The sequence below is a fragment of the Talpa europaea genome, assembly GCF_964194135.1.
Source record: "Talpa europaea genome assembly, chromosome: 4".
NCBI lineage: Eukaryota > Metazoa > Chordata > Mammalia > Eulipotyphla > Talpidae > Talpa > Talpa europaea.
The window spans coordinates 34226098-34289115 of record NC_140070.1 but is presented as its reverse complement, the minus strand read 5'-3'; the positions used below and the strand labels follow the sequence as shown (position 1 = coordinate 34289115).

Here is a 63018-nt window from a genome sequence, read left to right as displayed (position 1 = left end):
TTTGTCAGGGAGGTGGGCACTTACTTTGTAGGAGTTATTTGAGTTTTCAGGAATCAGAATCACCTGAAAACTCACTGAGATGAACTGAGAGCAAAGACCCACACGGTAAGAGCTGACCTTGCAAAAAAAAAAAAAAAAAAAAAAAAAACCACACACACACACAAAACAAAAAACAAAGCCTTGCAGTAGAAAAGACAGCATGTGCAAAGGTCCTGAGACAAGAAAACCTATTTATATTCCAGGAACAGGAAGCAGCTTGTGTGACTGGAGTTTTGGGAGCAAACGACAGAATGGTACTTAAATTTTAAATCAGAGTGAGGTTCCCCATTCAATATCTTAGGGAAAGGAACAGGCACAGATGTAGCTACCCAGGAAGATCGAGAGAACCGGATGGAAACCATAAATAAAGGCGAAGGCTGCTGGGGGCGCTCAAGAGCCTTTCTGAGTCTATTCTTCAGCCCCTTAGCACTCTTCTCACCCTCTCCTATCCCTCCCTATCCCTCCAACACCCACCACCCTCCACCCTCTTTCACCCCCCCCTCCTCACCACACCCCCCCTCCCCCGCCATCCCCAACCGGCCCGGCAGGTCTGCGGTGAGGCTTCTGGCAGTGTTCGCTCTCCTGTTCTCTGGGGTCGGATCCCCAGTCCCTGCTCAGGGCACCGGGCCGATTACTAGGTAGAAAACGTCTTTCTCACACCCCTGAGCTCCCTCCCACCTACATGGGCTGGCTGGTCCAAGGGCTACACAGCCCAAAACCCTGAAGATCGCTAACAAGGCCAAGGGAAGCCCCCTCAGTCTCTGCCCTCCTCTGGGTTTGAGAAGCTATACCCATGCCCCGCCACAGAACCCCATCCTTGATTTTGCTAAGGCTGCAACCTTCAGATGTGGAGTCACCTGAAAACCAAGATCCCCAAGTATGGCAGGTCTCTGGGTGATGATCATTACACTTTGGAATACTTCCTCTTCTGTGCTCCTTGCCAACATACACACACACACACACACACACACACACGTGCGCGCACACTCGCAGAGAGAGAGAGAGAGAGAGAGAGAGAGAGAGAGAGAGAGAGAGAGAGAGATAGAGAGAGAGCAGGTCTTGCCCTCTGCTCCCCTCGGCAGTGTGTTTCAGTAAGTCTGCCTGTTCTGTTCCCCCGCTTTGTTTCTGGTGAATCCTCGTATACATAAATAAATAAATCTTTAAAAAAAAAAACCGCTGTATTCTCCTGGAGAAAAAGGACTGGATTGAATTTGTTTATCTGTCTGGTTTGCTTACATCCCCTTTGGTGCCCAGATGTCTGAATGTTTGTGTCTCCTCAAAATTCTTATGTTGAGGGGACCTCCCTGGTAGCTTAGGGGTTAAGTCTGAGTGCTAAGCTGACCGACATGGTGCAGCAGACCTCTCCTGTCTTGCCCTGCTGCTCCCCTCAGCAGTGTATTTCAGTAAATCTACCTGTTCTGTTCCTGATTCTGTCTCTGGTGAATCCTCCCACCTCTGGCCTGCACCCCAGTTTTTCTATGCAAAAATAAAAATTTTTTAGGGCCTCCCAGGTGGGAAGCGGTTGAGCGCTGGGCTGCGAACCGCAGCCACTGCAGCACTGGTTCGATCCAGCGTGGGTCCCATATGGCGTGCAGACCTCTCCTGTCTCACCCGCTGCTCCCCTCAGCAGTGTATTTCGTCAGTCTGCCTGTTCTGCTCCCAGCTCTGGCTCTGGTGAATTCTCTCACCCTCCCGCGCTTCTGACTGTACCCAGTGCTTTTATAAATAAATAAATCTTTAAAAAAAAATCTTTTTTAAAAAAAATACATATGTTGGATGGTATTGTGATGGTATTTGGATGTGGATGGGTCAGAAAGACAGACCTTTCATGAATGTGTGAGTGTTTTTGTATTAAAGCCCCCAAAAGTTCCCTCACCCCTTTTTCCATGTGAGGTTATAGCTTGAAGGTACTGTTTATGAACCAGCAAGAGGGACCTCACTGAATACCACATCTATATGTGCCATGAAGTCAGACTTCCCAGCCTTCAGAACTGTGAGAAATAACTTTCTGTTGTTTAAAAATCATCAAGTCAGTTGTATCTTGTGATAGCTGATCAAACAGTCCAAGACACCAGAGCAAGACCTTAACATAGTGTGTGCTCAGTAAATATTAGCTAGTCAGTGAAGGTAGACATTCCTTTCTTCTCTGGGCATTTTTTTCTCTCTTTGCTGAGGCCAGAATAATGCTTCATAAATATATGGAGAGAGAAAGTGCTTTGCAGAGAAATGAGTTGTAGCAATGAATAATCAGCACCGGATTTTTGCAAATATTAAAGCTTTTACTCCAATCAAAGATCATTTACTTCCTTTGCACAGAGAACAGCTTCATTGATGCTCTCAGTAATGTAATCTATGTTGCTGGCATTGATACAGGTGAAGTTAATCCGACCACTCTTGGGGATGTAGATATGCTTCTTCTTGACCAGGTACTCCAACTGTGGGACTGATATAATCACAGGGTCTCAGATCCTGAACTACCCACCTCTAACTTCCCTTGAACCCAGGGTGAGTTATGGAGGATAAAGAGTTTCTACATATTGGGAAAGTCCAGAAAAGTCTTTAAAGCAGCTCCACTTTCCTCAGCAAATAATCAAAATATGGAGTGAAGATAGGGACTGGTCACCTAGTCAGAGTAGTTTGCTCAGATACAAGTCCAAGGTCAGAAAGTGGAGAGCGACTTTTAGACACTTACAATTGAGTCCAAGATAACTGTGTGTCCCAATCTGGTTAGTGATGTGCTCCCAGGAGCCAGGGGTCCCCAGGAGCCGGAGCTTCTCCTTCACCTTTTCCTTGATCAGCATGATGTTCTCCACAACCACTTTTAGACTCTGCTTCCTGTCGAAGGCAGAAAATAAGACATCAGAGTATGAGATTCTCCCAGCTGTCAACCTCCTTGTTACCATTCCACTTCATTCCCCTTCCAAATTCCCCAAGCAGAGTGCCTGAGGGCACACCAGTAGACCTCGGGGGCCTGGGATGGTTATGAATGGGAGGGGGATTTCAGTCTACATTAATTTAAGCAAGTCAAGTAAACTCATAGGCACATTTTGCCAGAGTAGCCTGCCCTTGGTGCTTCCTAATCTCCTGTTTTATAGAATTCAAATAATTCACTGGCCTGTGTCCAAAAAAAAGAATGTCCTATGACCTAATCCCCCAAGCAGAGCAACCCTTGGCATAGCCACTGTTCTTAAAACTGAGTATACAGTGAGTCCTTGGTACATATTCATGAATGAATTGATGAATTCATGGAGTAAAGGGGCAATATGAGAGGCACCCAGCCAAACCCTGTGAATCAGCTAGTCTGTTGGTATCCAGGGGCCCTGCCCATCCCTTTTGTCCCCACCCTTCACTGTTACCATTCTCCATGCAGAGCCGGGTTACTGAGGATGGAGGTGATGATGCGAGCACCCATGGTGGGAGGGGTTAGCCACAGGGCCCGGGAAATGGCCCTCAACTGGGAGAGGACACACAGCAAGAGTTGGTTGTTGAGCGTCACCACGACCAGGATCCCCACTCCTTCATCTGCCGCAGTGAGACAGACAGCCTCATTCTCAGTCTCCTCCTCCCTTACCAGAGCCATCCCCCTAGGACTCTGTCTCCAACCTTGCAGTAGAAAGGACTGAACAACAGGAACCATATTCCAGTCTAGTCAAGCTGGTATCCAGCCTTCTGGAAGTTCCCAGAGGCTCTTCTGGAAGAAGTACCCATAAGAAAGAGCCTTAAAAGTGGAAGGAACTTGAAAAATCTAAGTATTATCCCCTTGTTTTACAGTTGAGCCAACAGAGATTTAAGGGAGTGAAATGATTTAACCAGATTCTGTTTCAGTAGTGGGGCTGAAAGACATCACAAAATCTGACTTCTAGCTCAGTGTTATTCCCTTCTGCCTTCACGGTGCTCTCTCTGGAGGACTTGGTTCTCGCCAGAGGGTGGGAGATATCAAAAATATTAGATGGTTCAGCACTTCATCAAAGGCCCTCCCTTTCTCTGCACACACCATACCATAAATGCCAAAACTCTTGGACAGGAATTGACTGCAGAAGAATTCAAAGCCACGGCATACAAAGTATTGTAAGAATCTAGTATCTTCTTCCACATCACCAGTTGAGAAACCTTGCCAGGGAATGTCAAAAAATGGGAATATCTGCTTGTTCTGTAAGAGAAAAGAGAATGAGAAAAGATGAGACTGAGCAAGGAGATGGTAGATGGTGAGAAAAAGGAAAGTCAGGGAGGAGGCTGGGCTCACCTTCATGGTGCACAACAAATTTACCCACTGACTTTCTGTCAGCTGGCAGTTGCCAATGTTCCCGAGCACAAAGATGCTGCCGCGTGGGGCCCGCTGCAGGTGGAGACTCTTATCAGGAGATTCCCCTACCAAGTGCCAGTGACACCAGGGCACTTGGTGATCCTCCTTATTGGTTCTTACTAAAAGGCTAGGCAAACTCACTAGAAAATGCCTTGGATGTCAGACGGGTGGTGGGGAGAAAAGGGAAATAAATCTGTGAATCAGGTCTGGGGAGAAGTTTCTGAGTGGGGCCTCTGTACCTCTGCCACATCAAGGAGCATGTCAGGGTCCACACACAGCTGTTTGGAATTCCAGAAAGAGTGTTCGTAAACTCTAAAGCCCATGTCCTGGAAGATGAGTCCATGATGTTCTGTGGGGACAGAGTCCCCCACCAGCTGGTACACAGGAAATGGAGTGATGGAGACAGACAAACCAGAGAAGGGGACTGAGGGTCATTGGCAGGGCAGTGGGACTATAACAGGAAAAAAGGGTGCATACCTTGGCTTGTCCACCATTTTCCTGATGACAGAGAGTGAGGTCAACAGTGAAGATTGCAAATGGGGTGGAAATCAGTAGTAGGGGGCGGGGAACTTCTGTCACCCTCGCCTTGCATAACACTCACCTTTATGAGAAGAAATGATGTAAACTGTTTGAGAATCCTGACACCAAGTTTTGAGGAACTTGGCACCAAGTTGGAAGGCACCACTCTCACCGACAGTGTGCAAACCCCCTACCTATAAGCAAAAAATACACAGAAATAACCTTTTAAAAAGAGTAATGGTGGGCCTCCCTGGTGGCTCAAGGGGTAAGTCTCAGGACGATCAAGCTATCAGCAGCCTCTGCAGCATGAGTTCAAAGCCCGGCCAGAGAGCTGACCCACATGGCATAGCAGGTCTTGCCCACTGCTCCCCTCAGCAGTGTGTTTCAGTCAGTCTACCTGTTCTGCTCCCCTCTGTCTCTGGTGAATCCTCTCACCCCCCACACCTCTGGCCTACACCCCAGCTCTTGTATGCATAAATAAAAAAATAAATAAACAAAAATAAAAAGAGTAATGGTGCACTAACACCACATCAGATTCAGGTCGGTCATTCCTTTCTTGAAACAGCTTGCAAATTAGTGGTGTGGGCTAGTGAAAAAAGCACTGACTTTGGGTTCTGATCCTGGCTAAAGTTATAGGCTCTCTGAGCCTCAGGTGCCCCCTTTTGTCAGTTCCAGGGGATCCCCCAAGGTGTTGGGTTTCAGATTGTGAAATCCCTGTGTCTCAGTGAGGAAGGGAGATAGGACTTTTGTTTCATTTTGCTTCACAACTTTTTTCCCCACAAAGAAACTACTATTTTAATGTACAAGATAAAAACAAAAAGTTTAATACTTGGAGAGAGGTGCTATTTTTCTGAATGGAAAGACAGAAAGCTGTTGATTCTGCAAAAAATAAAAAGTTGTATCTGGGTTTAATGTAACTCGATTAAATTACTGATGAGACTCTTTAAATTGGCAATATAATCCTAATGGCTCACCTGTAATTAAATTCAATCATAAATGACAGAGTGAAGTGTTCATATAGATAAGGAAGAAAGGTTGGAATATTAATGTATTCATTCCTTCTTTCCTTCATTGTCAGTTGCGTGCTGGGAAGGAGGGCAGCTTCTCACCCTGTTCTCCATAATGGCTTGGCTGTGCTTTCCAAAGAGGAGCTCCACGGAGGACTGGATGAAGGACTCCATGCCCATCTCGGGTATGTACTCATAATCCAGGGAGGGATCCCGTGAGATCTGCAGTCGGATCTTGGCCACCACAGAAGAGATCCAAGGTTCACCTTCATTGTTCATGCAGACTATGAGGGAGGGAGCGAAGGGGTCCGATTCTGGGCTCTGCAGACAGCCCACAAACAGGGTGTCCTGGCTTTCCTGGGCCTTTGGAAAGTCGCCCATGAAAAGACAACTTTCCTTTTCCCCCTCTTTGTAAACACAACGTGCTGTTAGTGAATGTGTATGATTTTGTGCATTTAGAAAAAAAGCAACTGAAACCGATGCATTGTAAATGGAGAAGATATAGAATGTGAGAGTTACACACACATGAGACTAAGCAAAGATGATGCTGAATTTCAGTGACAGGAGCTGGTGGCAGTGGGAAGAAGAAACGGAACAAAGTGCAGTGCAGTGTCCATGCAGGTGCTGAAGCATATTGCTGGGGAGGAGGACCTAGCTCTTCCCCAGCCTCTAGAAGGCCCCAGGATGCCCTTGAACTTCTCCCCACTGGGCAATTCTGTTCACAACCACTGACCTCTCCTCTGGCAGAGACTTGAGTTGTCTCCCAGTTCTTCTGGGGCAGTGAAATATTGCCCTCCTGGAAGCAGCTAAGAGATATTAAGTCTCACACTCCTAAACCACTAGGCATTACCTTTATAGGCCAAGAACATCTTATTAGTGTGATCGTCCTGTTTGTAGATCTTTAGCAAGCTGCCTTCTAGCTTCCGGGCGAGGGGCACATCCAAGAACACTGAAAGTGTCGTCATCACTGAGGTGAAAGTGGAGCTAAGACTCTGACTTCTCTCCTCTGCTCTTCCTTGCTTCTAGCCTGAAAGCTAGAAGCCTTCTCCGGAGCCGGGACCATATGAGCCTGCCTCTTCCCAGAAGCTTGGCTGCTGCTCTAGTGCTGAGGTCCTGGCCACCAGAGCAACAGAACCCCACAACTGCAGTCTCCATGGTGGCGATCCTGGAGGGCTATGGGAAGATTCCATGGAGGAGAATCCCTGAGAGAGTGGGCTGGGGCCTTGGAATGTCCAGACACTTCTCCCAATGCGGGGTTCTCTTCTTGTCTCTAGCCTGACATGTAAATGGCAGCCTCTTAGAAGAGCGGGCAAGGCAGGCAGCCAGTGAGCCAGGTGTGGCATCAGCAGTAGTGAAAAACCTCAGACCTGCAGTAGCACCAGGCAAGGTTTACACTTAAAAAACTGCTGCTTTAATTTTACTCAGGACTCCAGATTTAAAAAGGAACAGGAAGAAAGCACTGTTTTCTTCCATAGTTATTTTAATAAAGTGTTTCATGTTTGGAAATAGTATAGTTTGCAACTCAGTTAGTCAGTCCTATTTTCTACCTAGAGCCAAGACTTCTATGTTTGTTAACAGTTTCAAACGTGACTGAGCATTAAGTGTACAAGGCAGAGGTCAGAGGTGAAAAGAGTCAGCCTCTTTACCTCAGTCTTGCATTTTGCTTTTTCTTTCTTTTTATAAAATAACTTTATAAATGATGATGTAGTCTCAGTTGCTGTCTCACTCAGATACCATTTACCAGCCCTGTGGGTGGATATAGCTTATCTTTCTACCCACATTCTCTGGAGAATTGCTCTTGGCTCTCAGGAGCCACCTCACCTGGCAGGTAATACTCCTGCCAAAAGGGGTAGCCAATGACTATCTGATGATCTAGGCATACCAAAAACAAGCTCCTGTTGTGGGGTATCTCTGTGGCTCCATTTGCACTCCAGGACCCACCCCCAAATCAGGCCAAGGATACTTGACCTGGGACCACATCATGGCATGGATGCTTCCGCCATCCTAATCCTGCTCCCCTGCCTACGCTGGTTTCTCCTCCAGGGCACTCCCTCTGCTTGTCCTGTGTCTGGAATCCTGGCCTCAGGCCATGCTTCCAAGGAACAGGCCATGCAACTAGTGATTATGAAAGTAACCGCTATTGTAGAAAACTATAATGGGACCTCCCTGGTGGCCACAATGGCCTGGGTTCAATTCCCAGCCAGGGTGCTAACCCATAAGTGCAGTAGACCTCTCCTGTCTTGCCTGCTACTCCCCTCAGCAGTGTATTTCGGTCAGTCTGGCTGTTCTGCTCCACACTCTGTCTCTGGTGAATCCTTTTACCCCTCAAAACTCTGAGCTATACCCTGTTCTTCTACACACACAAAAAAAATCAAATTTAAAAAAGGAAAGAAAACTATAATGAAGAACACAGATTTCCGACCTCAGTCTATAACTGCAGTTAACATTTCGGTGTATCCCTTCCAGTTTCTTTTCTATGATTTTGATATTTTAAGATAATGAACATCAAATCTTACATATCATTTTCATCACGCTTTCTTCACTTCACATTTCAGTAGTGAAATTTAACATGTATAGCAAAGAGAACTTATATGCTGCAAGTAATAAAAAATCCAGCCAAACTGCTTAAGCAAGAGAAATAATTGGCGCTGTAGCAGAACAGGCCAGGGTACATTGGGCATTAGTCACAGTTCTACCAGAGCGTCACAGTGTCTTCAGGGCTCCAGCTTCATTCTCTGTGATTCCCTTGGCTCTGCACATCTGAACACTTCTGGCCAACTCTGGGCTTGGAAGCAAAAACAAATGTAGCACATATACAAAATGGCATGCATTTGAGGAATTTAAATTGCAATTCTATTTGCAAATAAATAACCATTACTGAAGACATGTTTAAGTTCATATTGGATATCAATATAATAGAATTCTATTGGATCATGTTGGAGCTGAAAGAGAACAGTCTTTTATTACTCTCTAATCATGGCGAGTTCTAAAAATGACCTTAAAACTCCCAAAAGTTTCATGTCCTTGACATGTAGAAATGTAGAAATAATACCAATAGTATGCAGAGAGAAGTTAATTGACTGAAGTTCCTGATTCCTACGGTTTGGATTCTGTGTTGCAAGCAACAAAAATGGATTCTAATGATTTATGAAGCAGAAGTGAAATTTATTGGAAAGATATATGGTAGCTCACAGAACTGGTAGGGAGGCTGGAGATTTTGGAGCATGAGCATGGTCAGATCACAGAAGGAAGTAGGTAAGGATCCTACTGCTGTGACAGGCTCTGCCCTCGGGTTCCTCAGTGGCCCTGGTCGCCAGGGCAGGTCTCAAAGGTGGGTCTTTACTGCCACCATCCCTGCTGTGAAAAGGGATTCTTGGCTGATCTCACTAGCTAACATTACCAGGAGTTTTGCATCTGATTGCGCTGCCCACTCTTATGACTCACTTGCCACACCCCGTGTTCTGGCAAAGGGGTAAGAGGAATGAGGGTATAATCTTTTGGGTTTCAATTGTGAGAGATGGGCTCTGCCTCTCAACAAAACTCAGGAAATGGAGAATTCACTGAACTTTCTAAAGAGATCCATGGGTGAGGCAACCAAAAAGGAGAAATGTTTTTTTTCACAATTGTATCACAACTTTCCCTCTCTGCTCAAATAGTCCACATTTCCTCCCACTAGTCTCAACTGTTGCTCACTCTTCTTATTTCACAGAGACAGTAAAAGCAATTGAACAAGGGCCTCCCCGGTGGCGCAGCGGTTGAGCGCTGGGTTGCGAAGCTGCCCGCAGCCTCTGCAGCGCCGGTTCGATTCCCGGCTGCTCCCCGGCCACCAGAGGAGGGTCCCACATGGCGCGCAGACCTCTCCTGCCGCCCGCTGCTCCCCTCAGCAGTGTACTTCGGTCCTTCTGCCTGCTCTGCTCCCCGCTCTGGCTCTGGTGAATTCTCTCACCCTCCCGCGCTTCTGACTGTACCCAGTGCATGTATAAACAAAAACAAACGAACAAACAAACAAATAAATAAATAAAACATGCCTCTATTAAAAAAAAAAAAAAAGCAATTGAACAAGATTCTCATGTGCTTTGATCATAAGTACCGATCTACTTGCATATGACCCATATACTCAGTCTTTCACTTCCTGCCTCACCAGTGCCCCTATCTGTCCAAACTTTCCCTTTGTGCCTGGGGTCCTGGTTCCAGGAGACCAGACCAGTACTTACATTGCTCCTGAAACTGTCCCTTCTATCCTCTGTCATCAATTCCTCCTTTCAACTAGAACATTCTCTGGTACATACAAACAGACAACAACACTCCCATCTTAAAAACAAACAACACTCTCTTGACCTCACATCCTCCCTCAAGTTATTAATCTCCCTGTGTCAATCAGGGCGCAGCCCATGAAATGGAACTGGGAGTGATGTGGGCATTACAGAAATTAGATCTCACACAATTGGAGGAGGAGCTGGGGAAGTCAAGTTCAGAGAAGGGAGCTGGTAAACTCAAGAAAAATCATTAATCAAGTTCCTGAAGTACCTGTGAATGAACAATTTAGGACTTGCGGGGGGATCTAAGAAGCCAGATATCCAGCTACAGAAATGAGACTAGAAGAGGCAAAACATGAAGAGGTCAGTGGAAAAACACGGTTTCTGTGCAACTACCAAATCTGTGGTAGTTGCACCACCATCTGTGGTAGAACCACCACTATGGGTAGTTCCATGTGCTCCGATGACCAGCGGGGTCAATGATCTGGAAGCAGAACTGGCCATGGAGTAGAAAAGAGGCGGAAGACAAGTGGTTTCCTCTCCAGCACATCTACCTCTGTATCTCACATTGGCATCTCTTAGGTAATAATGGATGCTTCACTTCCACCTCTCAAATCCTGGGCAAGTTTCTCTTTCGGCCAACACTAACCAAACAGGATGCCCAGATTAATCAAGATGACAATAGGATCATCAACCACACCACATTTATCCAACCCTCTTCCCAAAGAATGTTTTTTTTTTTAAAGATTTATTTATTTATGCATACAAGAGCTGGGGTACAGACCAGAGGTACAGGGGATGAGAGGATTCACCAGAGACAGAGTGGGGAACAGAACAGGCAGATCAACTGAAATACACTGCTGAGGAGAGCAGCAGTCAAGATAGAAGTCTGCTGCACCATGTGGGTAGCTCCCTGGCTGGCTGGGACTTGAACTCATGCTGCAGTGCCTGCGGATAGCTTCATAGTGCTGCATCTTAACCCCTTGTGCCACCAGGGAGACCCTTTCCAAAGAATGTTTTATATTCTCTATCTTTATGTCTTCACCTTCTGATTTTTCTGAACTCTCTCTGATCAGTGCCTCATCACCTTCACATCATCAAAACTGCTCCTATCGAGGGCCTCCCCGGTGGCGCAGTGGTTGAGCGCTGGGTTGGGAAGCGGCCCGCAGCCTCTGCAGCGCCGGTTCGATCCCAGGCTGCTCCCCAGCCCCCGGAAGGGGGTCCCATATGGCGCGCAGACCTCTCCTGCCGCCTGCTGCTCCCCTCAGCAGTGTACTTTGGTCCTTCTGCCTGCTCTGCTCCCCGCTCTGGCTCTGGTGAATTCTCTCACCCTCCCACACTTCTGACTGTACCTAGAGCTTGTATAAATAAAAAAAATAAATAAATCTTTAAAAAAAAAAAAACTGCTCCTATCGAGATCACAAATGACAGAACTTTGTGCTGTGAAATCCAAAGGTATGTTTTTGGTCCTCCTCTTATTTGATGTTTCAACAACATGTGGCACAACCGGCCACTTCCTCCTTAAAACACTGTTCCTCTAATAAGAATCTCTTCCAATGGCATCCAGAACACTACTTTCTTTTGCTTTTCCTTTCACATCACTGCTGCTGCTGTTTTTCAGTCAACATTGCTTGTTCCTTCTATTTCTGACCCCTAAATGTTAGAATCCTCCAGGGCTCAATCCTCTGAATTCTATTCTTTTCACATTGAGTTATTTTGTCCCAGTTTTATTGAGATATAATCAACACAACACAGATTCCCCTCCCCATCAGTGGTTTTGATTTCCATGGTTTCAGTTACATGAAATCAATTACAATCCAAAACTATTATAAGATATCTGAGACAGAGACATTCACATAAATTTTATTATGCTATTTTGTATAATTGTTCTATTGTTGGCTACTGCTGTTAATCTCCTTTATAAATTAAACTTTATCATAGGTGTGTATGTATAGTAAAAACATAGGATATATAGGGCTCAGTGTTATTTTCCATTTCAGGTATCCGCTGAATCCTCTGAAGGTAAAAGCAATACTGTGAAAGTTTAAGGTGTAGAACACTTTGATTTGATGCACTCCAAATTCTTCTCTTTTGTACCTATGGTCACCATGCAGGTGGACTCATACTCTTCCACAAATTTATATATTATAAACAGACTGTATGTCAACTATATATTAACATCATTATATATTATATATTCTGATAAAATGAATAGACTTTTCAAATTTACTATGTCCAAAAACTAACTTAAAGTTTTCCCATAAGTGGCAAGTCCATTCTTCCAGGGGCTCAAGAAAATTACTTGGTCTGATCCCCAACTTCTCTTTCTCTTATTCCTAACATTCAAGCTATCAGCAAACCTTGTCAGTTTTACCTTGCAATCTAGAGAGAGTCTGTCCACTCGATAAAAACTTATTGTGAGAATGGGTGGGTAGATGGATGTTGAATGGATGGATGAATGAGCTGAGGGTACAATCTGAGTCTGGATGAATGACAGTCTGTGTGAAGGCACAGAAACCAAAAAAATCTTCTTTAGTGAATTTCAGTGTGATTGGAATAAAAGGAGTATGTGTTAGGGGAGTGGACAAAAACAGGTTAAAAGTTAGCACTGTCCAGGCCTTTATGTTAAGGAGTCTGAATCTTACTCCAAATGCTTTATAAAACCATTGAATGATTTTAATAGAGGGAATGACATTGTCAGATATTTTATATTTGAGAAAAATCCCTCTGGGGGTTTGTGGAAAATGAATTGGAGAGGAGCCAGAACTAGGCAGGAAGGCCAAGTGGAGACTATTTTAGTTAATTTGATTAACAAGTGATGAGGGCCTGAGCTATGGCTAATGGGTAGATTTGCCAGATGTCCCCCATAAAAATACCAGGCACTGGACCAAGCCTGGAGGGAGATGTTGGCAGGCAGGAGTAGCTCTGAAAAATATCTGCTTAATTTAAACACTATCTTATGTATCAATAATTATTTCCACTTATTTTTGTACAATTTTTCCACCTCCTTTTTAAAAAAAAAGAAACATAGTTTTCAGTAAAACAACTTGCAAGAAATGTTAAAGAAAAGCAAAGACAACATTAGGAAAATATTTTTTCCATTCTATTAAGTTGGAAGTCCAAAACCAGACAGCCCACCTCAATACCAGCTAGTCAGCAACCCTACCAAGGGGATCGGCATAAGAGGGGCTTAGGGGTAAAGAACTAGCTTGCTCCTAAGACAAGTTCCTCCCTCAGGGAATGGGAGGGACCCATCATACAGCTAGGGTCTGGGTGCTGAGGTGGCTGGAGCAGTGAAGTTCGCCATTAGCTGCGTGTGTTTCTCCTTGCCTACAAATGGTAAGAATTTCGCCATTGGAAAAGCAGCTGCCTAGGCTTTCCTCATTTTCCCAGCCCCTCTCCCTGTGGTTCTGGGACAGTGTTCCAACATCAGTTAGATTCAGACTGGGGCCCACAGGGAGGCCTTAGAGGAAGGGCCCCCTCACATAGCCCAAGGGACTGGGAAGGACACCACGGACTGCGGTGGCCCTGAGCTGGTGCAGAGCCGGCCCTTTCCCGCTGCTCGCTCCTGTGGGAAGAACCCAGCCCACCTTCCTTCTGAGAATACCAACAGCAGAAGCAATAATATCTCATCTTGTTTCTTGCTAAAGAGATTAGGGGAACTACATTTGCTGTGCCTTTGTGTTATAGAAGGTAGCATCTCACTAGCAACTCAAATGAAAATAATGGGTTCTGAACATTTAGCTCCTAAATTTTTTTTTAAAAAAAGATTTATTTAAGCATACAAGAGCTGGGGTACAGGCCAGAGATGCGGGGGGTAAGAGGATCCACCAGAGACAGAGTGGGGAACAGAACAGGCAGACTGACTGAAATACACTGCTGAGGGGAACAGTGAGCAAGTCAGGAGAGGTCTGCTGCGCCATGTGGGTTTCTCCCTGGCCGGCTGGGGATCGAACTCGTGCTGCAGAGGCTGCAGATTGCTGCTTCATAGTGCGGTGCTTAATCCCTTGCACCACCAGGGAGGCCCTAGCTCCTAAATTCTTAAAAGGTGTGTGAAAACCAAGGAGTCGTCGATAACTGATCATTCTCTCAGAAACTATGAACACAGACTGAAAGACCCTCTTTTCAGGGACACCCAAGGAGAGTACCCAGGAGGCCTTGTAGAGAATAACAGATCATGGCAGATCACAGACTCTTCCTGAGATCGTGGTCCCATTGTATTTAGTTTCTGATGGGAAACCTCTAAAAACAGCACAACACAAGGACAGTTTGAAAGAGCAGTCTTAAGCAGCATTGTATAGTGAATCTACTTTTGTTTACTTTGTTGTACAACAAATTAACACAAACTTCATAGTTTAGAACAACACGCATTTATTGTCTCACAGTTTCTATGTGTTGGGAGTCTGGATTATAGGTTATCTGTGTCTTCTGCTTGGGTCTCAGCAGGCCACAATGAAGAGGTGGGCCAAGGCCGCAGTCTCTGATGCTCAGGGTCCTTTTCCAGTTCATGTGGTTGTTGGCAGAAACCATTTCTTTAGCTTGTAGAATTCAAGGTGGTGAGCTTCCTCCAGGCCAGCCAGCATGACTCTCTGTCTTCTGTCTCTGACCTCTGCCTTCTTTTAAAGGGCTCATCTAATGAGTCAGGCCCACCCAGATAATCTCCCTTTTTTATTACATCAACTGATTAAGGATTTTAATTACATCAATGGAAGCCCTTCATCCCTGCTATATGAAATAATCAAAGGTGGAACATACCATCACTTTTGCCATATTCTATTTGTTAGAAGCAAATTATAGGTTCTACTCCTATTCAAGGGAAGGGGATAATGCAAGGACATGGGATTTGGTCACAATTCTGCTTACCACAGACTCTACAAGATTCTGGAGAGAACAGTCTTTCCGTAAGGGGTGTGGAGTAAATGGGTTTTATGAGATTAGAGCTCTTGGTTAAATGGTTCATAAGAGTCCCTCACTGTAGTGGGTTGAATAGTGACCACCAAAAGATATGTCAGCCTGGAACCTCAGCATATGAACTTATTTGGAATAGGTGTCTTTGCAGATATAATTAAGGCAGGGATCTTGAGATGATATCATCCTGAATTAAAATAGGCTTCAAATTTAATAACATGTGTCCTGACAAGAAACAGAAAAGACATACATGGACACAGAGAGAAAGTGAAAACAGGGATAGAACGGGGATAAAATGTCTATCAACCAAGAATGTCGAGAATGTCCAGGACCACTAGTAGCTAGGAAAGAGGCATGGAGCAGATTCTCCTTAAGGACCTCCAGAAGAGGGCCTCCCTGGTTGTGCAAGGGGTTAGGTCTCAGCATTTTGAAGCTATCAGAAGCCACTGAAGCACAAGTTCAATCTCCAGCCAGGGAGCTACCAACATGGCACAGCAGACCTCTCCTGTCTCGTTTGCTGCTCCCCACAGCAGTGTATTTCAGTAGATCTGCCTGTTCTGTTCCCCACTCTGTCTCTGGTGAATCCTCTCATCCCCTACACCCCAGCTCTTGTATGCATAAAAATAAAGGAAACTCCAGAAGGAACCAGCCGTGTTGACAACTTGATTTCAGACTTTGGGCCTCCAGAACCATGAGAGAATAAATTTCTGTGTTTTAGGTCACCCAGGTCGTGGTAATTTGTTGTGGCAGACCTAGGACACTAAAAGACTCGCTGATTATTATCCCCATAAAAATCAATGTCAAATAGATGAATTTGGTGGTGCAACAGCAACTGACTCTACAGGGACGCTGGTTCCCAGAGTCAGAGGTGCTCTCAGAGACACCAGAGGAAGGCAGCCTTAAAACCCAAGCGACATTCATCACAGGAGGGCAGCCCATTCCTTATATGTCCCTTCTTTGATATACATATTTGATTCAGCTGCTATAAAAAAAATATAAGGGCTATAATAATTGTGGCTTAAAGAGAGAAGTTTATTTCTCTAAGTTACAAGCAGCCCAGGGCTGAACACTGCCCAGTGACTCCATACTGTCAGGAACCCCAGCCCCTCTTAGCTGGTTCTGCCATCTGCAGGACAGTGTTGCACCTTATAACCTGAGGTGCTCCAGTTCTTACCATCATAGCTGCATTCCAGCCAGTGGGAAGAGATGTGGATGAGGAAAGTCTGCCCTTTCCCTTTAACAACAGACTTGGAAGCTACACACTTCAGTTGGCTAGAACTTAGTCACATAGCCATACCTACTTGCAAGTGAGGTTGCAAAATATCTTTATCTTTTTTTTTTTCAATTTTTTATTTTTGTGTAGAAGAACTGGGGTGTAGGCCAAAAGGATGGGGGGAGGGGCAAAAGGATTCACCAGAGACAGGGGAGCAGGAGGCAAGACAGGAGAGGTGTGCTGTACCATTAGCTCCCTGGGTTAGCTCCCCGGCTGGGGATTGAACTCAGATCAGGACGTAGCAGTGATAGTGCTGAGACTTAATCTTAGCCACTGAAAAAGCCCTGCAAAATGTCTTAAGCGAGGCTATTAGGCCTAGATAAATCCTGGGGGCTCTGGAAAATGATAACAGCACAGGAGTTGCAAGTACAGGTCTGTCTTGATCAGTAGCCTCTTGAATATGAATCCCAGACATGGGAGGAAAGGCCCAAAAACAGAAATCCAGGAATAGATAACACCCCGGAACCCTTCTTACTCATTGTAGGATGAAACAGAGCCTTGGAAATAAGGAATAAGATGAGTATGGAAAGACTTCAATGATGTTGTTCCTCCTTCCCCATCACTCTCTGTTGTTAAATTGTGTCCTCTAAAAAAATACGTTGAAGCCCTAAACCCTAGCAACTGTGAATGTGATCATTTTGGAATTAGGGTCTTTGCAGAGGTAATCAAGTTAAAATGAAGTCATACTCAATTCAACTGGGCCCTAATCCACTGACTGGTGTCCTTATAAGAAGGGGGAAATTTGGGCATAGACAAGAGGAGAAGATGGAGGCAGAAGTTGGAATAATGCAGATACGTGCCAAGCCATGCCAAGGTGACTGCATGCCATGCAACCACTGGAGACTACAACAGGCAAAGAGGGATTCAGAGAGCCTCAGAGAGAGCATGACCATGCCAACACCTTGATTTTGGATTTCTAGCCTCTATGAATGGTGAGAGAATAAATTCCCATTTGTAGTAGTTTGTTATGACATCCCTTACAAACAATTGCCCCTTCTTCCTGTTCTGGTTTTTTAGAACTTTATTCTCATGAACCCCAACCATAATCTACTATAAAGCCCAAACATCAGAAGTACCTTCTGCTTTATTTTTTTTTTTTTATATTAATTTTTTTTTTTTTATAGAGGCATGTTTATTTCTTTATTTATTTGTTTTGTTTGTTCTGTTTACACATGCACTGGGTACAGTCAGAAGCGCGGGAGGGTGAGAGAATTCATCAGAGCCAGAGCGGGGAGCAGAGCAGGCAGAAGGACCGAGGTACACTGCTGAGGGGAGCAGCGGGCGGCAGGAGAGGTCTGCACGCCATGTGGGACCCTCCTCAGGTGGCCGGGGAGCAGCCGGGGATCGAACCGGCGCCGCAGAGGCTGCGGGCAGCTTCGCAACCCAGCGCTCAACCGCTGCGCCACCGGGGAGGCCCCAGTACCTTCTGCTTTAAACCTTCTGTCCATCCTTAAAATTCAGCTCATTATATTGGAAAATGCTGCATGGGCAATGACAGAGTGATCCAAACTAGAACTACAATATCAAGAGCCAGAGAGAGATGGACAGTGTGACATGACCTTGAAATGGAGGGACTCAGTCTGCGGTGGATCTGAACCTGCAGAGGAAAACCAGACAGGGCATTCCTAGAGTGACAAAGACAGGGGGTCCAAGAGCTAGGCTGCCGAGAAGGCAGGACTATAAAAGGATCAAAATCAGGAGTTCTGGGACTAGTCCCAGTTCCCTACTGTAATGACACAACTTACACCAGAGTTGCCCCTTCAGTTTCCAAACCATTTTACATAGTCTCTCACTTGGACTTCAAAACTAGTCATCATGAGCAGAATGGAGCAACAACATAATCTCCATTTGATTAACTCCAAACAAAATGTCAGAGATGCCAAGTAACTTTTTCAGTGTCACATAACTGATTAGTACTAGTGTGTGAAATGAAAAGAAAATGAGCTTTGGAGTCAGCTAGACTGGATTAGAATCAACACCAGCAAGCAGTTGATCTGTAAGACACGCTACTCTTTATTTGTAGTCACTAGAACATAACATCTGTAGAGCACCTCTTACAGTGTTTGCCATATTTATTGGTGCTCAATAAATGACCATCTCCTTCTTTTCTTTCTTGATTTTCCAGCTCAGAATTCTTCTTTACACTACCGACCACTGGATTGGGTTTCACTGACTAAATTCACTCACAATTCACCTCTCCACAAATCGGTTTCTTTATCCATTTTATCAAAAGAATGAACTAAATCATTTCTATGTGCTCTTCTAGCTCCAACAGTCAGTGACCTTGTGACAAATGTAGTTTTCCCTGCCACTGGTCCACAGACCAGCATTGCAAAGTACATACCTCACACCACCATCAGGGGGCGCCTGGTCCCACGTATGCTTGCATAGCCCAAATGGTGAAGGAGCCAAGCCCTGCCTAGTCCCTGCAGTCATCCTCATTCCCCATATAAAAGCAAGAGAGCGAGAAGGGAAGGAGGGAATAAAAGGAGGGAAAAAGGGAAGGAGGGAGGCTTGGTTGAGTCTCCATTTATTTTGTAGTTGAGGAAGCTGAGAAAAGCATTTTGATTCTCCTTAATCTCATAATGGGATGGACTATGAAAGATTAGAAGGCTTTCGGGAGCTTCTGCTAATTAAACTGAGCTGTGCATTTTGCCGAACTCCTCTGTTAGTAGCCTAAGGCCTACTGTATCCAGGGTGTTTTGCATGGGGCGGGGAGCTTCAGCAGTACTCTTGATTGCAGGCGTCTACTTCTCCTCTGGACACATAAACAAAGACATACTTGGCCAAGAGGTCTGAGAGAAAGCCTGAATGTTTGGATTTTAGGATGGAAATATAAGGGAGCATCATTTCCAAGGCCTTCACTTGTGGCCCCAGGACAAGAGGGGAGAAGCAATTCCATCTCTACAAGGGTTGAGGGACGCTGCTGGTGTGGAATTACAGCCCCCTGATTGCCCATAAGGACCTGAGCCTGCACTGACCACCCTTCCCCAAAAGAAGGTTCCCCGGGGAGAGCCCTAGGACAGTCTGTTATCAGTCTCCTCCTCATTGCCCTGCTCCTTCACATCTGCCTGCTCCTTCACATTTCCACCTGACACAAAAGGTAGGTCACCTCTGGAAAAAAAATCAGTTACTCTTTATTCCCTTTCCTCCACGTCCACCCCGTCTCCCTGTCATCTCTGCCCCATTCCCAGCTCTTGCTAACAGACTCTGGCAAGGCCAGGGGTTACATGAGCTCTTTTGTTCTCATTGGTCTGTAAGTCTTCACATCTGGTTGTTTGTCTTTCACAGTTCAAGTGCTCAGGACTTGTGCTTGCAAAAGCAGTGTGCTTGACGTCCAAGGATGTAAATCTCTCTCAGCCTGACACCTGGCCACACGTTGCTGGAGAAATGACCAGAGTGACTGCCTCTCCATCTGTCAAATGCATGGGTAACAATCTGCAGATGAGTCCGCAGGCCAGTGCAAGTCTAAACACTCCAGAAGAGTCTGACAGCTGGCACACGGGTGCACGTCGAGCAAGACTCAAGCAGTATGAAGTCCTGGATAAAGTTCAAGAACAATTCTACAAAGCAAAGCTCCCTCCTCCACCCCCCATCTGAAAGCATCTTTCTCCCCTGCCTAGAAGCAACTGGGCAACTTTCCTCCTTGACGTTGGGAAAATATCCAGAGATGAGGAGAGAAGGCCCTCTTATTGATACCCAAGCTAAAGTAAGACTTCCTTCTTTACCAAGGGTTTGAAAGTGGAGTCCTTGCCAGAAACCCTCCACACCTCACACTGCCGTGGGCCGGAAAGAAGAAAGTCACGTTTGGTATGCAAACATCCTAAGAAATCAAACCTGGGATTCTAGAGAAAAGGGAGCAGCATAGGCCCAGTCCAGTTCGCAGGGAACACCCATATGTGGAAATCCACTGTGCTTATCCTCGGGCAGGTTGAAGTCATAACTCTGGAGCCCCTGAACTCAGACAATGCATTGTATACTGCTGTCGTATATAGCACATTAAACATTTGGTGATTTACTGGGTATCCTGTAAATCAGCCCAGACAATGGTCTTTGCTAATGGAGTTTAAATAAGAACTCCCAAAACGATCCAGTGATTTCCATAGAAATTTTCTTTCCGTAGGAAATCTGCCTGATAAGGTTCGTTAAAATTGTAATAAGGAAAAAAATTATCAACTGGCTCAAACTTGCAACTCCAGTTTTGCTTCAAAAAGAATATGGATATCCACAGCCCAGGAAAGGGAGTAGGAAGGTAGAGATTAGGGAAAGAATGGGAAACATCAGGAATATTTATAACCCAGACATTTGCCCCATACAAACAGTGCTCTGTGCCTCCAGACACATACATACAGCATTGAACTGATTTCCGATGCCAACAGGACCTTAAGAATCCACCTCTGACTGGTATCAAGGGAGATGATCCCATACACAGCAAACCCAATCTTCTGCTCCCTTCTACAAGGAGTCTGGCTTTGCTCCTCACTTGCAACTAGATTCCAGGGATGTTGGAAAGGGTGGTGAGGCATGAATATCAAAGACTCAAAAGGCTCCCTTTCACCCAAACAGACTTTTCATTTTTTGCTTCTTGAGGATTAGAATGAAGGGGAAAGGATTAGTCCTAATTTATTGCCTCTGTCAAAGGCCAGCTCTAAGAAGAGAGTAAACGGATTATCAAAAGAAAACAAATGGAGGGAAAAGAGGGCAACAATGAGCAACCTTCAATAATATTTATTAATTTGAGTTGAAAAGGAATGATCCATCCTAATAGTTCACCTTCCTATGAACCCTGGAGCCACTCAAAACCTTCTGACACTGTTGTGAGGTAGATCAGAGCTGGTTTGTGTCTAAGATGAGGGAGGCTAGTGCTAAGAGAGCCAAAGTGAGGGAGTCAGAGACAAAGACCTAAATCTTGACCTTTTCTAGCATCCTGCCCTCAGCCTAGGCCACCAAGCCTCAAGAACTCAGTGGTTCATTAGGGTCCAAAATCCTAGGTACCAAAAGGGATTGAATGAGGGGTGTTCTCTTTGCCCTAAGCACACAGCACATAAGTGAGCAAGGTGATGGACATCTCCCCCAAATTAGCCTAGCTGCTCCAAGGCCAGCTGAGCACAAGCAGGACACTCCAACAGCTGAGGTAGTGGTGAAGTTCAGAGGTCTGGAAAACTTCTGGGGCGGTGGGGAGGGGGCAGGATGGTGAAAAGCCACTTGATAAGGATTCCTTCCCCCCAGGCATCCCCCAAAGGCCCAGTTGTCAGGTTCTGGGAGGTAGAGTTTTCCAGAAACTCCACAGGGCTTATTCTGAACAGAGGCCAGAAGCTTCACAAAGGTTCTGGATCAATGGAGCTGTTGTTTCTTGTCCTTCAGGGCCTAAGAAATTCCCCAGGAAGCCCTGAAAAATGGAGATAACATAGCTTGGGGTCAGGGAACAGAAAGTGGGAACAAGGGCAGTAGAGGCAAGGGTGGAAATAGGGACCTGACAGAACACATGTAATTACACAAAACATCCCCAGCACCACCCAGCCACAAACTATACCCCCAACTCCACCCCGGCCCTCTTCCTACCAGGGGGAAAAATCCCACTCAGTTTCCTGATTCGTGTCATTATTTCATACCCAAGTGAATTCTCACTTTCATAGCTTTCAAACCTTTGAAAGAAATCATAACTAAGGTCAAGGATTTGGGAGGGTTTCCAGTCTCTTCTGCAAGTCAAAGGCAACCCAAGTGGGGGCAAGAAATCTGAGCGATCAAAGATCTGAGCTAGAAAACCCAAACTAGACTTGACCAGGCGGGGGTGAGGAGTCTCAGTAAACAGCAGCCCTCTCTGGTGTGCACCCTGAGTCTTGGGGGAAGAATAAGAACCTGGGTGGGTCCCAGGCCGGAAAGGAAAGGACCCTGGGTTCCATATTGGCTGCCTCTCTCAACGTAAACACCCTCCCCAGCCCTGCTTTCTCCTGCTGAACCACAGTCTCTAAAATTTGTCTAAATGAGACACTGAATGCTTCCTCACCCCCAGATTCCCTGGTTCCTTCGCCTTTGTTACCTACCCATCGAGCTGTGGACACTGCCTGGACTCCACTGGACTGGCCAGGGCCGCAGCACCGCCAGATGGGTGACCGGGAGGGGAGGTGGCAGTTGGGTGCTGGTCTGTCCTGCAGCGACACAGCAGCCGGCGGAAGGCACTGCGAAAGTCGGGGCTGCGGCAGTAGATGAGTGGGTTGAAGGCAGAGTTGGCATAGCCCAGCCAGTTAAGGGCAAGGAAAGCCGAGCTGGGAACTAAAGAGGGCCCTCCGAGGGCGCGCACGACGTTGGCCACGAAGAAGGGCAACCAGCAGAGCGTAAAGGTACCCATGATGAGACCCAAGGTGCGCAGGGCACGGTGTTCCCGGAGAGGCAAGAGGCGCGCGGGCCGCCTACCGCAGGAGGGCACCCCTGGGGGCGAAGCGTACAGTCCGGTGGGGGCCGGAGACGCCTCTGGCGGAAAGCGGCCCAGCTCCCGGCGCAGCAAGCGCAGCTGGCGCTTCGCCACGACGAAAACTCGCGCGTAGACGAAGAGCATCACGAGCAGCGGAAGGTAGAAGGAGACCGAGGAGGAGAGCAGCGCGTAGGGCATGTTGGAGGCAAAGGCGCAGCAGCGCGGGTTGGAGTGGCAACGCTGCGCCTCGGCGTCCGCTCCCACGCGCCACCATTTACTCATGATGGGCGCAAATGACACCGCGGCGGACACGACCCACACCAGGACCACCGCTGCCCGGGCGCGGAGTTTGGTGACCAGGACGCTGTAGCGCAGCGGGTTGGTCACGGCCAGGTAGCGGTCCACAGCCAGGGCGCACAGGGTCTCGATGCTGGCGGTCACGCACAGCACATCCACCGAGGTCCACAGCTCGCAACTCGTGGCTCCCAGGGGCCAGTGGCCAGTCAACGCCAAGGTGGCCCCCAGGGGCACTACCAGGAGTCCCACCACCAGGTCGGCTGCGGCCAGCGAAGTCACGAACACGTTGGTAATGGTTTGGAGTCTCGGCGTCCGGGCGATGGCCACGATCACCAGCAGGTTGCCTCCCACGGTGGCCAGCGCCAACAGTGCCCCCGCCAATGCCGCCGCCCACGGCACCCCGGGCAGCCCACTCGTGTTGGCGGCATTGGGCGCCAGGGTGGGGGCACTTGGCCACGAAGCCAGCGAGCTGTTCCCGTGGGGCCACGGAGCCATTCCCGCGTCGCGCGTGGGACGGGAGGGAAGGGGTCCGCCAGCGCGCTCGGCTCAGGGGAGGGGGTAGCGGGGCGCGGGAGCTATTCCCCCGACCCGGGCCATCTTCCCCAGTCGATCGGTCGAGAACGTTCGGTCTCCCCCCGCACCCCCTTCCCCTTGGTGCCACCGCTGCGAGGGGGTGGGGGTGAGGCGGAGTGGCGGCCCTTAAAGGGCCAGTGGCCAATAGTCTCCAAGCTCTGGGCTGTCCGGAGCGGAATTGGAGGGTGGGGCGACGGGAAGCGTAGTGGATGCTGGATTTTTCCTTTTAGCCAAATCTGGAGTAAGGGGTGCTCTCACTTCTCTGCCACGGCGTGTCCACGCCTGTCATGACCAGTTCCACAATCTGAACACAGCACTCTGTCAGCCCTGGTGTCCTGGAGTTCTGCAACAGTTTCCCCTCCAAGGTCGAGCAGCAGAGCTAGGGGAAAGGTAATGGAAACCGCTCCCCACCCCTACAATGTATTTCACACACCTTTACCAAGCCTAGGAAAAGGTAACCTTTTCAAGGCAAGCAAAACGATCTGCAGTAGCCCCTCATCGACTTAGGGTGACTTACCCTAAGATATTTTAAGTAACAGAGCAGTAGGTATCTTTCTCTCCCAGTATGTCATCCCAGTGAGATTTGTTCCCTTTCTTGTGTGTACCCTGCCTCTGCAGTTTTCTTTTCTTTTCTTTTTTATCTTTTTAGCTACTGGAAATTAGTCAATTAGTCGTGTTGCAGGAGTCTTTATCATTGCTGCCCTTTGAATTTGAATATCCTCATGTAGTCTAGGATGCTGAGAGTTCCTCTTCCCTCCCCCCCCTTTCCACATAGCCCCTGCCCACACCTTTCCACCTAGAAAATATCTAGATGTGTCCCTTTTCTTTTTGTTTTTTAAAGATTTATTTTTATTTATTTATGCACACAAGAGCTGGGGTGTAGGCCAGAGGTGGGGGCTGATGTGTGTGTGTGTGTGTGTGTGTGTGTGAGAGAGAGAGAGAAGATTCACCAAAGACAGAGTGGGGAGCACAATAGGCAGATCTACCAAAATACACTGCTGAGGGGAGCAAGGGGAAAGAATGGAGAGATCTGCTGCACCATGTGGATCAGCTCCCTGCCGGGAATCCAACTCCTGCTGCAGTGGCTGCTGAAAGCTTCACAGTACTGAGACTTAACTCCCTGAGCCACCAGGAAGGCCCTAGATCATCCCTTTTCTTCTGTTGTGAAGACATATTTAAAATGAATGAATGCGGGCCTCCCTGGCGGCGCAAGGGGTTAAGTACCCCACAATGGGGCAATCTGCAGCCTCTACAGCATAAATTCCATCCCCAGCCCGCCAGGGAGCAATCCACATGGCGCAGCAGACCTCTCCTGACTCACCCACTGCTCCCCTCAGCAGTGTATTTCACTCAATCTGTAACAGGGTGGTCCCCAGGAAAGGGGGAGGTTCCAGGTTCCCTGCCCCACCCAAGGAAGGGTGGAGCTGAGCAGGAAGAGGAGAAGCTGCAGAAGAGACTGAGGAAGGAAGCAGGATGGAGCCAGGAGACCTGGAGGAGGCGCGTGGAGCCTAGAGACACGTGAAGAAGCTGCTCTTGTTTTTTGGTCGTGAACTGGGTGACACAGATGTGGGTGAGACCCGTGGGGAGGTGACAATGGCAGCTTTTATCTTGATGTTGATTTTGCTCTTTTCCTTCCGGGCTTGTCTGGTAGTTTCTGACCCTTTTCTGTGGGTCCCCCCTGGAAGATGCTTTAGACTTGTGGCAGGCTTTGGGGCCTTGCTCTGGGCCAATCCCATATGGATGGACTTTTACCCACGAGGCGACGGGTAACTTTGGGTGCTTCATTTAGAAACTAGACTCTTTGACTTACCTGTATTGTTTCCTAGTTTCATTAAAGTTCCTTCCCATTAAAGTCTCCTATGTTTTGTGTTGATGCGGCGGATGGCAGAACCCATTTAGAATAGGCAGGTTTGCGGGGTTTGGGCTGCCCCTCTCCCTGTCCTATAACAAATCTGCCTGTTCTGTTCCCCACTCTGTCTCTGTTGAATCCTCTCACACACACACACACACACACACACACACCCCACCCGCCACATCTCCGGCCTGTACCCAAGCTCTTGTATGCATAAATAAATAAATCTTTTAAAAAAATAAAAAATAAAATGAATGAATGGGTTTGAAGTTGAGGCTTGTCCACCATCACCCCCAACTTACACAAATCTTCCATTGCTATTCTTCCAGTGGGAAAGTCTTCATTCTGCCTCCTGGAAAATTCTATTCATAAACTTTTAAAAAGTAGAAGACAGTGAGTTGAGGAATTCACTGTGTTTTTCAGTGTGTGGGCCACGTTTATGACTCATGAAATTTTTCATAAGGTTCCATCAAAGATTTCTTTCACCTGAAAAGCCCAGAGCCTCCTTAGCCTCTTCCTACCAAACTCAAAGCCAAGCTCTTCCAGCTCCTCTCAAACTGTGTGTAGGAAGGAAAGACTGGAAAGTAAGTCTCAAGTTGAGAGACAAAAAGGTATAATACCTTTGTGAAGTATTATCAGAACCTGGCCCTGGAGCTGTCTTGCTTCCTGCCCTGAAGCAATAGGACAAAGGGGAGGAGGGGGAATTATCATGGAAAATGCCCCCAGGCCCATGCCCTAGTTTGTCTCTTGAACAGCTGTATATTTCAAAAGAACACTGTATAGTCACTGATCTAAGCAATCCCTCTGGGAGGCTGAGCGAGGGGTTGGGAGTCAAAAAGATTGGAGGGGAAGTGAGGACCTAAAATTATCCCTGAGGAAAAAGAATCAGTCTTGTCTCCCAGGGACCTAGCTGCTCACCCACAAGCAGGGTTTGTCAGTGGCTCCCAAACAAATACCTTCCAGGCCCAGGCAGTACACCAAGCAGGCCTTGGGAGTCACAGAAATGCCTAGTGGGCTGCAGAGGAGAGGCCCAGCCCCCACCCCCAGTCCCCATGCACTCACATGCATGATGGAAGCCTCACTGGGCCTGGAGTCTGGAATTGGCCTCTTACTGATCAGGGAGGTCATGTCCCCAAGTTGGGTTTTGCAACACCCCAGAGTGCTGCCAGTTATCTCAAAGGGGTATCATAAGATTTTCCAAAAGTAAAAAATACATAGCATTCAGCATTTTTTTCCTAGGACATCTGAGTTGGCCTGGGAGTAGAAAGGAGTGTCAGGAAGACAAGTAACTTCAAAGGATGTCATTGCTTTAGGGGGTGACCTTGTTATTTTGAGGAAGTATGAAAAATGTTTACATTTTCAAAAATGACAAGATTTCCCAAAACACATGAGTATGGCTGAGTTTGGGCAATGATTAGGCTAATAGCTAAAAGAGACTGAGAAGAGAAATTCCAGAGCCCTGTTAGTAAAGACTTTTATGAGGGGCAGAGCTACGCTGCACTTGGCCTGCTCCCATTTCTGCTCACCCTTCCTCCTTCTTTCCCTCACTCTCTACCCTAACCCCCACCCCTTTTGCCACTTTGATCGGTGGGATTATCTTCTTTTTGTGCTTTTCTGTTTTTTAATTTAATCTTTAGAATAGGTAATGCATTCACATGATTCACCCATCAAAATATACAAAATGTATGCCATAGAAAGTTGCCCTCGTCCAACTTTCATCTCCCAAACAATAACCACTGTTAGCTTCTTGTTTATTCTTCCAGTCATATTTTATATCTATATATAAGTCTATACCAACACATGTGCTTTTGTCTTCTCTTTTCAACACAAACTGTAGTAAACTGTATCCCCTGTTCTGCAACTTATTTTACCTTAGCAATATATATCTGCAACCATTCCATACCAGTACACAAAAGCTTCCCGTTGTTAGTATTGCATTGTATGAGTATGCCATTAGCTATGAAATAAGCTGCTAGAGGATATCAATTTATTTCCAATCTTTGCTAATAGATAATGGTGCAATGAGTAACTTAGACATTCATCATTTCACATATGTGTAAGTATATATGTAGAATAAGTTCCTACGAACAGAATTGTGTAAGGTATACACTTTTGCAAATTTAAAAAACATTGCCAAGTTACCCTCCCCAGACAATGTACCCACATACACTCTTGCTGTCATTTTTGATGACTAACTGGTGGTTGGAGGCGAGTGACCCACTGCTCTGGGAAGTCATCCTAATGATTGACTCCAGGGGAATTTATGCTGCCCAGTCTATAGAGGTCAGCCAACTCTGAATAAAAGCATATGTTGCCCAAAGAGAGTATGAACCTGCCCCAGGAACCCCAGATGACCTTTATTCTGTGCCCTTGGAAGCCAGCAGTGAATTTGGGCCTCGGAATCTACTAAGTTCAGGACCCCAGGCTACTGTTTATGTAGGGGGCTTCAAGGATACAAGTTACCTTGTTTTGTCAGAGGGCACAGAGGCCTGTGATGATTTGTGATTTAGAATATGTGTTGGTCATAGTTTGTGTCCTGTCCTATACACATTGCAACTAGGTATGTGTGTGTGTGTTTAGTGACAGGGTAGGAAGAAGCCTCTTGATTTCAGGTGACTATAGTTTTGTACCCTGTCTAAAATCACATTGTTGGAGGTATCATATTCTACCATTCATAATCTTTTCTTCTTGCTTTAAAGTTCTTGGAAGGGGGCCTCCCTGCTGGCGCAAGGAGATAAGTCTCAGCACTATGAAGCTATCACCAGCCACTGCAGCATGAGTTCGATCCCCAGCCAGGGAACTAACCCTCATGGCACAGCAGACCGCTCATGTCTCACCCACTGCTCCCCTCAGCAGTGTATTTCAGTAGGTCTACCTGGTGTGTTCCCCACTCTGGTTCTGGTGAATCCTCTCACACCCCTGCACCTCTGGCTACACCCCAGTTCTTGTATGTAAAAATAAATAAAAATAAATCTTAAAAAAAATAAAGTTCTTAGAAGAGAGCAAAAACTAAGTAGACATCACCCACCCCCCAACCCCTGCTCCCTTTTTTACCCTGTCTCTTTTCTCCAGAGCCTGCTGTGACCATCCATTCAGTATTTTTAAATGTTGTGTGTATGCATAGCCTATGAACACCTAGAATTTGCTATTTCTCCTTTTGTCACAAAGAGTCCAGGAGGACAGAATGGTGGTGGCAGAGAATAATAAAGGTGGTGAATAGAATAATATCCACTCCAAAACCAACATTTTGCTGAATTAAAAAACCAGATGCAGAGAGGAAACTGAGACTTGTCCAAGGTCACACAATAAAGGTTCGTTTCTAGCTAGTATGTGGACATGTCCCACCTGGCTGGCCTTTCCCAGAGCACCGCCTCTTACCCCCAGCCAGGCTGTGGTCATGCCACCTTCATTCTGTACCCTAGGGGCCTCAGCGTGGACCACAGGCTCAGAACTGAAACCGAAGAGAACACCTTAGCCCAAAGTTTTCCATGTCCTCTGTAGCACGGCCTGCCACAGCTGCTATTTCCCAAGGTCAGATCCAAAGGAGCTCGAAGGGGAGGCAGAGAAGGGATCTCTATTCTTGGGAAACAAAAGTTCCTCTGGTGCCTAAGGGCTGGCCTGGACCAGAGCCTGATATGGCTAGAGAAAGGAGTGAATAGGGAATATTTTTTTAACTCTTGAAGTAGAAAAAATATCCTTCTAGTCTAGTCTAGTCTAGTTCTAGTCTCTTTGGTTAATCACTAAAATCCTTGACTATTAGAGAAGCTGCTCCCCAGAGGCAATACATCCCCTCTGCAGCCCAGACAAGAATTTTTTAGGTCTCAATACGGCACCTTTTTGCAAGAAGGCTGGGGTTAAATCAAACCAGTGGGGGAGGGACAGGGCAAAAGTCTATGCCCACCCACTCACAGGTAATTTTCCATCATCACCTTTCAAGTCATCCTGGGAATAGCTTTGCAGTGCCTTTCTTTGATAGGGACTGGCAGGCACCATGGAAAAAAGACAGATACTTCATGCTGCATGGATCTGGGGTCCCTCCCCAACTCTTCTTCTGGAGGGAGAGCTCCAACAAGACTGGAGCCTACCTGGTTCAAAAAGAGGCTGGTGCTCAAGCTGCAAGTGTTCCCACTCCTTTTCTCACGACACCTACATCTTTCCCCTTGGGAAACAGTGCTGAGAAAATGTGGCCAGTACTTGAAGGAAACCGCAACAAGGAAGTCTTCTCCTCTGACAAGGAAAGAAAAATGTTTCTTGTGATTAGATCTTTCCAATTTAGGAGGGAGCAAGGCATTTCCCAGTCTGGAAAGCAGAAAGAAGTGGAGACCACAAACCCTTTTGGATGGTGAAAGGTTCAAGTGCCAGGGGAAAGGTTGTGGAGGGGGGAGGCGGGGAAGGGAAGTGTTTCCTGTTTTTGAAGAAGTCACCAATGTGGAAAAATGGCACCTCATTTTCTAATCAGGACAGGACTGTCTTTCCCTTTTGTGATAAATGGAAAGTTGAGGAGTGGGGATCTCCTCAGAGCTGTCATTCAGTTCCAGTGACCACAGCAGGAACTTGCTGGTCGGGCACAGCAACCCTGGGCTCACAGCCTCTCAGCCACCACTTGGCACACATTTCCCAGTGCCAGTCCCCATGTCTGGCATGCTGATTGGTGATTAGGACCCACCCCTCCCCCTGATCAGCGTACTCTCAGCCCCATAGATGGAGCTGGGTTTCACTTTGGTCCCCCAAAGCAGTCTTGCCAGACCTCAGGTAGACAGCTTGAGGCCTAGTCATTGGGTAGGGTGGCTTTATCTGCTGATGGACAAGGGAAAGAGACAAGGAAGGGCATCTCTTGGGGACACTGAGGTGACACCTTTGAGGAGACCCTACTGTACCTTTTCCCCAGCCCCATACAATTCCACAGATCCGTTCCCAATATTAGTAAGAGAATTGGGATTTTATCCTCTGTCCTCCCGTTCCTGGGCCTCACATCCTGCCCTTCTCATGCCTGAGAATGTGGAGGCACAGTCCCGGGCTGCAGTGACAATCTTCCTTGCAGATGGTCTGCAAGGCACTGGCAGCAAGAGGAGGCGGGGGTTATGGTTGCTCTTTCACAAACAGTGCTATTCAGATTTAGTGAGGTCACAGAGGAAATGGGGGGATGACGCTGGGAAGAGCAGCCAGGGGTCCCGGGTCTCCAGCTTAGAGAGGTTCTTCTTTGATCTTAACTGGCCACTCATGCTACCTTCTTTGCTGGAAAGGGATTGGAGAGTATAGAGCAGGGAGGTACAGTGAGGGCTAGATACAAGAAGCTAGTCATTAGCATTGCCCACCTCTACTTCCTGAAGTTTGGATTGTCCCCTGACCTCTAGGAGAACACAAAAGGGTTAATCCTGTGGTAGAGGAGGGTGTGGAAGAATAATGGGCAAAGCAAGGGTGAAATTCTGAGCTGTGGCAAGTCAGGGTAGGTCTGGGTGCCCCCAGAACAGGAAGGGTAGCTTTGTTTATAGGGGCACAGTTTATCTGCAAGTCCAAAGTGAGAAGGTCCTGGAAGGGGTGGGGAACAGGGAGGCAAAGAGGAAAAGAATGTAAACATTGCTGAGAATGTCAGCTCTCTCCTGGGAGGTGGGGGCAGTGGAAGGCAGCCATGGATTTCTAAAAAGGGTCTTCCCTTTTTGGCATCTGGTCCCCATTAAAATATTTCAACAGAGGCCATGGACACTCAAGACACTGTGGCTCCTACGCCCTATCAGTACTGTGAAGAAATGGCATTATGAAGGAAAAGAGTCCTGACTAAGGCAAAATGGACCATCTCCATTCCTCCATCCCTCCATCCCCCTCTCAGGAAGGTGAAGGAGGAGCCAGTGAACCAATTGGAATCTGTTTTATGTGGTGCCAAGGAAATAAAAAGGATCCATTGTTCTTGGGGACCAGGTGGAGAACTGCTTATGACCAGTTTGAATGGCCTTGCCTACTTGAAGCAGAGACACAGGGGCAGCAGGGCAGAAACTCAGATGGGAGGCATACACAGAGAGGGGCACAAGTGTAACACACACACGCACCAAGAAACATGCACAGATAAGTACACACCACTGTCAGAATCACACAACTCAGAGACATGTACACACACTGCAGAAACTCAGATATATTCTGATATGCACCTCCCAGGAGAGTCATCACATTCATATGCATAGTCACGTGCACACAGTCCAAGGCCACCCACTCATACATGCAAGCCCACACCCAAGCTCACACTTTACACTCCACACAGGGCACGTTCCATCTGCTGAGCTGGGAATGAATCCCCAAACCACATGGCTACAAAAAGCTCCAAGCCCAGTGTAGAAGCGGAACCGGGTCAGGGGCCAGCACACTTGGCTGCATCTCTCACCACTCATCCCTTAGTAGTGGTGCTAATGGCACAGAACCTCAGGTCCCGAGTCTGTCGTGGGAAAGTCCTTTTAAAGCATGAAAGGCAAAGCAGCCTAAATTAAACCCAGCACCAGCCCTGCTGGCTCAGAGGGAACAGAGAACTGGCCAGTCAGCTCTCCACGTCTCCCTGTCATTCTTCCCAGGGAATCTCCTCAGGCAAGTCCTTTTTTTGGAAGAGGATAGCTGAGAAAGAATGCCTGCCTCATTGCAGATATAATGCATTCATCACATTCATTGGTGGGCACTAACCCTGGTCTAGGCACCAGTTGCTGGGAGATACCAAAAAGTATCAGATATGACAGTTACCTTCAAATAGATTCCAGCCTCGAAGGCAATGCTGAAATACAGGAAGAACCCTGTCCAATGACAAGGGCAGCAGAAGAGAAATGAGCATCTGTGAAAGCTGTATTCTGAGGGAAAAGAAATCACTTCCAGATGAGGGTAATGAAAAAAAAAGCTTCACAAAGATGGGAATTGGAGTTGAGTGTTAACAAATGATTAGGAGTAGGAAAGCACAGAAAAGGGAAAATGATGGCTTAGATGTAGGATTGTCATAAACATAAGTGCAGAATTTCTAGGTTAGTGTGATTCCTTTAAGCCTTGCCTTTCTCATCAAATATTTCAGGCAAGCAATGGCATTTATTCATCATCATCAGCCTCAATCCTAGATGTTTTACCTTCATTCATTCATTCTTAGTTACATTCTGGCTTCAGACTTAATATTCAGCACATTTTGAATTTGGCAAAAGTAATGCCTTTCTACTGAAAAGTTTTCTTCATCCCCAAAGCCAGCTATCCTAATGCAGATTTTCTTGAAACAGTCTCTTTCCCCAGTAGACATGACCCAAGGATCCTCATCCACTATCAACTGCCTTAAGGGTTTCTCACCTGGTTGAACAGCCTATGAAGAGGCCTTTCTCCTGGAGACATTTTCCAGCATGTTCTTTCTCCAGTACACCTTCTAAGAGGCTGTAGCAGAGCAGAAAGAACAATGGTTCAAGAAATGTTAGAACTATTGCCAGGTGTGCCATTATAAGGATAGTATAGCATGTAATTTGAAGGAAATAGAAAGATGCCTTCCTCCAATGGGGGGAAAAATAATTTCACCTTAAAATTTCATCATTATGCCTATACATGCTTTTTAATAAAGTTTTTATATTGGGCCTCCTGGTGGCCTAAGGGTTAAGTTTCAGTGCTATCACGATGGCCCACCTCAGGGGCCTGAGTTCGATCCCCAGCCAGGGAGCTAACCCACATATGGCACAGCAGACCTCTCCTGTCTCGCCCGCTGCTCCCCTCAGCAGTGTATTTCAGTCAATCTGCCTGTTCTGCTCCCCACTCTGTCTCTGGTGAATCCTCTCACCCCCAGCACCTCTGGCCTACATCCCAGTTCTTCTACACAAAAATAGATAAATAAAATCTTTTTTAAAAAATAGTTTTTATCTCTTATTAAAATGGAAAAACCTCTGAAAGGGAAAGTCTCCTGGCCATTTACACCTTAGGATGACTGCCTTTACAAGATCCTTTCTTTTTTTCTCCCTTTTTTATGTTTTTATAGATTGATCTTTTCTGGTTTCTTTTTTTCCCCCTAATTTTTATTTGAAGAACTGGGGTATAGGCCAAAGGTATAGGATTCACCAAAGCCAGAGTGGGGAACAGAACAGGCACATCGACTGAAATACACTGCCAAGGCGAGCAGCAGGCAAGACAGGAGAGGTCTGATGTGCCATATGTGGATTAGATCTCTGACCTGAACAAACTCAGGCAGCAGTGATAGTGCTGAGACTTAACACCTAAGCCACCAGGGAGACCCCACAAGACCCTTTCTTGAACAATTTGCGCAAGGGTAGTGCATATGAGAATTATTAGATGCTCTTGAAGGAAATGGGTGAAATTTCTTTCTGTGTGGCTCAAATATGGGCAGCATTTGGAGAAATGAGCCCTTTGATAAAGGAGGACTCAAACCTTTGAGCAGCTTGTTTGTGGTAATGGCTCATGTGATGAATGTAACCATCAAAGTGCAATGGAATGGACCAGGATTCTTACATTAACCTTTGAAACAAGGAATATTTTTGGTAAAATTGGAGGAGGGGATGGGAGAGGAACTAAGGGCTAGGTGTCTTAAAAGCCAGGTTGACCAGTCATAAGTATGATTACATGTTCACTTAAAATTACCAACCTCTGAAGAGTCAGCGCTCTGGTGTACCTGTGACAGGTAGCTTGCTTGTGTCTTATGTGTGCAGATTTAAGTTTAAAAAGGCAAGTGACTTGGGCCTTACTGGTGGCCTAGGGGCTAGGTCTTGGTGTTATCAGCTCTGTGGCCTGAGATAGATGCCCAGCCAGGGTGCTAACCCACACAGTGCAGCAGACCTCTCCTGTTTTGCCCGCTGCACCTCTGGTCTGCACCCCACTTATTCTACACAAAAATAAATACATAAAATCCTTTTTTTTTTAAAAAAAAAAAAAAGAGTTTTGGAACCAGAGAAGGCTGTGTCAAGAAAAGATTCTCAAAAACCCACTTAGCTGTGAAAAAGATTTTTGTTGGTGTCATTAATGAAGACACTGAAGAACATCACCTAAGAGATTATTTTGAGCAGAATGGGAAATCTGAAGTGATTGAAATCATGACTGCTAGAGGCAAAGGCAAGAAGAGGGGTTTTGCTTTTGTGACCTTTGATGACCATGAGTCTGTAGAGCAGATTGTCATTTAGAAATGCCATACACTGAATGGCCACAACTGTGAGTAAGGAAAAGCCCTATGTATGCAAGAGATGGCCAATGTTTCATCTAGACAAAGAGGTCAAAGTAGTTCTGGAAACTTTGGTAGTGGTGATGGAGGTGGTTTTGGTAGGAATGACCACTGTGGTCATAGAGGAAACTTCAGTGGCCAAAGTGGCTTTGGTGGCATCTGTGATGGTGGTGATATTGATACACGGCAGCAAGGGGCACTAAAACTGGCCAAGGACACCACCCAAATAGTTTATCGGTCACTGTCTGAGTTCTTCACCTTTGCATACAATTCCAAGACTACTCAGGTTCAGAGAACAACAATAATGGGATTTATTTAATAAACCAGGGGAAAAAAACAAAGAGTTACTGAGGCCAAAAATGGCTGTTTACAAACAAAAAGCATCAAAAGATGGCATTTCCCCCACCACTAAGGATGCAGAGCTCCTCTCCTGAATAGGCCACACTCCCAAGATGGTGTATTCCCACCACAGCCCACCTAGAGCATGAGGCAGAGAGACTCTAGGCCAGGTTCCAACTCACAAAGATAACAGAAGACATTACAGGAGATGCTCCCAGAGCTGCTGAGATGCCCCAGCACAGCACCAGACACTCAAAACAGCAGGTGCAGTGGCTGAACAACTGGACAAATGGCCACACTCACTCAGCGCAGAGAGGTGCCTGCTCTGGGTCTTCGCTTTCTCTGCCAAGCTGTAACAGCAGCAAAACAGTTTCAATTCTCAGCTACTTGCAAAGCCTCCAAACTTTTCTTCTCTGAGGTTGGCTGCTGGAAGCCTCTCCACGTCCTTCAGAGGCCCACAACAGCCTTCTGGAAGATTGGCCAAAATCGCTGACCCTAGACCCCAGGATCACTGAAGATCCAAAAATGCTGAATCCTGAACACTGAATGCCCATATACTGAATCCCATACATTGAATCCTGGGGACTGCTTCTGCAGTCCCTTATATTTCTTATCATTCTCCACCCTAAAATGCCTTACTTTATTAACATGTTCCCTGGGGCTATCTATCCTCATCAGCACCACCCTCCAGGGGGCACCACCTGTAACAGTCTTTGGCTGCAGCCACCAGTTACAATATGGTGGCAGTGGGGATGGCTATAGTGGATTTGGTAATGATGGAAGTAATTTTGGAGGTGGTGAAAGTTACAATGATTTTGGCAATTACAACAATCAATCTTCACATTTTGGACCCATGAAAGGATAAAACTTTGGACTCAGAAGCTCTGGCTTTTGTGGTGGTGAAGGTCAATACTTTACCAAACCACAAAACCAGCGTGGCTATGGTGGTTCCAGCAGCAGCAGTAGCTACTGCCACGGCAGAAGGTTTTAATTAACTGCTAGGAAACAAAGCTTAGCAGGAGAGGACAGCCAGAGACATGCCAGGGAACTACAGGTTACAACAGCTTTGTGAACTAAGCCAAGCACAGTGGTGGCAGCTATTGTTCCTGCTCCTTGGTCACTAATGCTGAAATAGAGTCTTCAAACCTGACAGCACTTGCCCACGTTTTCTAGACCAGAGACTGATAAACTACAGCCCTCAATTCAATTCTGGTCTACTATCCATTTTTCCTATGGCTTGAGCACTAAGAATAATTTTTACATTTTTAAGGAGTTAAAAAACACAATCGAAAGATCTGTAGTCAGCAATAAGTTACTGTACACTTAAAACTTGTTGAGGACCGATAGCATGTTAAGTGCTTTCACCACAATAAAAATCGAAGCATTCAAAAGAGTAGTATTTCATGAAACATGAAAACTATATGAAGGGCCTCCCTGGTGGTACAGGGGTTAAAGTCTCAGTGCTATGAAGCTATCACCAGCCACTGTGGCATGAGTTCAATCCCCAGCCAGGGAGCTGACCCACATGGCGCAGCGGACCTCTCCTGTCTCACCCGCTGCTCCCCTCAGCAGTGTATCTCAGTAGATCCTCCTGTTCTGCTCCCCACTCTGTTTCTGATAAATCCTCTCACCCCCTGCACCTCTGGGCTGTACCCTAGTTCTTTTGAGTAAAAAATAAAAAATAAATCTTAAAAAAAAAAAAACTATATGAACTACAGATTCAAGTGTCCCCTATGTAAAGTTTGTTTGGAACACAGACACACTCACATTGATGACTGATTTCATGCTGCAATATGAAAACAAATGTGGAGCTTACTGCCAAAATGCCTTGTATGTCTTGAAGATTCCCAAGACAGATTTGAAAACAAAAGACTGACCCTCTAAGTCAGCCAAGGAAGTTTGCAGAATGTTAAACCAGCTACATTGGTGTTTATACACCAAACTTATTGTAGACCAGTGTGGGACCTCTTTGGGATTGACCAGGCCTGCCAGGGAAATCCTAGCGATGCCCAGGCCCCTTGGAGCCTCTCTACATTCTATGTATTGAGTCAAGTTTGCCTGAGTCCCTTAAGGCCTTTGAGAACAGGACCTCTAAAGGCCCAGATCTAAATGGCTTATCAGCACTCTTTGAGGCAGCCTCTGAGGCCCCACATCTGTGACTCACTATGGGGAGGAGATGAGGCAAAAGCCAGCCTTAGGGATGCTGCAAGTCAAATATGTAGTTGCTGACTTGGGGCTTACTTCCCAATCCTCTCCTGCCTGCTCCCTTTCATCTCCCCCCACCGAACCTCCAGTATCCTAAATACATTAGAAAGAGAGAGGTCAAGACACAGAAATTTCCCTCCTAACAACCCCACTGCCTGTCCCCACTACTCTCCAAATTTCAAGACTACAGACAACTATGTCCAACCTCCTCCCTAAGGGGAGGTCTTCTCCAGGAATGATTCCTCCTGTTTCCTCAGCTCCCTGGAGGGTGAGGGAGGAGGCTTGGGAGTGGCAAGGGAGCAGTAACTGGAGGTGTGAGGGAGGTCTTCTTCCGGAGACCCTCATAAGAGTTGTGAGAAGCTGGCAAATCGAAAGGTTGAAGAATCAACCACTTTTTTTTTTTTTAAAGATTTATTTAGTTATGCATACAAGAGCTGGGGTACAGGCCAGAGATGTGGGAGGTGACAGGATTCACCAGAGACAGAGGGGGGAACAGAACAGGCAGACTGACTGAAATACACTGCTGAGGGGAGCAGCCGGCGAGCCAGGAGAGGTCTGCAACGCCATGTGGGTTGCTCCCTGGCAGGCTGGGGATTGAACTCATGACACAGAGGCTGCGGATTGCTTCATAGTGCGGTGCTTAACCCCTTGCACCACTAGGGAGGCCCAGAATCAACCACTTTTAATGCCAGCAACTGCTCAAGCTCAGACATTGATTGGAAGGTGCTTCTAGCAACACTGTCCAACTTGTCCGGGATAAGGAGATACCCTGGAGCCACAAACCAGGGACCTTGGAAAACACAAGCAGAGGGAAGATTGATGGTGAGGCAGGCCACTGAGCCCCATTTCTGGGCTGGGCCATGGCAGCAACCATATCTTACTTGAGCAATTAAGCATCACTCATAGCTCATTTCTTACTTGACTCCTTTGCTTGGTGTGTCTTACCTTACTTTCCACCCACATGCCTGTGCTCACATCTGTTCTCCTGCTCTCTCTCTCTCTCTCTCCTAGCTTTTTTTCTCCCCTTCTCTATCCTGCCTCTCTCCTCTTGCTTCTTCTCCTGCTTCTTCTGGTGACTATCTCAATCCTCCTTCCATGGCCAAGAAAAGTAAATAAGATAGTTTGCAACAATGTAACAAGTACAGGTGCCCCATCAGGCAGGGCGATCCTAATGGTGTGAGGGCAGAAAAGCCTGAAAAACCATTTACCCTACAGTCATCCTGATATTTTCATTCTTCAAGAGATTCTTCCTGTCCAGCTCTGGGTAATGGGTTCAGCAGTTGGTGCGGGGAAGAGATGAAGCCACAGAGGGCTCAGCTGGGACTTAGGGTTATGGATGCTCTTAGAGACAAGCCAAGTGCTGGGACCCAAAGCCCGGAGAATAAGAATATTCATCTCAGTCTGTTCAGTCTGCAAAACAACCAAGTGCCCATTGGGTTCAGGTTTGGAGAGAAAAGCAAAAAGGTAGAAGACACAATAATGCCCTCACCAAGCCTCATGTTATTGTAGATCATCAAATACATAATTAAAAATGTAGGGATGCACCTCAACTGTCATTTTAAAGGCAACATAATTTGATGCAATTCAAGTAGGGGATAGGCAGGGGGGAGCTAATACAGGAGCAAATCAAAGAAGACGTTTCAGAGAAGGTGAGCTTTGAATTTTGAACTTTTTCCTGATGGATGATATGTATATAAGGTATGTATATAGGAAGTTTATGCTTAGAGGTATAGGTCACATTCCTGCAAAGAGAAAGGACATGAACTGGAAAAGTCTCAAACCAAAGACACCTCCCCTTTTTCAACAAGAAATGTCAAGTTTGGAATGATGTAAGACTAATCATCATAAATCAGCATGTTGGTGTAACAAAATGTTCTAGCCAATCCAAACCTTTTTCAAAAAAAATATTTATTTTTATTTATTTATGCATACAAGAACTGGGGTGGTGGCCAGAGGTGTAGGGGGTGAGAGGATTCAGTAGAGACAGAGAGGGGAGCTGAACAGGTGGATCTACTGAAATACACTGCTGAGAGGAGCAGCGGGTGAGGCAGGAAAGGTCTGCTATACCATATGTAGGTCAGCTCCCTGGCCGGGATCGAACTCATGCTGCAGTGGCTGGCCATTGCTTGATAGCACTGTGTCTTTAACCGCTGCACCACCAGGGAGGCCCCACATTTCATTTTTTTTTTTTTTAAGATTTTATTGGGGCTCCTTGGTGGCGCAGCGGTTGAGCGCTGGGTTGCGAAGTTGCCCACGGCCTCTGCAGCGCCGTTCCATCCTCTGCAGCGCTGGTTCCATCCCCGGCTGCTCCCCGGCCACCGGAGGAGGGTCCCACATGGCCCGCAGACCTCTCCTGCCGTCCGCTGCTCTCCTCAGCAGTGTACTTCGGTCCTTCCGCCTGCTCTGCTCCCCGCTCTGGCTCTGGTGAATTCTCTCACCCTCCCGCGCTTCTGACTGTACCCAGTGCTTGTATAAATAAATAAAAATAAATCTTTAAAAAAAATTTATTTCTTGGGCTTCCCTGGTGGCGCAAGGGGTTATGCAACGCACTACGAAGCAGTTCACAGCCTCTGCAGCACGAGTTCGATCCCCATCCACATGGGGAAGCAGACCTCTCCTGTCTTGCCCGCTGCTCCCCTCAGCAGTGTATTTCAGTCAGTCTGCCTGTTCTGTTCCCCACTCTGTCTCTGGTGGGTCCTCTGACTCCCCGCATCTCTGGCCTGTACTCCAGCTCTTGTATGCATAAATATATAAATCTTGAAAAAAAGATTCTATTTCTTTATTTTTTCATAGGAGAACTGGGGTATAGGCCAGAGGTGCTGAGGGTGAGAGAATTCACCAGAGACAGGATGGGGAGCAGAACAGTAGATCTAACGAAATGCACTGCTGAGGGGAGCAGCAGAAGAGCCACGTGGGTTAGCTCCCTGTCAGGTATCAAACTCAGGCCATTGCGGTGGTAGCACTGAGATTTAACCCCTACGCCACCAGGGAAGCCCTGCCTTTCATTTATTTTTCTTGCCATATTGTGGCTACTAGAACTTGCAGTTCCACTCTAAATAAGAGGGGTGAGAGCAGACATTTCTGCCTTGTTTCCAATCTTAAGGAGAAAGTATTGTCTTTCCCCATCAACTATCTGGTGGCTGAAGTTTTTTGCAAAAGCTCTTTGTCAAGTTGTGGTACTTCTCCTCTGCTCCAAACATGTTCTGCTCCCCACTCTGTCTCTGGGGAATCCTCTCACCCTCCACATCTCTGGCCTATTCCCCAGTTCTTGTGTGTGCATAAATAATCTTAAAAAAAAAAAAAAAAAAGAATGGATGGGGCTCCCCTGGTGGCTCAGCAGTTGAGCGCTGGGCTGCAAGGCTGCCCTCAGCCTCTGCAGTGCCAGTTCGTTCCCCCGCCACAGGTGAGGATCCCACAAAAAAAAAAAAAAAAAAGAAAGAATGGATTTTGTAAAATGTCTTTTCTGAACCATTGATAAGATTACATGATTTTTCTTCTTAAATTTGTTTATACAGTAGACTTTTGTAATATTTAAATTTTATTGACCACTTGGTATGGTAGATTTTTGACTATTGAATCAGATTATTTATCTGGAATAAATCCTACTTGATCATAGTACATATTTCTTTTTATGTCTATGTTGTATTTATAATGATGAATTCAATTTGCTAATATTTAACTTTATGAGAGGTGTTAGTTCTATAGTTTCCTTTTTCTTTCCTTTTTTTTTTTTCACTTCTGGTCTTTATCTGGTTTTGGTATAAAGATAATACTAGCCTTGGGCCTCCCCGGTGGTGCAGCAGGTTGAGCGCCGAGCTGTGAAGCTGTCCGCAGTCTGCAGCCTCGCCAGCATAGGTTTGATCCCAGCTGGCTAGCGAGAATCCCACATGGTGAGGCAGACTTCTTTCGCGCCCGCTGCTCGCCTTAGCAGTGTATTTTTGTCATCTGTCATCTGCCTGTTCTGCTCCCCACTCTGTCTCTGGTGAATCCTCTCACCCTCCTGTACTCTTGTACCCCCACTCTTGTATAAAAATAAATAAATCTTTAAAAAAAAAAAAAAGCTTTATAAAATGAACTGTCAAGTGTTCTCTCCTGCCCTGTTTTCTAGAAGAATTTGTATAAAGTTGGTGTTTATTCTTCTTCTAAGTGTTTGAAAGAATTCTCCAGCAAAATCATCTCAGCCTGGAGAATTCTCCTTGCAGGGGGAGGAAACTTTTTATTTTTATTGAACCCACTTTGTCCACTGGAATCACAAAGTTGATTATAGTTATATAATCTAAAGTTATAGAATCTAAAATTGCAGAGGATCTTGAATACCACCAAGTCCCACATCCCTTACCACTTATGAAGAAACTGCCTGGGAGGTGAAGGAACTTACTTGCACAAAGTCACAGAGGAACTGGCAACAGAAATGGAAAAGCCTGTGGTTCAAGATGTCAGTCCCTCTTTCTTTGATGCTCAAGTAAAAGTAAATCACTCAAAAAGTGGAGACCTTGGGCCTCCCTGGTGGTGCAGGCGGTTAAGCGCTGCGCTTTGAAGCTGTTCTCAGCCTCTGCAGTGCCGGTTTAATCCCCACTGGCCTCGGAGCAACAACCCACATGGCGAGCAGACCTCTCCTGTCTCGCCCGCTGCTCCCCTCAGCAGTGTATTTTGTCAGTCTGCCTGTTCTGTTCCCCGCTCTGTCTCTGGTGAATCCTCTCACCCTCCCGCACATCTGGACTGTACCCCGGCTCTTGTATAAATAAAAATAAATCTTAAAAAAAAAAGAAAACAGTGGAGACCTTTATTGCAGACACCTTCATATTCACAGCTCACTCTCTTCTAGGGTACTATTAAAGGCTGATCATCTCCTTATCTCCTGACGTGATTAAATCCTCGTAAGAAGATTCCCCAAGACCCTCCTTCTAACCCAAAATTAGAACCAGAAAAAACAGAGGACAAGAGCAGAGCTGTCAATTCAGGAACCAAAGGGGCAGTGAGGCAAAGCTTGGGCAGCCAAAATCTCCCGAGGCAACCACAGGCTGATCAGCCTGGGAACCAGCCCCCTCTGTTGGTCTGATATGAATGAGAGACTGGGCTCAAGAACGGAGAAGGTGAGAGGGTACCTTTCCCTATTGGTCACCAAACAGTAGGAAGTTAAATCTGCTGTGTCACATACCCTCGATTTCCCTTAAGGTGCCAGCAAAAACACTCTCAATAATAATTTGTTGAGTAAGTGAAAGGACACAAGGTTGTTACTGCCGAAAGAACAGGTCTTAGCAAAACGAAAGAAAACCTATAGATTTGCAGGATGGTCACTAGAGGGCGCTCCAGCCCAGCAGGTCATAGACTGAACACCCCCAACAAATCACTCTTCCCCAGGGGAGAATCTTTTTGGGTTCCCCTATCACTTCCCATGCTCTACAGTAGCTTTAGGAGATTAAGTCTCAGCCAATCCCTCTCCCATCACACCCATATTTTTCTTTCCGTTTTTTTTTTCACTGCATGTTTTCTCACAAACTGTGATTGACAAACATCCGTCCTTTATGTTTATCTGTTTATCTGTCTATTGTGTTCTAGCAGCCTGAGCTAACAAGGACACCAACCTTGCTTCCACTGTAACCTTCCTCTTCTTGGAAACAGCTTTCCAGCTCTCCTCATAGTAAAACGAGCTCCTTAGTTCAGCTGCAGCATTCCGAAGTTTGGGAATGAAATCACTGCAGTGGGTGGTGGTAAAGTATGTACGCTTAGGACTATCTATGCAGGTTATAAAAATATTTAAATCTGGGCTATGAGGCGAGTAGGCTAATGCATTGTTTTCCTCAGGTATGGAAGTTGGCTGATAACACTCATCCTATAAGGTTGTGGTGCATTTTAAGTGATTCTGTCTATGTCAAGCCTCTTGTACAGTGCAGGCGGGATAGGAGCTCAGTAAGTGTTCTCTTTCCTTCTTCCTTCCTTATAGTGTAATGAACACCAAGATTATAGTTGTCAGAACCTTTAGCTAAAAGAAAAACTCAACTAAAACCAACGATTAAGAGGGCACCCCTCTCCCTGGTCTCAACTAAGGGGCGCAAGCCAAGAATCAGGACACAGATGGCCTGGTCTTGTGAAGAGGGTACAGCACCAGAAAACAGTTGCCTCCAGACACATCAGTAACTTCATAGAAAGACCAACTTCAAGGTTTATGGTGTTTCTAAAACCTCCAGTTCCCAGAGGACAAGGTGCTAAACAGAGCCAATTTGAGCAACCCTTTTTATCGTCAAGGCTAGGGAGATATCGTAAACAGACTCCTACCCAAAATTTCTTTATCTTTGAAGAAAACTTTGCATAGATACATAAACCTGAGAAGCTCAGAATTAGAGCTGTTTTCCCAGAGCTATTTGGAAGCCATTCCCAGGCTCCAACCCTCAGTCTTGATTCTTTAATAAACACCTAATTTTGCTTGTCTCAATGTATTTTTTTTTTTTAAAGTTTTGAAGGCAGAGGAGGTGTAAGCAGGTGCATTATCTGTCTTTTTTTTTTTATTTTTTTTATAGAGGCATGCTTTATTTATTTGTTTGCTGGTTTGTTTGTTTGTTTTGTTTATACATGCACTGGGTACAGTCAGAAGCGCGGGAGGGTGAGAGAATTCACCAGAGCCAGAGCGGGAAGCAGAGCAGGCAGAAGGACCGAAGTACACTGCTGAGGGGAGCAGCGGGCGGCAGGAGAGGTCTGCACGCCATGTGGGACCCTCCTCCAGTGGCCGGGGAGCAGCCGGGGATCGAACCGGCGCCGCAGAGGCAGCGCGCAGTTTCGCAACCCAGCGCTCAACCACTGCGCCACCGGGGAGGCCCTCAATGTATTTTTAGTTAATAAAGCTTAAATAGGAAAATTTCAGGCATTAACCTACTAGTGGAGAGGGTATTTCTGGAGGTGGGAAGAAACCTGTGGAGACTGAGGGCCTTGATTCCTCACCTCATCCATAAAGGCATGGTGGATTTGGGTCAGCACCCTCACCCCAAACCATGGAGAGGGTGTTCAGGGGGTACAACACACTTCCTGCCCATGCACACACACATGACTCTATTTGACACCAAGGTTTCCTCTGGACTGCTCCACACACCCCCTCCCAACTTTCCCTCCACTCCACTGTACTGGGATCTTCTGCAGCCCCTTTACAGTCACTCTCCCCCTCTTTTGCCCTGTTCCCTGCCCAGGAGGCTGGCCTATAGAGCAGTGTTAGCGAACTCCCTCATCCTTTGTCTTTCAGGTGTATCAGTCTATCAGGAACTAATGGCAGGAGGCCAGCAAGGTCTTAGCTCCCTGTGTGTGTGGCCAGGACTGAAGGTGACAGCTCCTGTGTGGCTCTCCATAGTGTTCTCCTGTTCTCTTTCTCTCTCTCTCTCCCTACCTACCTCCTATTCACCTGGACCCCCATTCCCCCCAGGTCTTCAGGCTCAGGTACTGTGGTTTCCCGACCTCCAGCCCACACCATTGTAAATCTTCCCTTTACTAAACTTTGTTCAAATTTCCAATTTGAGTGAGACTGACACATCCACAAAGGTTGGTTAGATCCAAGTAGCAGTTCTCCTGCTGGTTCTTGGCGACCCTGTGCCATTGAGCCACTCGCCAACTTCACCAGGCCCCTCCATGTCTTCATCCCCTCGGTAGGATTGATGAACCTCACAAAGCACTTACCACCTAAAGGACCATCCCATTCGTGCCTGTGAGTGAAGAACTTTACAGCTGGGGGGTTTGTTTCTGTTTCCTCCCGCACCCTCTCTGAATTCACAGAATGTGCCTTCTTGGCCATTTCTTCAAAACCTGCCACGTCGTGGATGCTCGGTAAGCCATGAGGATGAGTGGCCAACGAAGCTCCACTTTCCCAACTGAGGAACTAAAGCACGAGACAGGGAGTGCTGAAGAGACCATCCGGGCTGATGACTTGAAGGTCTGAGGTAGAAACTAGGCTTTCCCAGAATGGGCTGGGTAGGCTAGGATACCTGCACGGAGCATAGCAGCGCCCCAGACCCCTCCCTCCTCCCGTGCCAGCCAGTGTAGCCGGGAGGAGCTGGGAAACGAAAGGAACAGGCCAAAGAGGGGCAGCGCTGGGCCCCACACGCGTGCGACGGTCGGTGCCAACCTCGGACCCCGGGCTGCGGGGGACGCTTAGCTCAGGGGGCGCTGCGGGGAGGGTGGGGCGCCGTGCGGCACAGCGGGAACTACAAATCCCAGGGGGCGGTGAGCTCCGCGGGCGGAAGGGGCGGTCTGGGGCGGGGCGGGGCGAGGCTGGAGGGGCTGGAGGGCCGCGCTCCGGCCGCGGGCGCAGCGCGCGGGAGACCATGTCTGGGGGCAGCAGCTGCAGCCAGACCCCAAGCCGGGCCATCCCGGCCACTCGCCGAGTTGTCCTCGGCGACGGCGTGCAGCTGCCGCCCGGGGACTACAGCACCACCCCGGGCGGCACGCTCTTCAGCACCACCCCGGGAGGTAGGTGCGGGCTGGGGGCTCCGCGTGCCAGCCCCGGGTGCCGGCGCGGGGGAGGACAGACTCCACAGAGCCGGAGGGATCCGCAGCCCCCGATGGTACGGGGCGACCAGGCTCAGGGGCGCGGTCACCGATAAGGGGCATCAGTGAGCCGGCGAGGGTCGCGTGGGTCCCGGGGAGCGAGGGGGTGGCGGCCTAGTTGCCCGCCCTCAGGGCTTGTCCTGCAGAGCGGCGGCCGCAGACGGGTGTCCCCCACTAGACAGGTCAAGCTTCCAGGACTGCCACATGTCGAGGTGTCCTGCCCGTTGTGGGTATTGGGGGCTGTTCTGAGGCGGGGTAGGCTGGGATCTGGGTGGGTCAGGGATCCAGGAGAGGCCCGGCTTGGGGCTTTTAGGGGACGGGAATGGCGTTCTCTGTGGGGTAAATGGCTCCTGCATAATCCATTTTCCTCCCGAGGCACCCCAAGTTTTGCGTTGGGTCCACACCCTCTGACGGAGCTTTGGGCTGGGGTGCTGGCCTGCTCCAGCGGTGCCTCCCAGCATCTGTGGCAGATTGTCTATTTTTGTGTGAGGGATCTCTGCCTTGGGACCTGGAGTCACTGACTGGGCTGTGCAGAAAGACACGTTTCCTCAGTCCGGAGGGGGAGGTGGGGACAGTGTGACCTCTCTCAGAGTGGACGAGGAAGAGGAAGCTGAGCTGGCACGGGTGGGGGCCAGCCTAGGGCTGTCCTCGGGAACTGGGCATTCCCTCCTAGCCCTGGAGCCCGGTGCACAGCTGCTGATGAAACCGGCCCTCCGTTTTGCATGATGAAATCCTCGTGGCTCACCACTTCCCTCCTATCCGCCCCCTTTTGCCCTTCCCTCCGCTCCACAGCTCCGAATTCCAACTATTCAAAGACTCCCATCAGATCCTGGGTGCTGAGAGGCACCCATGCACTCTGGGTAGCCTGCGGCAGGACCAGACCGTAGCGCAGCAGCCTAATCGTCTGTCTGGTTTCGGGGGTCACATGCTTTATTTCCTCAGGCAGCTGTCCATCACCAGGGAGCACTGCCAGATCCGAGGTTTGGGGCAGTTTGATCCAAAACAATGTTAGAACTGTTAAGGAGCTCGGATGTTTTTGCTCAACCACCTTGCCTTGTTCTACGGAACACATTCAGGAGGCCCCCAAAGCTTGAGAACAGTGTCCATTGTCCAGTGTCACAAAGTTTTTTTCCAACTTGAATAAGAAATACCAGCCAAGCATAGAGGGGAGAAATGCTCTCTCTTTTATTAAAAGTGATCCAAAGAAAAGTACCCAGCAGGTCTTTTTTTTGTCATTCTTGGTGCAAATTGTCTTTCACTGCTGGGTCTTTCGCAGTAGTCCACATTGTTCATTCTTAGTGCCACAATGCATCTGCCAGGACAATTTTGGGATTCCTTCAAGTGAGGGTGTGGACCTTAGCTTGATCTGTTCAGAGTGGGTATAGGCAGGCTGCAATAGCCTTTTTTCATCCGTTGTTGCTAGATGGGGGACAGATTAGAAGTAATTGTCAGGGCTTCTGTTTATAGACTATGGGAATGGAGGATCTGGTGTATCACAGCAAAAATGTCTTTTCTTTGAACGTCTTCTGCATCACTGTATAATTTAGTTTCTGAGACCAACTGGAAGAAAGCTAACAGCACCAGGAGTCTAAAGCCAGCTCTGCTTGACAAGGGTGTCCCACAGTCCAGGCACAGCTCGCAGATCACAACCCACAGAAACATGGCCTGACTCTGCCAAAGTCAGCAAACCCAGTCAGCCTCAGTTGGCCAAGGCACAGTCTTCTTCCCAAGCCCATTTCTCTCACCCCTTTGCCAGGGCTGAGAAGCTTGCCCTAATGAGAAAAGGTCATTCATACATATGAATTACCTGGGGACCTCATTTAAATGCAGATTCTGATTTTGTAGATTCTGGGGAGGGGCCTGAGGTTCTGCTTGTCTAACTAGGTCCCAGTGATTGATAAAAGTACCTCACTGTGGGTACTCAGGAATTAGTAGGATGTGACTTCCCTCACCTTTGCAGACCTGAGTGATCTGGTAAATTGAGGCAAACTCTTGAGGAGCGTTTCACATCAGTCTTTAAACCAGGCTCTGGAGAGTCTGCGTGGTGTTCACACTCACTTATTTACAGAAGGGGACAAGAGCTATTTGAGTTAAGTGTTCACCAGTCACTATTGCTGGGAATGCCACTGCAGTGTGTTTTCCTGAAGTGAAGGGAGTAGCGGTGGGTTTGAGCTATCTCTACTACTATAGCCCCACTCAATGCCTTTTGTACTCATTAACCTTCCTGAAGTTAGATGTCTAATGAATTTAAGAGAAATTTGGTGAAAGGAGTGTGATATGTGAATATTTGAGTTGTGGAATCTTGAAAATTTCTTGTGATATCACCTGCCTGCCCCTCCTTCCCCAACTACCATGTTCCCTGTTCTGTTTTGGATGTTTGATCCCAAAGACTAAAGATTTTGTTTGTAGTCATACAAGGCCTGTACCTGGATAAGGTTAATCAGTGGAAAGGGTAGAGCTACAGGTGTTAGTGGCACCCTGCTTGATTAGACAAAGTGTGTCCAGGAAGCTTACCTTGGAGGAACTCCTAAGTCTTTGGCTATGAAACAGACAGTGCTGGGAAGAGAGGAAGGTGTACAACCATTGTCTCAAGACCTTAGTCATATGGGGTGAAAATTTGTTTCATTATTAACCACATGCTAAAAGAACTTGGGCATGAAGGCAGTGAGGAAAGTGAAGTGACCTGCCTGTTCTGAACCCCACTCTAGTGAATCCTCTCACCCCCCACACCTCTGGCCTGTACCCCAGTTCTGGTATGTATAAATAAATAAATCTTTTTTTTTAAAGATTTATTTATTTGTTTGTTTGTTTGTTTGTTTGTTTATACAAGCACTGGGTATAGTCAGAAGCACGGGAGGGTGAGAGAATTCACCAGAGCCAGAACAGGGAGCAGAACAGGCAGAAGGACCGAAGTACACTGCTGAGGGGAGCAGCAGGCGGCAGGAGAGGTCTGCGCGCCATGTGGGACCCTCACCGGGTGGCCTGGGATCTAACGGCGCTGCAGAGGCTGTGGGCAGCTTTGCAACCCAGTGCTCAACCGCTGTGCCACCGGGGAGGCCCATTCTTTTTTTAAAAAGTATTTAGAACATTCTACAGTATGTCCCTCATTTGAGAATTTGACATAGGCCCTGGTTTGGAGCACCCCCAAACTCCCTTCAATGCCTGCGAGACTATGGGGTTTTTTTGTTTTGTTTTTTTTGTTTTTTGAGACTCTATGTTTTTAAGGCACTTAACACATCCAGAATTGAAGGATAGTCTGACCTCAATGACTTGGGTTGCTAGGTAGGAAGATGAAGACACACTTGAAATAGAATTATAAGCATCAAAGTTAATCTAAAGAAGGAAACAAGTAGACAAACATGCCCCCCTATAACCAGTGGGACTTGTCTGATAGTCAACTGAAAATTACCTGCTCCAAGTAGTCCACCTGGTAGGCTTTACAGGCTAACCATGCAGATATAGCTGTTAGATTTAATTCCCTTCAGAGGCTTACGTATTTTTTTCAATATCCTTAAAAGTGACAGGACCTTGTTCTTTCAAAGAGGAGTTTGATCTTTTTTTTCCTGGTAGAGCAAAAATGTCCTTCATTACCAAATCAATCCCTGGCCAGGAGCTAACCCCCATGGTGCAGCAGACCTCTCCTGTCTTGCCTGCTGCTCCCCTCAACAGTGTATTTCATGGTGCAAGGATAGGCAGGGTGATACTATATTTACCTATTGGTATAAAGAAATGAAGGATTTTCTGTATTTCAAACTTTTTATTTAATTAAATTTTTTTGTTGTTGAAGTAACATGGCATTATGTTTAATTTTAGGTGTGCATCATTAAAAATTAATATCTATACCTAAGGCATTATAGTGAGGCATTTTCTTATATGAATTTTCATTTGATATCGTTCCAGGAGAGGGATTAGGAAGAGGAGTTGTATTTAAGAGGATTGCTCCCAAGGTGAAAGTTTTTAAAGAAAACTTCATTTGTACACATAGGTTCTTGTGTGTTCAAACCAATGAAAAACCTGTTACTTTCGAGACTTACTAAGATCCATGACAGTGTTCTTCCTCCATTATGATTCATAATCTATGACTCACGTGTATTTGTTTACATGTTTATGCCTTAGGTGAGACAGGAAGTTCTTTCAGACAGTCTTAGTCATCTTTGTATGGCCAAGATCGAGGGCAGGGTCTGGTGTGTAGAAGGTAAAGAGTTGAAAAGAAAGTGTTTCCACGATAATCTAATTTCAAGCCTGGGTTTGCACTGGCTTAACAATAACCTTTAAATCTTCTTTTCTGCTACAAGATAGTAGTTTATCTTGGAATGTCTAAAGGACAGAAACTTTGAACTTTCCCACTTATTCCACTATTATAGATGATGATATTAGAGCTTTATTTTTCCTGCTATTAATTGAACAGAAACTAGAAAGAAGTGACTTTTTCATAAGTCAGTAGTGGAACCAGAGTCTCAGACACTGGAATTAGTGCTCCTCCCTTATTTACATGCACCCAGCATCACTGACTGGACAGGAATAGCTGATATCTGCCCATGGCATTTGGCTGCTCAAGGACATGGGCAACAAAATGGTGCAATGTAATCCAGTGTCCATGTTCAGGAAAGTTCATTGAGAGAGCTCAGGTAGGAGGCCACCTGCTTGGTGGCTTAGGGGTTAAGTCTCAGCATTATCACTGCCAAGGCCTGAGTTCAATTCCCAGCCAGGGAGATAACTCAAATATGGTGCAACAGACCTCTCCTGTCTTGCCCACTGTTCCCCTGAGCAGTGTATTTCAGTAAATCTACCTGTTTTGTTCCCAACTCTGTCTCTGCTGAATCCTTCAGCACCTGAACCTCTGGCCTACACCCCAGTTCTTCTACACAAAAATAAATAAATAAAATCTTTAAAAATAAAAAAGAGGGCCTCCCCTGGTGACGCAGCGTGTTGAGTGCAGCGGTGTGAAGCTGTCTGCAGCCTCTGTAGCAAGGGTTCGATTCCTGGCCGGCCAGGAAGAAACCCACATGGTACAGCAGACCTCTCCTATCTTGCCCGCTGCTCCCCTCAGCAATGTATTTCAGTCAGCCTGCCTGTTCTGCTCCCCACTCTGTCTCTGGGGAATCCTCTCCTCCTTTCCCCCCTGTAACTCTGGCCTGTACCTCAGTTCTTGTATGCATAAATAAATAAATCTTTTAAAAAAGAGAGAGAGAGAGGCCTCCCTGGTGGCACAAGGGGTTAAGACGCAACCTTAGAAGGTGTCCACAGCCACTGCATCATGAGTTCAATCCCCGGCCAGGGCGCAGAGGACCTCTCCCGCCGGCTGTTACCCTTGGCAGTGTATTTCAGTCAATCTGCCTGTCTGTTCCCCACTCTGTCACTGGTGAGTCCTCTCACCCCCCATGCCTCTGGCCTGTACCCCAGTTCTGGTGTGCATAAACAAATAAATCTTTAAAAAAATAAAAAAGAGAGCTTAGATAGTAAGTATGCCCAGAGGATCGTAACTTGTCCAGTGCCCAGAGACACTTGTCTTGATGAGAATGGCTGTATCTGTTAGCTGTGGCCATATATTAGCCACCCTAAAACATGGAGAATTCAACAACAATAGTCTGTTGTGTGTCTCCATTCTTTGGACATTCTTTGATGATCTTGCTTAAGTTTGCTCATATGGTTGCACAGAGTTGGCAGCTGGATTTCCCTGGGCTAGAAGGCCTAAGATGACCTAACCCATGTGTCTGGGTCATTGGTGGGGACAACAGGATTGGAAGCTCTCTCTTGGTCTCACATCGTCAAGAGTCTAACTTGAGCTTAATTGGCCATTTCCAAGGCATCTTTAGGCCTAGATGTGGAAGTCACATAACCTTACTCACACACTTTTCTATGATCAAAGCACAAATTCAAGGAAAGGGAGAAATAATAGCCTTTGAAAGAGACAAGCCACATACACAAGCACAAGTTTTCAGACAATCTTCCATAAGGGCCAAGTCTCAAAGAACAATCCTTTGAGGGAACTTAAAACTGTTCCTCCTTCTCTTTGACCAGTAGGCCAGGGTCAAATGTAGAAGCAGAGCAAAATCACAAGTGGAAAACTGCTGTTGGTTTAAATACAAATCATACCTTCCTGAAAACACTGAGTCACAGATCGTAAGCCCCATTCTGAAGGCCTACATCCAGTTGTACAAAGCAGACGGTACAGATGACCACGGTGCAGACCACTGGGCAGTATGTTCGACTTCTGTCACTCAGCCTCCCTCCTTCCTGCTTCAGGCACCGGGCTTGGGAACACCCAACTCACCCAAGCGCTCATATGCCCTGCCCTGCACATCCACTTGAACATCCCTGCTATTCCAGAGTACTGGTCTCAGGAAAGAGTCAGGTGTCTGAGCTCAGAGGTCCAAAGTGGATAGGAGTGAGAATGTCAGGAGGTTTGGGCAAGTTCAGAATTTCCTTTGGCCTCCCAGTGAAGCGATATATAAGATGTGGAGGTTAGGATTTGGAGTTTAAGTGTGCCCATTGCAATTAATACTCATGAGTCTGGCAGGGGGGCACTGAGAAGGCTTGCCAGCATGTGGGAACTAAGAAAGAATTTGTTAAAGTTAGAAAGAACCTGGAGTGGCTGACAACTGAAGTAATGCAAACGCGGGAATTCTTACCCAGAATACTAAGTGGGGAGATACTGGAAAGTTTCCAGAAATTAAGAACTATAAGAAAAAAGTGAATCTTTATCTTTAGCAATAATTGATGGTGACAATAATCTGTTCCAGAGGATTTACCTTATGTAATTAACTGCAACATAATTGTAAATAACTTTAAGGTACCATTATTTTTAAAAAGTGATGTGGTAGTTAAGAGACTGTGTGTGCATATGTATGAGTAAATGGATTTCCCTCTTCTGTTCTTCAGAATAAAAGTGGAAACTGGGCCTGTGTTCATTTGCTAGGGCTGCCAGAACAAAATACCACAGATGAGGTGGTTTAAACAATAGAAATTAACTTTCTCACAGTTCTAGAAGCTGGAAATCCAAGATCAAGGTGCGGACTGAGTTAGTATCACCCGAGGCCCCTGTCCTGGGCTTGCAGACAGCTGCCCTCTCTCTGCCTGTTCGGTGGTACTTCCTCTCTGGCTTCTCTCTTATAAGTCCACCTGCATGTTGGATTAGGGCCCCCTCTAGCAGCCGTGTTTTTTTTACTTATTGACTCTTTAATGATTTTATCTCCAAATACAGTTGCATTTAAGTGCTGCGACTGGGACTTCAGTGTGTGAGTTCAGCTCCTAACTGGGCCCTTCTTTCTAACCGGGACTGCAGTTGTTGGTTGCTGTGTACCAGGGACCTTTTACAAGGGCATTCTGTTGGTAATGAATTATAGAGACAGCCTGATGCACAGGTACCTGTCAAAGTGTTTGGGGGCGGCAGGGGCAGGGGCTGGAGTGAAGAAAGGAGAAGGGGCTTGGCTAACCTTTTGAATAATTATTTCAGCTCTTTTGTTATGAATGTCTCTGTAGAAGCCTTTCCTTCTTGTTTAATTTTCAAACAAACTGGCCTATACTCTCACATGTGGGGGCCTCAAAGGGAGGGAATAAGCAGAGGGCCCTTTGCCAATCACTTATGTACCCCTATTTGGGATTCTGGTAACTACATAAGACTCCTGGGCCCTGGGGAATGTCCAAATCTTGATTCTCTTTGCACAAAAAGCATTGGACTGCGCATGCTCTGCTAAACAGACTGCCCAGCGAGAAAAGCTGCCCAAATACATGTGGCCTGCTGGTGTGTGTGTGTGTTACAGGGTGGAGTGCAGGGACAGCTGGTAGATCCTGGCACGGCTGTGTATTTGTCTCCAGGTTGACACAGAGCTGCTGGTGAGAGCTGAGTTGAAAATTGCTCAGAGTATTTTGTTCACAGGCTGCTGGCTTGTGTCTGAACACAGGCATTCGAACTTCCCTTGACCCTGTTGCAAAATGCTCTCCCTTTCCCTGGAATGGGAACAGCAGTTCTAGGAATTCTGTTCTTGTACTCTTCCTAGGCCTCATGTCCAAGTTCAGGGGAAAGAAGAATGCTGAATGCTCTTGCCAAGGGAGGCCCAGGGAGGGACCAGCCTGTCTCAGTTTACAGACGTCATGTTCAGCACCGATGTGAACTTGAGTGACTGCGGGTGCTGTGGGGGGACAGAGAAGGAATCAAGGCGGATGACCCTCTCAAGGAACAGCCTCCTCTGACCAGGCATTCAGAAGTATAGGTAAAAAGTCTGAAGACCCCTGTAATTTCTCCAGCTGGCAGTGCTGAGCAAGGCGCAACGGCCCCATCTGCCCTGCTAATTTTAAACAAAGGTTAGTGTTTAGGATTAGAGTCAAGACAGGCTAAGTGGGCCTGTGGGTGGCTATGAGATGGACTTTCTGACCCTCAGTTTCCTATCTGCCATCTGAGGATGATAATGGTAATTCCCTCTGGGATGGGGAGAATTCAGGGGTTCCCAGGGGGCCGAGAAACAGCATGACAGGCTGTGAGTGCCCAGACAGGCAGTGAGGATAGCCAGTGACTACCTTACCTGGAACTCTAATCCTTCACTCATGCAAACACATGTTTTTGAGCACCTGCCTGGCACTGTAATAGCTGCAGAAGGTAAAAATCAATGTTCCTTCACCTCCCAGGAGCTTCCTGGACTTTCTCTGGTAGTGTATGTTCTCCCAAGTAATTTTCCTTTAGTAGCAGTTATGGATACCATAGTTCATTCTCGTACAAAAAAATCTGAATTTTTTTTTAACTGAGCTAACATTGCATTATAACATGTTTCAGGTGTGCATCATTATAAGTCCAAGTGTCTATGTACCACATTAAGTTCACCATAGTGAACTATGTTTTCATTTAATCTTCATGATGCTCCTGTGAAGTGTGGACTTGATTAGTATCTGCCTTTCAGAGCTGAGCGATGAACTGACCTGGTATTGAGCTGGTACATGGCGAGCCTAGGTTTGAGCCCAGAACTTCTGCAAGCCCTGGGCTCTTTGTGCCACATTAAGTGTGTGCCAACAAGGAGATACTAAAAATAAATGGAAGTAAATTAGAGCTGTATGTCTTACGACAGGGTCCTACAACAGACCCTGGAGATTGCTTATAAAGCCTGGCATGTATTTGGTGTCTTAAAAATAGTTGGAATGAGCCTAGTCCACCACCTTATTTACAGGAGAGGAAACCAGACTCCAGGGGCATGTCTGCATTGCTTTGTTCCTTCAAGAAACCATCATTACCACAAAGCATTCCCTGAGGGAAAAAATACCATTTTTGTATTTGGTGCACATCTGGAGTACAAAGTTCCAGACAACACTCATCTCCAAGCCTCCCAAGCTCATGGTAGTTCTTGAAATGTGTTTCTGTGGGATAAAAGAGATGGAGGTGGGCCTCCCCAGTGGCGCAGCAGGTTGACTGCTGCGCTGTGAGACTGTCCGCAGCCTCTACAGAGCGGGTTCAATTCCTGGCCATCCAGGGAGATCCCCACATGGCGCGCGGCAGACCTCTCCTGCCTCACCCGCTGCTCCCCTCAGCAGTGTCTTCGGTCCATCTGCCTGTTCTGCTCCCCGCTCTGTCTCTGGTGAATTCTCTCACCTTCCCATGCCTCTGTCTGTACTCCAGTCTTGTATAACTAAATAAATCTTAAAAAAAAAAAAAAAAAAAGGATGAAGGACACCCTTTTGCTCTGCATCCCCTCCCTGTAAGACCCTCTTCAGAGTTGCCCATCTCCCCTCTGATTGGCCCCAGCTTTGACCATATAATTGATAGAATGGAACTGAATGCTTCTGGTGATAATAATGGCTAGGATTTCTTTGTTCATAGGGTTCAGTTCCAATCCACACAATAATCTTTGAAGTTGGCACTGTCATTATCCTCATTTTACAGAAGAAGAAACAGGCACAGAGCTGAAGTGATAACTTGCACATAGCTCTTAGAGCTAGTAAGTGGGGAAGCCAGGTTACTAGTCACTAGGCTATAGGAAGAACGAGTACTCCTCCTGGCATGGTGCTCCTACCCTTCTACCTAGGGAGCAGGGAACTCTTGCTGCCATCTGAAAACATTTTCCCCATACATGTATACATGGTGATGCATCTAAAAAGGATTCCAGTTAGAAAAAAACCTCAGTTCTCCACAGGTAGTTCAAGAGGGAACCTTGACTTCTACTCCCAGTTGTATCCCTGGCTAGGGAGCTAACCCACATGGCGCAGCAGACCTCTTCTGTCTCACCCGCTGCTCCCCTCAGCAGTGTATTTCAGCAGATCTGCCTGTTCTGCTCCCCACTCTGTCTCTGGTGAATCCTCCCACCATCCCCTCACAACTCTGACCTACACCCCAATTCTTTGCATAAATAAATAAATCTTTAAAAAAATCTTTTTAATTAAAAAAAAAAGAGCTGTAACCTAGTGACTTAAAGAGCCTTCACAGAAGTTCCTGACCATGAGCCTCCCTGGTGGCACAAGGGGGTTAGTGTCTGAAGCTATCCACAGCCACTACAGCATGAGTTCAATCCCTGGCCAGGGAGGTGATCCACACAGTACAGCAGACCTCTCCTGTTTTGCCCGCTGCCCCCTCAGCAGTGTATTTCAGTAGATCTGCCTGTTCTGCTCCTCACTCTGTCTCTGGTGAATCCTCTCACCCCCACCCCCACTCCCTGCACCTCTGGCCTATACCCTTGCTCTTGTATGCATAAATAAATAAATCTAAAAAAAAAGTTCCTGACCAAACAACTTTTTTGAGATGGTTGAATCTCCAGCTCCTAGATTCCGCTCCAGTGGGGTCGGTTCCCTACTCTGGTGAACCACCCAACACAAAAGCACAGGAGAGGGGAGGCAAGGAGGTAGGCAGGTAAGGCACCTCACCTGCAGAGCAGTGCCTCCTCACCTGAGGATTTTTTTTTTTTAAGATTTATTTATTTATGCATACAAGAATGGGTACAGACCAGAGTTGTGGGGGGTTGAGAGGATTCACCAGAGACAGAGTGGGGAACAGAACCGGCAGATCTACTGAAATACACTGCTGAGGAGAGCAGCAGGCAAGTCAGGAGAGGTCTGACTTGTGGGTCAGAGAGCTACTATGTGGGTAGCTTCCTGGCTGGGGATCGAACTCCGCTGCAGTGGCTTTTGATAGCGTCAAAGGTTGCGTCTTAACCCCTTGTGCCACCAGGGAGGCCCTCTTCTGAGAATTTAAATAGGAGGTGGTCCCATCTACAGCTAGGATCTTCCTCCTTGAGAAGAGGGCAGTGTGTTCTCCATTTTAACCCACTAGGCTCACAGGCACTCAGCGAAGGAAGTGCACAACCCTTCATGTTACAAATGAGGAAACTGAAGCCCAAGCAGGAGAGGGACCAGCGGGGGGGAGGGGTGGGGGGGTGGGGGGGTGTCATCAATGATTGATAGCAGAGCATGAAAGTCAGCTCTAGTTGTTTGTTCTACACTAAGAAACAGGAAGTGTGAACCTTAGCCCATGAGGTGAGCAGGGCTGAGCAGGGCTGCCCCACTTCAACATTATTGCCTAGTGGACGGGGATGGCAAGATTGGGTGACCCCCCAGACAGGGCCAGCATCAGACTAGGGCAACACATGCAAGCAGGCCAAGTTCATGCTTAGGTATCTCACTATTTCTCTGTCTTTCACCACCCCAACCCAGCATGAGGAGCCAATCTCTTCAACCCATGCTCAGAAATATAAAGTGGGTTCTCTCCAGTTAACAGAGAAGCCAGTGCTAAACATCAAGAAGTGAATCTCAGCTGTGGCATGCTCTTAGGTGAAGGGGGTATTTCAAGGTTACTAATAAGGAAAGGCATTCCTAAAACTTTTAAGAATCTTAAAATTATGGTTTTAAACCTGGGTCATTCATATTCCAGCTGCAGTTTTCCATACCTTGTCTTCCTTCTACTTACTTACACATATTTAATATTTTTCTTTATGTCACCATTCCCTTCTAACTTCATTTTTATTATTACTTTTTGTTATATATTACAATGATAATTTATATATTAAATTAAATCCTACTATATATTAGGAGATGATATCACTACTATATATGGAAAACCAGATTCACTTGCCCTAAATAGAAGATGACAACAGGACAGTTTTTCAGTTGTAGCTAGATTCCACTGCCTGCAGAAGGCTTTGCTCCTGAGGTCTGCTCTTTGTTGAAAAGGAGCAATCAGCAAAGGGTGAGGTGTTAAGGATATATCACTGATACTTACTAGGGTCCCAGAGATAATCAGGACCTAACTCGTGAGAATTATCACACTCATTGTTATTTTTTTTTCTTTTTCTTTCTTTTTTTTTTTTTTTTTTTACGAGTCAGGGTCTCGCTATGTTGCCCAGGCTGGAGTGCAGTGGCTATTCACAGGCGCGATCCCACTACTGATCAGCACGGGAGTTTTGACCTGCTCCGTTTCCGACCTGGGCCGGTTCACCCCTCCTTAGGCAACCTGGTGGTCCCCCGCTCCCGGGAGGTCACCATATTGATGCCGAACTTAGTGCGGACACCCGATCGGCATAGCGCACTGCAGCCCAGAACTCCTGGACTCAAGCGATCCTCCTGCCTCTGCCTCCCGAGTAGCTGGGACTACAGGCGCGCGCCACCACGCCCAGCCACACTCATTGTTATTTGATGGAACAGGTGGCTCTCCCATGAAGATCTTGGGTAATGGGTATTGCCGCGGACCAGCACAGCAGTAGACGATGAGGCCACCTCAGGGTTGAGAGAAGCGTGCAGGGTGGTCAGGGTGTCGGTGAAAGAAATGACAAACAGACACACTTCAAGAGTGAAAATCTGGTGTAATTTTCTTTGAGTTTGTGACCAATATATATGTTTTCCAAAGGCACAGGGACAATGAATATCAATGAAATCAGCTTGCTCATGGGCTCAGTCTATCACCATCAGGGAGGTGATCTACATAACAAGCAATGACCATTATAGAAGAAAGAAAGAAGTTTAGAAAGACAAATAAGGGATTAAAGTTTGTAGTTCTAGAAAGACATAAGATTTTTAGCATTCTTGTAGTGGTTCTTGGTGGTCGTTATCTTTTGATAAGCTTCTGCCTTTTCAGGGAACTTCTGCTGAACTTCCTCTGCTTCAGGGTGTTATGCTGTTCCCACCCCCCCACCCCCCCACCCCCCCCGCCCCCCGCGGCGCGCTGGTTGCCCAGCCGGACCTAGGGACCATGGCGAAAGCCATTCCTAAAGATCACTGCGGTGGGAGGTGCAGCAGGTATGTAGGGTTTTGCTGTTCTCCCCCTGCGCGCTGGTTGCCCAGCCGGACCTAGGGACGGTTAGCCCTAAAGGTCACTGCAGGGGGAGGTGCAGCAGGGTATGATTTAAAGATAGTGAAAAATTCCTTAAGACAGGGTCCTCACTCAGGGTCATGCTACTAAAAGAGAGTGAAAAGAAAATAAATGGAATGCAGGCTGAGGACACTCTGAAGTGCAGTGACACATCAGAGCTGAGGGCACAGGGGAGCATCACAGGCTTTGCAGGAGCGCTTTCTGTGGGGCAGGCAGACCATGAGTCACTCCTTCCCATGCCGCATCCCACCCTCATCCCCCTCTCCTCTCGGGCAGAAAAGTTCTCATTTTTATTAGTTTGAGGGAATCATTTTTCTGTTGGCTCATATGTAAAATGGAGTTAAAGATTCTGGATATCCTATGATGGTACTGTATGGAGGGGGATTGAAAAATGAATAATAAATGTATTTTCTCCACTGTCCGCTATGATCGTCACAAGCAATAGAACTGAACACTGATGAGCTAAGTTGAGTTTTGCAGCAAAAGAACAGAGCTCTTTTGTGCATGCACAGAGCTCTGCAGTTCTGAGGCAGCAGGATCCTGGGCTGCTGCAAAGCACCTAAATAAACTTTACTCCTCTTTGGTCCAACCTTTGCAGGAAGATCCACTGCCTCTGCTGCAACCACACCTCAAAGACACAGAAAAATGAGCAGGGAGGGGGTTCAAGATGGCTTTACCAGTGTCCCTGTTCCTTCCAGGGACCAGGATCATCTACGACCGGAAGTTCCTGATGGAGTGTAGGAATTCACCTGTGACCAAAACACCCCCGAGGGATTTGCCCACCATTCCCGGGGTTACCAGCCCTGCCAGTGATGAGCCCTCCACAGAAGCCAGTCAGAACCACCTGCGCAACAGCCCAGACGAGAAGCCAGTGGGCAGTGAGTGGCATGCTTGGCCAGGCTCTTTGTTGAGAAGGGAATGTGTATGTGTTTGTGGGAGGGTGTGTCCCATCCACTACTGGGGATTCCAGGAAAATGATGGTGACCTCCCTACCATCGTGGAGGAACTCAGTCCAGAGGGTGTGGGCAGGGGTGGATGGGGAGGGTAGGATTTCATTGGTACCACTTTGCTCATGAAGGGGATTCAGGAACCCAGGAAAGGTAATTTGGGGTCATGAGGCAATCTAATTAGTGGGGGGCATGTTTGAAATGAGAAAGGCCCCACAGCAACTGCCTGGACCAGTGTCACTTTTGTGTACCACATGGACACACCTATCATATTGATGGGCAGGAAACAACTTATCAGAGACATGGTATACTTGTCCTCCAGGAACTTGCCAGTCTACAGGCTCAGAAAGGCTTCCAAGATGCCTCCTGTCAGGCTGTTGCCCCATTAGCCAGTTATTTGTGGAGACAGGTAGAAACAATGCAGCCAGTTGTCTCTGCAGGTTTGACGTGGGGTTGCTTGGTCCTTCCTGGTGTGCCCCCCCATCCACGTCATCAGGGCAGCCACCCCTGCAGAAGTATGTGTGAATGCGTTCTGTGTGATATTATGACTGGTTTGCCAGAGCGTCTAAGCTCTCCCTCTAGAGCATGAGGTGTCAGTATTGGCTGACAACTGAGTCAGATGGAAGCCACTGACCCTTCCCCTGCAAGGCAGTGCACCAAATGCAGACAGGAAGCAGCTGGGACCTCAGACTGGGCTGACTGCTGACAGCAGCAGAACCTATCTACCCTGCGCCTGAAGGGTATATGACTCATAGTTACCTTGGGAACCCCACAGCCCATGACAGCCAACAGTTGCCTTGCCTTTCAGACTTGGGGAGCAGTGAGAGGGAGCAGGTGGATCGGGCACACACCAGCATGAAGGACAGCACCAGGTGCCATGGTTCCCTACTATTTATTAAAGGATGGGAAGATACACTCTGTTGGTTGCCTGGTGCCCTCCACCCAACTTTTTCCCTGAAACCAAAGACTGGAAGTTGAGGATGTAGGTGTCAACACCTGAGATTGTTGAGTCATCAGTTGCCACCACTTGCACACCCTCATTCTTCACAGTTTCTAGAGCTGTTCTGGCCATGACATGCAGGGTTAGCCCAGTGGTGCCCCAGGCAGACAACTGTCACCCCACAGTTCCATACACTGAGAGAATATGAGGAGGAAGGCGGGACATCATATCTCCTTTTGCTTAACTGGCTATAAGAGGTCAAGACTTCTGCCCCTGGACTCACATATTTGTGTAAATATAAACAGAAGAGGAGGGAGTTGCTTGCCGTGGAGGCCAGAGCAGGCATCTGGCTGTGGAAGACCTAGGGCAGCCTTCCCCAGCAGATTATAAAGGAGGTCATTCCATTAGAAAGAAAAGCAACTTGTTGCAGCATGAATTCCTCAGAAATTCTAATGGAAAGAGGAGAGGGAGGGCCATGAGTGGTGAAAACACCCAAAGTCCTGATTTAAGGCAGGCTCAGGCTAGTCCATAGACATTGGATGGATACATAGTAGGTGAGGCTACCATTTTCTAAGTCAAAAGTTGGAGCAATGCTCAAACACATTTTATATTTCAGGAATATTTTTCTATGAAGTTGCTCATATATAAAATCATAAGTAACCATTCACTCTTGCTAAAAAGAATAAAAATAATACAAAGTTCAGGATTGAGGCGGAGAGCACAGCTATTAATGGAAATTCCAGGGTGATCCTGTCCGCCCCGCATCCTCCTGTTAGCACAAACCTGGCCTCTGCTCTTCTTGTAGGAACAGCAGAATGAAAACTAACTCCTCTCCCCAGCCTCTGAAGTGTCAGCCCTACCATTTGCCCTTTTGCTCACTTGGCCTTTCTCCTTTCTCTCCCCAGATGAAGAGTCACAGTTTGAGATGGACATTTAAAGGACCAGCCGGCAAACTGAGCAAGCCTCTGGGCCCTTCTGGCCCTTCTTGGGATAAGAGTCCCACCAGCCAGGCCTTAGGAAAAGTTCTCATCCTGGGCCTGTGGTGGGTGTGGGGTTGGCCAACCCAGCCCTCTGCTCGCTCACTCAGGGTACCTGCTCCTCTTCCTCTTCGTGAACACCAGCAGATACCTCCATGTGCCTCACTCATGCAGGAGCTGTCACCCAAGGGAGTGACTGAACACACCCTGCAGCCCAGGGCCGGGAAGCAGATTCAGGAGCTTTCTGAACTGTCATCTGGCTCTTCTAGCCCATCCTCTTAGGGCACACCCACCCCTTCCTGAGGTGCTGGTGTAAGGGAAGGCTTCCCTCCCCCTGCTTCCCCAAGACAGGAATAAAAGCCATCTTTGCCCTAGGGCCAAGAGTCAGCCCTGTGTGAGCTCTTTTCAATTCCATATACATAACTAACACCAACTGCTATGTATAGGGTGCTAATTAAGCCTTTTCCTGTACATTATCTCATTTGACTCTCCACTGATCCTAGGAGATAAGTAGAGCAAATGTTAACCTCATTTTACAGCTTAGGGGACTGATGCAGAGAAGTTAAAATCACACAGTGGTAAATAGAGAGAGCACTGGCCCTGTGTCCTGGTCAGATGGGACTGTGCAGCTGTTCAGTGGTGGGTACCACCTCTCTTCTGGGCTGGCTGTGCCCCCACCAAGCCTGTCAAGTGACCTAGTCACCTTCACCCCTGGGGAAAGGCTGAGCCTCGGACAATGTTTATCGAGTGATCCCTTCACGAGGGACACAAGCATGAGGCAAGCTCTCTGCCTCCAGGATTTCATTGAAATGCAAGTTTGCTCTTAGAAAAGGTAGTATAAAAAAGATGAGGTAGGATTGGTTACCGGTGAGTGGTCCCTGCAAGGGGAAGCTTTCTGGACGTGACACTTGCCACTGGGATCCTGAGCATGGTGTGCTGCATGAAGGGGGGCTGAGGCTGCCAAGGTCAGGTGGTCCTGGGGAAGCAGGGTGGAGGAGGACAGGACATAAAGTTGCCCACTTTGGCAGTTTGTATGGGTGGGAATGGTTTTCATAAAGGCTCAGGTTTCCCGCGGGCTTTGCTCAGAAGAAGCAGGTGTTTCTCATCACAGGGTGTGCTGGGGATAAATGGCCTCTGATCCAGAGGCAATGGCTGAGTTGGACTTTACAAATCTGGACTTACTGCACCTGTCAGGCTGCCATT

At 47.1% G+C, this 63018-nt stretch overlaps 3 protein-coding genes and 1 pseudogene across 4 annotated transcripts; 2 read left to right on the top strand and 2 right to left on the bottom strand.

Moving 5' to 3' along the window:
• Nucleotides 1–2327: 2327 nt before the first annotated feature.
• On the bottom strand, nucleotides 2328–6833 carry GOT1L1 (glutamic-oxaloacetic transaminase 1 like 1; the record flags this gene model as incomplete). The annotated part of the gene is made up of 9 exons (XM_084232596.1): nucleotides 2328–2482; nucleotides 2732–2874; nucleotides 3396–3561; nucleotides 4039–4189; nucleotides 4283–4375; nucleotides 4582–4691; nucleotides 4944–5055; nucleotides 5971–6152; nucleotides 6719–6833. 9 exons carry the CDS (start codon nucleotides 6831–6833, stop codon nucleotides 2328–2330), a joined length of 1227 nt encoding a protein of 408 aa, XP_084088722.1.
• Nucleotides 6834–21672: 14839 nt separating this feature from the next.
• ADRB3 (adrenoceptor beta 3) lies at nucleotides 21673–23515 on the bottom strand (the record flags this gene model as incomplete). Its single annotated transcript, XM_084232067.1, has 2 exons — nucleotides 22350–23515; nucleotides 21673–21694 (listed from the first exon to the last, which is right to left on the bottom strand). The coding sequence occupies exons 1-2, from the start codon at nucleotides 23507–23509 to the stop codon at nucleotides 21673–21675; spliced, it is 1182 nt and encodes a 393-aa protein (XP_084088193.1). The 5' UTR covers nucleotides 23510–23515.
• Nucleotides 23516–33769: 10254 nt separating this feature from the next.
• Nucleotides 33770–35932, top strand: LOC311170202 (heterogeneous nuclear ribonucleoprotein A1-like; annotated as a pseudogene). Its single transcript has 3 exons — nucleotides 33770–33838; nucleotides 34322–34769; nucleotides 35652–35932. The product of its transcript is annotated as a heterogeneous nuclear ribonucleoprotein A1-like (transcript).
• A 9517-nt stretch (nucleotides 35933–45449) lies between these two features.
• Nucleotides 45450–62171, top strand: EIF4EBP1 (eukaryotic translation initiation factor 4E binding protein 1; the record flags this gene model as incomplete). The annotated part of the gene is made up of 3 exons (XM_084231694.1): nucleotides 45450–45594; nucleotides 59650–59829; nucleotides 61744–62171. The coding sequence occupies 3 exons, from the start codon at nucleotides 45450–45452 to the stop codon at nucleotides 61773–61775; spliced, it is 357 nt and encodes a 118-aa protein (XP_084087820.1). The 3' UTR covers nucleotides 61776–62171.
• Between the last annotated feature and the right edge of the window lie 847 nt (nucleotides 62172–63018).